The sequence below is a fragment of the Camelus ferus genome, chromosome 6, assembly GCF_009834535.1.
Source record: "Camelus ferus isolate YT-003-E chromosome 6, BCGSAC_Cfer_1.0, whole genome shotgun sequence".
In the NCBI taxonomy this organism is placed as follows: Eukaryota; Metazoa; Chordata; class Mammalia; order Artiodactyla; family Camelidae; genus Camelus; species Camelus ferus.
Genome location: NC_045701.1, coordinates 34,095,299 through 34,167,387, shown reverse-complemented (window position 1 = coordinate 34,167,387; position 72,089 = coordinate 34,095,299). Strand labels below are relative to the sequence as shown.

At 38.4% G+C, this 72,089-nt stretch overlaps 1 long non-coding RNA gene across 1 annotated transcript; it reads left to right on the top strand.

The window, feature by feature from the left end:
* The first annotated feature begins 12,920 nt into the window (after nucleotides 1-12,920).
* On the top strand, nucleotides 12,921-68,994 carry LOC116664202. Its single transcript, XR_004320595.1, has 3 exons — nucleotides 12,921-13,194; nucleotides 13,425-13,510; nucleotides 67,855-68,994. It is a non-coding gene; the product is annotated as an uncharacterized LOC116664202 (long non-coding RNA).
* The last annotated feature ends 3,095 nt before the right edge of the window (nucleotides 68,995-72,089 follow it).

Here is a 72,089-nt window from a genome sequence, read left to right as displayed (position 1 = left end):
TATATCCTATATATTATCTAACATCACAAGTTCCTGCTTTAACTAATGGTACCACAGTGGCATTTTGGATTCCTAGAGTTTTTCTAGATATATAGATTCATTAATGAATCCATTTATTTCATTCATAAGGACACTATAGTTCTTCACTGTAAAATGTCGCTATCGGAACAGGGACCCGTCTGATTGCCATTCTTTCCCTCTGCCAGTTACATTAAGTATATTTTTCTTTTCTCAGGAATTTGGCCTCTGCCACTTTAGATCATGTGTTTCTCATTGAAATTAGGGAACTCAGGTCAATGAGATATCTCTCGCCATTATCATCCCTGGCCTTCAGAGGACAGACACCACAGAGATTTTCAATCATGTTGGTTTTCAATGCTTAAGAAAATGAATGCCTGATGGGATCTCTTGAGAAATGATAGGAAATGGGATAGATCATATAGTATAGTAAATCCACTCTAACATTTCTATCTGCCTATGTTTTGGGATTTCTTTCTCTACATTATGCTTGCAAAGTTCTGCCATCTAAATATTGAATGTAGGTCATTGAATATAGGTCACCATTGACCTATATTAGTCAACTCACAAAGCCAACTAGCAGAGTCATCTCTAACTGCTCAAGCTAACACATTAATTTCCAGTGTCACATTAAATTCAGTGCATAAGTGTACCCAGAGTAAAGAATTTGACCCAATGCAATATTATATTCCATTCTCCTTGACCTAATACCAGTAGAATCAATTCCAATTCATATTCTTTTTTTTTAAACTTTCATTATTCTCCAGGTGTGTGCCAATATAAATTTGAGAAATCTTGCATGTTCTTTGGTGTTTAATATCTATTTTTCTGGGCCAGATTTTGTACTTTCTGTCATTGGGAACTATGTAAACAAATTCTAGTTATGGTTATGGAAGCAGCGATGGGTGGAGAGGCTATCTTAAGGAGAATAGTCATTCTTTTGCAAGGCAGCTGCCTTGGGTAAAATTAGTACAGATCTTCAAGCAAGAGAAGATGAATGTCTTTAGTCAAGAAGGGAGGCATTTCTTCCACTTGGCCAATGATGCTCATATATCTCAGATTTTTTCTCATCCACCCAAAGGTTTCCATTTTAAGTTTCAGGGTTCCTACTCTTTCCTCATCAATGCCTTTACTTTCAAATAACACACTTCACAAGGGTCTGAGTTCAACTTATGTTGTAATATAGCATCCTGTATAACAATTTTTAATCTGATTTTCAGATACATCTGCCCTGCACTAAAATGAATAAATAAATAAGTAAGTAAGTAAATAAATAAATAATTCTTTTAGTGATGCTATGAACAATTTAGTGATACTATGAACATGTCTTATGCTGGGAATTTCAAGCCCTGAATTTGTGATTTTACTTCTGCAAACGCTCCAGAAGCAGACGTCTCACCCCATAGTACTTAAAAATCACCATTACTACCATAATAATTCAATGCAGAGTTCAGTTGTTCTCCCAAATTATTGCCCTCTGTAGGCACTTCAGCCCAGGAAGTCAAAGCTGTTAATTTGAGAAATCATGATTCCACACATGCTATCCATTACCAGTGTCCCATTTTCCTGTGGGTATATGGCATCTCTGCATTTAAGCTCACACAACTCAGAAACTCAGTCTAAGAATCCAATCTTGGTGAACTGTTTCGTTGGCTTACTTAATTGCTAACAAGTACTTGGTAACTCAGGGTACAGTCAGTAAAAGAGAAATGATGCTCTATCTTTCAAACAGAGGTGTTTCAAGATGGCTGACTAGTTGCAAATATGTTGAAGAATTGAGAGAACAAAAAGGGAAAGCGACTTAATCCAAGAACTAATGCAAGACACAGCCAATACCCTTAAGTCTAGGGTAACAAAGGAGAAGAGTTGGCATTATAAGAAGTCAGGAACACCCCTCTGCTGTGTGACCTGGACTACAGCAAGGATTTGGCATCCAGGGAGGGACTCCCTAGGCAGTGATGGAGGAAGTGCTGAGAAGCCAGTCCTGGAGCCAGAAGGAAGAATACACTGGAACCAGGGCTAAGGAGAAGGCTGCCCTGTGGGTGCTGGATGTGCTGAAGGGTGCTGTTGAAAGGAAGACATGAAAGAGAAAAAGAGTCATTCCCCGCCCCTTCTCATTTTCCAATATCCACCAGGACCTCAGAGTAGCAGTCTAACTAGAAGCCAGCCAACAAGACACATTGTCATGTGTCAAGACAGCAGAACACAGAGGGTGGCAAAGGCATCAAAGAACATTCATATAGATGACTTTGTCTCACTTTGCTTAGCTTTCCCAACGGCAGGCTAAATTCTATTCTCCCCAAATTTGGAGGATAAGGCATCTACTTCTCTTTATAGTAACTGTGATTCTTATTTCAAAGTGCCACTCTGATTTGTCTTTTTCTACATTTTCACTGCTGTTGTTGTCTTACTACCTTCCATCTAATATTTGCCTTGTTTTAACCCTCCAAACAGACATATACCACAAAGTTCCATGATCTTTTATCTTCAAATTCTTACTATTTTTTAATGTACACTGGACTCTATGCTAAAGAATTATTGATGCATTAATCAGGATGTGTAGCTATGAGTTTCCTCTTAATGGTTTGTTTCATTGTGAAATGGAAATAAAACATGTAGGAGTTCAGGAAAGCAAATAAGAAGTCTGAACAAATCAAAGAGCTGTGTCATTGTCAATTCTAAAACCACAAAGTTCAGAAGACAGATTTATGACATCAGGGAAACCTATCAGGTCAAGGAGTATTTAGCTGCTTTATGCTAGGATTGCAATCATTTAAATTAACCCCCCACGTCCCACCCCATGTTATATAGCCCTAGACATCGCTCACAGTGGGCTATCTCTCTTCAGACGTGACTCCCGCATTTCCACAGATCATGCTTTTTCAAACTTCCCTTTCCTCCCTTTCTTCTAAACTGAGTGAGATGCTCTTCATTGAGCCAAGCCCTACTCGGCTGTTACCACCTTTGCGAAGCCTTCCCACGTCATTTAGAACATATCCAGAGTACTTGGTTCACACTATTTGAATATCACTTATCACATTCATGTTTTTAACATTTTAGTACAAAAGTGGCATATTAAGTAAAGTGGATTTTCCATAGTAGGGTTTACCAGGTGAACCCAATCAAACAGGAACTTCAACATTGTACTCAATCTTTGATGCCTTTGATCTCCTCCATAAAAAATTTGAACCCTACTTTGAAGGCAAGAAAGAAATGTCATTTGTATTTCTATTTCTAGCATCTAGTTCAATGCTGGGTACATAGTGGGCTTCAAGAAATGCCTAATGTGACTTAATTATATATCAATGGAAGAATGCCAAAGTCACATATTACAATGCTTTTGGACGGTGTGCATATTTCTGATTTTTCTACCTGTTCTGGTCTGACAAGTACCAATTTTCTAACCTTTAAATACATTACTTTTAAAAGTTAATATTCCTCCCTGAAATTATTTAACCATTTCTTGAAGACATTTGAAAACCTGAAGAAGCATATATTATTCCAATTCTTACGAACATGTGCTAGGCTTATCTAATTTGTGTCTATTAGACTCGACCCAATTTTAATCTTATACTCATCATATGGATAATTCATGCAGAAAATATTGCAAAGCCTTAGAAAACTGACCTTTCAAGAAGAGGAACTTACATAGCCTCTTTTTTTCTTTTTTTAAATCATATTCTTGGTTGGATTACAGTACCATTCTGAATGGCAATAATTATATCTTACACTTAATTTTTTGAGGAGAGGTTTTGAGATGACTCTAAGCCTGGGAAGCACAGAGGACGGCACTAAGGTTTTCAAACAGCAGCTACAACCATGAGAAAAATCAATCGTGAAGCAGGGCATTTTTCTCTAAGTTGTGCATATACACAGTTACAGATCTCAGTTGTCATCTGTGGTCTCATCTTGGGGTATGGACAGCTATTTAAGCTCCCTTTGGTTAAGATATTTCATTGTCTTTGATTTCTGAGTATTTCTGTTCCTAAGATCAAAGGCTCAATAGAGGAAGAAAATGCTAGTAAAAGAGAAATGCGCTCTACACTTAAACATAGATGAGGTTTAGAGTGTTAGGATATTTCATCTAGAGAAGCTTGTACATTATCATAGTGAACAAATGGACTTTCTGTCTGGGCAAAGGCCTGTTTGCCCTTCCCGCTGATTCCACCCTGCACACTAATGGATACGATGCTAATAGCGTCCAGTTGTCTCTTTCTTAAACACATTTCTTTTCTCTGCATCTTGACACCATATCAGTTGAGGCAAGCTGTGGCAGGCACATTGCTTAAAAGGATGCCCACGATGGGAAGCAGCAGCTGAAGGCGCGGTGCCAGGATTAGCCATCAGCAGTAGGGGGAAAACATTCTTGTTGTAGTCTTGTATGCTGGGAGGCTACCCACTGGCATTTGAAATAGTTCTCCTGTCAATCAAACAAATTGTTTTGCAGATCTACTAGGTGTTTAGAAGATACAGAAATAGAATTTTCAGATCTTTAGAAGCTTTTTCGAGAAGCAATATGCATTCTGTAGCAAAATCTGAAATTTAAAAAAAAAGGATGGTTTTCCTTTCAATAGTGATGCTAATGTAGCCATTGTGCCTAGAGATTACCAGAAATACTAATTTTCAGAGGTCTTTTCAAAATTGCCATGCTTTTGGAGGGTATTAATGAAAATTTGGATATAAGAATATATTTACTTTGGCCTCCGAGGATCTCAAGGTAGCCTAAGTTATCAAAACAATGGATAACGTTATTGTTAGGAAAAGCTGTGACAAGTTTCTTCTTTAATCCTCAAATCACCTTTGCCCCTGAATCCATACTTCATATTCATCTCACCTGTTTTCTCTTGCCTGCCCTCATCGGCAAGAGAGATGTCAGTCTACAGCATAGGCTGGGAGTAGTGTTATGAAGACCTATAGATGTACCTTAATGTATTAAAATTAAATTATGTAAAAAAGAAAAATGGTGAGGCTTGCAGTGAATAGTCACCTTTGTAATGCTAACACTCCTCTCTACTACTGTTTCAATTGGAGGTGTTCAACTTTTATCCCTTTTATTTCTTTACACTTTCACATAGAAACTCTTCTCTATGCTTTATTTATTTCTACTTCTGATTAAGATTTCATCAGAAGAAAGGATTGTGCTACTGAGAAATTATTTTTTAAAAACACAGAACCATACACATGATATGAGACAGAATGAGGTAAAATACCATTCTCTGAAAAATCTTTGAATGAAGGATACCTGTTTGAATTGTTTATCTCAGTGGGAATTACCCTGCAAAAATCATACAGTCCTTTGAAGAGTTCATCACCCGTGTGACATTCTTTATGAAACTTCCTAAACTCTGCCAGGCACATATCCTCTCCTTAATATTTATCAAACCCTCTGGGCCATAAAGATCCAAGTAGTTACTATCTATATACTACCGGGATATTTTTACAGTGTTTCTAAGGTTTTTTGTATTTTCTTTTTTGTTTTTAACAGAAGCAAGGCATGATAACTGCAGAAAATTTGAGAAAATGATTTTGTGATTTTATATTGTGTCAACATACCTAATATGGAACCTGTATTTCCCAGAATTTCCTTCTTTGTATGGTTCAAGTTTAGGCTTGTCCACGAGATGAATTTGTGCAGGATTGAGGACATGGATGTGAAATAGTAGTCATTATACACTAAGGTATGGTTGACACACCATGGCCCAGGCCCCAGATCCAGCACACTGCCTGTTTTTATAAAGAAGTTGTATTGGAACACAGCACACTTGTTTATATACTGTCTTCTGCTATTTTCATGCTCCAATGATAATGCCGGGTGACCACAATAGAAACCAGATGACTTGCAAAGCCTAAAATATTTTGCTTTATGGCTTGTAGATTCTGTACCTGTTAATACATGTTTTGTAAAGAAAACATTTGCTGGCCCCTGCTCTCCATGTGCTGTTGCAGCTCACACTGGCTTGTTTCCCTCCTCAGTGTGGAGCAGTTGAATCTTCCCCTTCAGTCTCTCTGAGCCAGGCCTGTGCACAGCTCTGCAGCTCTCTAAAAATCTGCACCCGCTCTGTATGGAGGCCGTCTGCATCACTGGAGTTACATATGGTGAGCGATAGATATAGTCTTTGTGGGTTCCGGTTGTCTTCAGATGTTCTATCCTGGTCTAGATTGTCCATGCTCTGTGTCTAGTTTTCTTCCTGACTGTCTCCCCAGTTGACCTACAGTGGCTCCAGGCCCACCCCCTTAGATGCCAAGGCAGCAGAATTTCTCAGATTTTTTTCAGCTTCCTTTTGTGGTCACTGGTTAGTGATTTTTCTATGATCACTCAAACATCCCCTTTCTGATCATTCTCAGAAGCCCCCACAATTATGTAAGGTCTAATCCTTATAGTAAATTCCAAGTCCATATTACTCAAATTTGCTACATTTTTCTTGGTCAAATTCTAAATGTTACAGTCATTGGTGCTGGGAGTGGGGCTCTGCTATTACCAAAATCTAAGCCCATGTCTGGATTTGGGATTAAACAGTAGGCTTTCTCACTTTTTAAAAAATTTGACTTTGATTTTATCCTCTCTTTTTCGCCTTCCATCCCTCTCTTTCTGTTGAATCGATCTCATATACTCCATTTCTCTCCTCCCTAAAATAGTCAAACTTCTCCAAAAACTTTCCCCACAAACTGCATTTTCTTGAACATCTCTTATCACTCATTCCCTGTATCATACGATTTCCATACCAACAGTCCACCCAAACTACCCTTGAAAATGCCGCCAATAACCTGCATGTGTCCTAATCCAATGGCACCTTTTCTATTTGTTGTTGTCTGTGTTGTTTCCTGTTGAGTTGTCTAACCACATATCTGCTTTTGTCACATTGACCACACCTTCCCTTTGAAAATCTCCTCTTTAATTTCCTTATTCTCCTGTCTTCTAGTTCTCTTCCTATTTTGTCACTCCTCATTCTTCTTCCTTAGCTCCTTCTCCTCTATCTAATATCTTTCTGATGGGATTCCATCCCCTGTTTTCATTTGACATTGTATCTCTAGGTAGCATAAATTCTCATAGATTGAAATGTCATCTTTTGATGATTACTTGACTTTTTAATGTATGCAGATTACTCTTCTGTTTATTTAACATTTATTTAACATTTCCACTTGGATATCCCATAGACGTATCAAAGTTAAGATGTTCCCTTTGGTTGGATTCCCTAGAAGCAAGCCTCAAGATGGAGATTTGGAGCAAGTGACTTATTAAGGGAGTGTTCGCAGAAGAAACCTACAAGGGAGTGAGGGAAGCAAGTTAGGGAGGGTGAAAAAGTTAAGCAATGGTATAGTTTCAGATGAAGTCTAATCTCCTCCTGATCCCCCAGGAACTTTCGAATGTAACTTGAACCACAGGATCTATCCTGGTTTGAGTCTTTTGTAAACCACACCACACTATCTACTACCCCCGAAGAGTGGGCAGACCTATCAGACTTCCTTGGATGTAGCAGATCCAATAGGCCAAATGCAGTCATCTTCAGGAAAGGGTGCAAGTGTGAGCCTTACCAGGTGCTTTCCAAGTAAGTAGAAAATAGGAAAACTGGAATGATAGAAATGATCCAGAGTGGGACAAAGCTAAAAGGTTTGAAAAATATTGTTATTTTCATGAGAAATATGTTATTGGTTAACATACAATGGGTATATTATGGTTAAGTGAACTCATAAATATATTTTAAAAGAAAATTAAATAAAATGAAAAATTCAGTTACTTCATCACACTAGTCACATTTCAAGCTCTCCATAGCCACAAGTGTCCAACGGCTACCATACTGTACACTGAAGGCATAGCACATAGTAGGCACTCAAAATTTGCTTGCATTTATGCTAATTAGGATAACACCATCTATGCTATTGATTATATTTCTTATGACACCGTCTCAGAACCACATGCACCAGCTTAAACTCTTCCTCTGTCTAAAAGTAATCTCCTTCCTCTCAGCACCCCCATCCCCAATCTGAAAAATTATTGCTTATTTTTCAAGCATCATCTATCAATGAAATGCTTTGACTTTCCCTTCCTTGGAAGAATCAATTATTTCATCCTTTCAGTTCCACTGGACGTCTGTTAATTTCCATCCTAGGGCTATTTTTCATACTTCATTGCTTTTCTTTAGCTAGACTGAAGGCTCCTGGATGGCAGGGCCTGCTCTTACTTGACTTTGCATTTTCCATATCTGGCACAATGCTAGCATATAGAAGTCTCTCAGCAAATGCTGTTTAAGGGGGAAAAAAAATGGAAGGGTCTCCTTCCTCTTTTCATTTTTTATGTTCTGTGACATCTATTACTTTTATCTCTCATATCTTCGACTCTTAGCTAACTTCTCTTCTTTTGTATACAAATATGCTAAAGTCTGTTCTATTAAAAAACCACCTTTGTGAAGCTTTCTTGATGTCATAATTAAAGATTACATGATTGGATACACCAAGTTTTAGACATGTAGGTATTTTACTAATGACATTAGTTAATAATATAGAAGTCTACAGTGCTTTTATTCATAATTCCCAAAATTTACATGTTCTAACATCAAAAGGTTTTCTTGGAACTCTGGTATATCTGGTAATAAATGATAATAATTCCTGATTTGGTATGCATGGGCATGGGACTTTATAGCCTAGTGATCTCAGTTAATGTGAACATGAAAACAGTATTTAATTATATGTGCCTCACTACTTTTCTAAAACCAGAAAACTTCTGAATTATGAAACATGTCTGGCCTCAAAGGTTTGAGATTGTGTGGACTTACGTATCTTGTGGCTGTTTATACATAGCAAATATGTAATACATAGATTGTTTTAGTATAATATAAAAATTTATCAAAGACAGTTTAATTGGTTTATTTATAAAAATCATTCTATGGTTAGTTATTGAAGTTTCAAAACTTCAACAGAAATTCTGGCACATCATAAAGCAAACTGTTCTCAAGATTTTGAGGGTATAAAAATCAGGATATGTCTTATTTTTTATTCAAATAAGGACCAGATGACAATAGGCTTTAGTTTCATTATTTTTAAGAAAGAGAACATACTTTTACAGAGCCAAAAGGCAGGTACATAGCCAGAAATTACAGAACAGTTCTGGAATTTTCTATACTTACACTGTTTACATCCAAAGTTGCAGGATACTCTGTCTTCTTGATAGATATAGCTCTACCAGGCAGAATAAAATCATCTTGAAATGATATGGCAGATACTTGACGATTCAGTCACGCAGAGAGGTTCATACTCCAAAAGCAATCATGAAAACTTAAAGTATGAGTCATGCTCAGAGACTGTGAATCTTCCCCAAATTCGTGACCACATTTTCTGTAAATAACTCTGCAGTCCTTCAGTAACCATGGTTCCATTGACTACAGGGAAGTTTAACAGTGGAAGTGAATGGAGTCTCCAGTGGGCATTGGTGCTATCCATACAAACTTGAGTGTGAAAGCACTCACTTCCTGGAACAAATCAGTGGTCTTCTTGTATTTCTCCCTGCAGTTTCAAATTCATTGTGTTGAATTACTCTATCATATCAGTAAAAAATACAACCTTGTGAACCACTAGCGAGCCAGTAAGTTGGCGATCTCAGGGACAACGCTTTCCAAGAAGTGCCGGATCTGCAGAAGCAGTTCAGTGAATCTCCGTCAAGTTTCAGAGACTGTGTCAGTTATTAAACTATTGTCTCACAGCGTCACAGCCACACAGCCATATGATGCTCTGGGAGGCTGGGGTTGGGACTCTGTAAACTTCATTTCTGTTCTGACTCCCAGCTGCACTTGGCTTATAGGAGGCATTAGAGAGAGACCAGGAGGCTGGCGGACAAGGAAGGAACAGGCTCCTTCCTGTTTACTTTCTATGCCTGATTTCTTTTTCTTGCTCCCATCATTGTTGCCCTAGCAAAGCCTCCTCACTCTGGCAGCAAATGGTTTTCTACTAGCAGCAGCTATTTCAGTTTGCTGTTTGTCCGATAGTCAGTCCCCCAAACCAGCCTCACTGAATCCCTTCAGAGATACCAGCAACAGGGCATCAACCCCTCCCCCTCCCCCAAACTCTGGGTTCCAGCTGCATAAGGTCTCTCCTCCGAGTACTGGAGACACCAGCACCAGCTGGCCAGAGGCTCCTCCCTTGCCCCCCAGAGATGCTGAGTCCCCATTCTTCAGTACCCTTTCTCCTCGAAGCTTCTAACTTTTAAAGATTCTAACTTCATTCTCTTTTCCCCCCAGCCTAGGGGCTATAGCAGCTTCTTACTGTTACTATCTCCTCGATGCCCTTTTTGATTCTAGAGTTTTCCAATGCTGGGGCTAAAAATTCTTTATATTAAAGCTCACGATTAAAATAACAGATATGACTTCTAACTTCTCACTGGACTCTGATACAGTGACACAGCCATAAGGTTTCACTGAAGTAAACTCAAACGTAAGACTTTAATTCAGCTTCTCTGAATACTCCTAACTAGCTAACGAATAGATCCAAATGCACCACCTCAATTAATTCCACCATCACAGCAAGCAGTGAGCCTCATTTGCAGGTTCAGGGTTGTAATTCTTATGGTAAGGTTCTTCTGGCAAACTTTATCTATTAAGTCCTCTTACCCTTTTTATCAATTGTAGATGCTTGGTGTAGCAAGGAAACTCATTTTCTCATATTTAGACTAAACTCAAATTTATTGCTGAACAAACATTGCTCCTTATTAGCTGATACATGCTAAATATAACTAAGGAAACTTTTTTCCCCCTACAATCCCAAGTGATCTCCATTTGACCTTGAGGTCACATGCTGGATACTCCCTATACAGAAAAATGTCCAAAACAAAAGTTTGTATGGTGAAGTTTTTGTTTGTTTGTTGTTTTGTTTTATTCTTTCAAAATCATGTCGCAGCTTTAAAACAGATCACTGGGAGCTTGCTTTAGCATTTCCAGTTTTCCTGAGGCATAAGCTCAAATTAATAACAGTATCTGTTTCTATACTTCACTATTACATTTTATTCCATTTTAAAATCTTTTCTTAGAATTCCTTAGTGAAGACTTAGGTACGTGGAGGATGGCGCAAAAAACAACAACAACAACAACAAAACATAGAAAACAACTCCAAAGTGTTTCATTTTGTGGAAATCAGTTTTTGTAGGCTTTATAGTTCAGCTTTTTTTTTTTTTTAGAAGCTATTCCCAAATGTCCTGAAATGAAAAGTAAATCAGGACAAATCTCCTGGATTATTCTTCCTGGATCGCATTGTATATGTAAACACTGCTTTCCAGTTGGTAAGCATAAGGAAGACAGATCCTGCCTGGAGAGTTTACCAGCTTACAGGGATGCTACATAGGGGGAAAACAAGAAGAGGCTGTTTTGCTTTTGTTTGAGATTCACAACAGCTGTTGTATTCTTCTTGACTGGTTCCAAATTTAATAAGGCCCAATAAATCTCTAAGAAAATAGCCCTGAGACACTGCTATTGTTTTTATTTTGGTGTTGAGCTCATAGTACAAAGTCTCTCTCTTTTCAGCACTCTTTCAGAGTAGATCATGCCAAATATAAATCCCAAAACACTAGCCCAGAAAATCACAGAGACAATCACACCCCTGGCAATGGATATTGACTAACAGAAAGCTTCCCTTGAAACCTAATTCAGACTACTAGCATTTGCAAATCAGGTGTCTGTGAGATTGCTGGCCTGGCTACCCTGAGTCTTAAATGCCCTTTTCAAACCCTTGCTTCAGACTCCTAGCTATTGTTCCCTTATAAATAATTTGCAGGAAAATATCATGAAAAGCTTATGTAATTTCCCTGGTCTGCAAAATGCACCTCAGCCCGCTTCATTGGGATCGCTGTCATAGAGATTACACACCCAGTGTAAGCAGCCGAAAGGAACATACTACTGATGCGAGTAATATATTTTCAATTTTTAATGAAGTGTTACTTGTCCACAACATTATCTCTTTTAGGTTCCAGGCTGTGTGCCAGTGATAAACTGCATAGCTCAACATCTTATCTATTTTTAAGTGACCAGTCTTTAGAGGTAAATTCCCTGTTCTCCTCAGTGAATTGATCCAGTGTTTGGCTACCATCAAATACTTTACAAGTGTACAAGATGTAATTCTTTTTTTAAGCGGGGATGGAGACTGAAATATATTTCTATTTCTTCTTTTGTGCAAAAGTTTAATATACACAGCTGGGTATGCACAACTGAGGCAAATCTTCCAATGAGCTAGAGGCTCTTAGGATTTCTGCCTGAGGTGGGGAACAATTAAACATGTTAACAATGTGAGCAAATCTGCCTGTGAGGTAAGCAGGTAAAAGGGAAAAGGACCCATCCTCTGTGCTTCAATTACATGTGCATAGGTGCAAGTAACACTATTTCCAGATAGGGTGGGATAAACAATCCAAAAAGCTAGGCTGAACGTAAACAACACCCTCTAGAAAAGACTCAGGACCAGTTTGTTGCGGAAAAATGTGTTACAGCTTGGTGTTACAGCTCCGGTGATTCTCACTCGGAGACTTGGAGAACTCAGGTTTATTAAGCCAGCGGGCCCAGACGAGTTAACACTTCACGCTCTGGACCCCGTCTGTAGGTTTACACAGGCCTTTATAAGCTGCCAGTTTTACACTTTGCAACATCATATGCAAATAAAGTATAACAGAAGTTGACCAACCAGGAACAAGCTTTGTAGAAATAGACCAATCAAGAGTGAGCTCCATGCAAAAAAGTACTACAAATGGACCAATCAGAAGTTAGGGAAGTGGACCAATCAGAAGTGAGAGTAATAACCAATCAGGAGTGAGACTAATAACCAATCAGGAGTGAAGGAAATAACCAATCAGAAGTGAGCTCAGGGAACCAATAGAATTCTAGGTTAGCCACCTTAGCGGCAAAAAGTGAGATAGAGCCTCTGGGCTGGGGAACCGGACGGTGCTGGGAGGAGAGCAGCGGCCCTGCCTAGGGGTCCTGCCGGTCTTTTTACGGGGCTTCCCGCCTCTGTTAGGGGGCTGTTGGATGGAAGAAGGGAGGAGAAGGAGGGGAAACACTAAGCCACTGGGTCTATTCTTTAGAATCAGAGACCGATAAGGAAGTCTCACAGGGACCTGCACTTGTAAAGAGCAGGTACTGACATCAGCGGATGTTTTTCCTGCAGAGGCACACAAAGATCACTGCCTCCAGCTTTGAAATGACTTAGAAGGTGAGTGGATATTCCTTGAGCATATAGCTGAGATTTGCTGGAGAGGCTGGTGAAATTTACAAAACTCATAGCCTACAAAGCTCACGGCCTACCGGCCAGTTTGGCTGCTTTACATGATACAGTGGGAACTTTTCTCATTTATTCATCTGGCAAATCTGAAATCCCATTAGAAACCTAAAGGTTAAAAGGAGGCAGGCTGCACTTTAATTTCTCTCTCTCTTTTTTATAAGTTTCAGGCTGTGACTTTGGAAAATAAGCAAGAATATTTGGAAGAGCACAAGGCTTCAGAATTTGATATGCTGGACCATCAGTTAAGGTACCCAAACAATGGAATTGGAAATTTTTTTTTGTTCTGTTCAAAATAACTTCATACTAGAATTTGAGAGGAAGGCATTAATGGAGAAATATGAGTAGGTAACGCTGTAAAAATTACTGTGTGGCTGGCAATGGTTACATCATGAGATGTGTTTCACAGTAGAATAAAAAAAAAAAAAAAAGGAATTCAAGAGCCGAACTAATAACTTCAGGCAAGTATAAGGTCAATATGCAATGTAGTTTACAAAGTGTGCCTAAAATGTAATATGCTAAATATTCTCATAAGGTAGGCATTACTGGATCTTGATGTTGGAACAGATGACCCATGACTATTTAAATAAAGTAGTTTGCTTAAAAGGTAGATTTCATAAACAGGAAAGATAATATATAAACAAGAAAAGAAAAGATACAAAATTTCTTAGAACAAATCAAAAGAGAGAGGCCTAATAGAGATATTTGAATAAAAATAAAAGTAGAGAAAATCATGAGGTTGAAAAAAAATTTATGAATTTGGGGAGTGGGTACCATATGATTCTGTTCTAATGTAAAATCTCAACCTTATTATTAGTCGTGGAAAGACATCAACACTCAGATGTTAGTTGAAGCCTCATTCTGCGACAAAAAAATATTTGATACATTATTGCCTTGCTTAGGTGATACTTTGTTCTTTCTTCAGAGGGTTGAGAAAACAACCAGTAGAACTAAATCCACTGGGCGTGGCAGTGGAGGGAGAAGAGCTGTCATTGCAAAATCCCCCCAGGTGATTCAGATAATCTTTCTCCTTCTCATTTTACTGCGGCTGCTTTAGATTTCCCTCTAACCAAAACAAGCAATAGATTGTTAGAGGATATGGGGTTATCATATCAGATATTTAACATAACAGATGTTTAACCTAGTCCTATGTTAAATAAACCTAAATATTAGGAAAATAGATTTAGAAAAATTCAGCAGAAGGGAGGATACTCAAAATTGTTGAGTCTTGGCACTGAGCTAGACACTTACATAACTGAACAAAAATTATTTAATATTTTCTTAAAAGTCATGAGTATTACATCATAACATATTATTACTATCAGATTACAAAGGGGGGAATGAAAATTCAGAGATTAAATCCCTTGCTTCAGCTTCTACAGACAGCAAGAGCAGAGCTACGATCTGAACTCAGTCTAAGTCCAAAGCCCAGGCTTTCTGAGTGTGACCTGTGACCTGAAAACTAGCAAGTCCAACTGTCTCTGAAATGCCCCTCCAGTAGGGGCACCTACATAAGTCCTTGTAATGGCACAGGGAATCTCTGATGTGTTCAGATTTAAAAGGCACACATGCAAAAGATGCAAAGTGGGCATTCCAGAGGCTGCCATAATCCCAAGAGAGCAAATGTTAAGGAGACTAAACCCAAAGTTTCCAGAAGTAAAGAGGACTGTATCGACCAATTTCTAAGCATGAGAGAGAGAAGGGGAGAGGACACAATCCACAACTGCTTAGGCTGAAGATAGCATAATGTTATCAAATTACAGGAGGCCAAAAACTCCTCATTTAACTTCTGTATTCTTCAGCATAGTTCCAAGTACAGTATAATAGTAGTAAATCTAGTATGAAAAAAATCTAAGAACTATAAAAAGTTTGCATTCCATTACCCACTCCTGCTGCTAAATTTTTAATAGCATTTGTAATCTCTTCTGTCATCTGAGGTTTTCCCAATCTTAATTTACCTTTCCGGGTCTCCATTGTGCTCAGTTACACACAGTCTCTAATTAACTACCTGAGGAAAGTCACTGTGCACCCACAAAGAGATCCACAAATGACTTAATTAGAACCAAAAAAAGCACTATTAAAATTAAAGTTTCATCCTGTGCCTCTGTGCACTATAAGCCTTTTATATATGGAAAATGCTTCCATTTAGTCATTTTACTCACCCTGGATGTAAATTACAAGTTTTATCATTCTTAGTATGTGGTCAGTGGAAATGCTCAGTGTATTATTTGTACTAATTACCTTGGCAGTTCCTCAGTTCTGTCCAAGTCTCCTTCACATCCAGCAACCCTAGAGGTTGTTGATGAGTGAAAACTAAAGTCCTAATTAGTAGAATTAGGATAGTAGCTGAGATCAGTATTGCTATTTTCCTTTCTTTTAATGTGAGTTTTTTGAAGTATAGTTGCTGTACAATGTTATGTAAGTTACAGGTATACAGTTATAGTCAGTATTGCTATTTTCGACAATACTGGAAATATTTTGAACATCTGTTCTTGGTATATCTTCTACTTTTTTAAAAAAAATTTTTTTCTATTTCAAATGTGTGGAATTAGAAAATGATAGAGAGCCGTAAGAGTGCCCTCCAGCTGGAGCCTAGTCCCGTTCTGCCAGAAGTGTGCCAGAACTCAACCCATCTCCCCAGCAAAGCAGGAGAGGTGTGTGTTTCCCTGGTCACTCTGTGGGCTCCCAAGAGTCTTGTTTCACCTGGTCTGTGGCATTGCTGAGACCCTCAGGTGGTGATCTGTGCTCTTTCCAATGGAGCTTTTAGCTCCCTGGCATCTGTCTTTATTGGCAGTAGTGGACCCAGCCTGTACTGTCTCATGAGAGCTGATTGTTTAATTTTCAGGAATTTTGTGAGTTGGTTGGTGTCATGTAGGAGCTTGAAATGGGCCATGGTTGGAGTATTCATACCACAGGAATCGGCAAATGCTACCAATCAGGGCTCCTCCTACGCTAAGAACCATTTGTTAAATATGTACCAGCACAGCACTGGTGGTAGGCAATAATTCCTTACTATTGCACTCAGGGCTAATTGGAAGGATCATTTGACAAACCACAGAACAAATTTTCTTGTTCCTCATTTCTGAAAACAGCAAGTAGCTGCACTAATCCAGCTGTAAATCTCCTAGGAAAAAAATTCTTTCCCCACCCCTGCCTCTCCACCTCCCTTAATTCCCAGCTCTCATTTTCCAGTCGCTTCCCTTTCAAGTTTGTGCCAAGTCAGAAATGCTCCAGGGTTGTTTCTTTTCGTGGTATTTTTACTAAATAGTCATTGTGCTCTTCATTTGGTTTCTACCATGTGCCAAATGTGGAGTTTTATAATACAGCCTTTATGTTAGAGCTGCAAAGGTTTTAAAGACTAATCAGTTCTAGAGACCTAAATTCAGGTTAGGTCGACTCTCTTTATATTCCCGGTTCTGATGAATCATTATATAGAGACAAACACAGTAAGGGAAATCCTGGTGTCGGAGGACTTGAGTCTGAGTGGCGGACACACCGGGCTGGTTGGGAAGGAGGGGCTTTCCTAGCATTTCCTTCCTGGCAGAGGGTGCTCCGTTAGACCCACTTTCCTGATTTTTATTTATCGTCCTGCATACTACTCTCTAGGGGAGGTGCAGTGGCTTATTTTATTCATGATTGTCAAAATGCCACTTCCTGCTTCTTCCCTTCTATGGGATTCAGTTGCCAAGGGACGGATCATTCTGTTTTTCCCTCCATGCTGTGTATTTTACATGGTGAGAACTCCAGTCAATTCAGTTGTCTGAAACTAACAGGAAAGACTCTTGACTTTTAGAGTTCTGTATTAGGAAGCCCTTGGTTCTTATACATCGTGTTCTCCAACTTAGTCTTAATAATAAAGGTGGTATTCTGATCTCTATTTTCAGACTCCTTTGTCTTCAGTAATGGCTCAGAACTCAGAAAAGAGGAGTGTGATTTTTGGGGCGGGGAGCCCTTCAAACACCAAAATTAATGTAACCTTGGGATTACTTAAGTTCTGTTTCTCTGTCAGTAAAAAAGAGGAAAGTTACCAATGTTGTAGGGTCGCTTGATTCACCAAATATTTATTGAGAACCTATTCTATTTACTAAGTGCTCATTTTGTATCAAGCATTGCCCAAGGCACTAGGAACATTATGTCCCAGGCACAATGAGGGCAGTAATAGACCTGCAAAGATAAAAAAAAAAAGAATTCTGCATAAAGTTTATAATCTAGAAAAGCTCTATAACATTATACTCTAAGTGTCATAACAGGAGCATGGAGAAGAGAGGAGTACTTCACTCTGCCTGGGTGGAGTTCAAAGAGAGAAAAGACATATTTTTTTCTTAAATCCTCTCCCTCCAACAAATCTTGCCAAACTTATTTTTCTTTTAATTCCTATACACAATTTGTGAGAAGTATGTTCATGAAATAGAAATGAAACAAATAAAAAAGGCTGGATAACCTATGTCCTATCATTGATCCTTAAAAAAAATCAAGAATTACCACACACTAACATTTGCCAAACGGTATGAGTTTGCTGGGCTGCCAAAACCAAGTACTGCAAACTGAGTGGCTGAAACAAAAGAAATTTATTTCTCACTATTTTGGAGGCTGGAAGCTCAAGATCAAGGCATCGGGCTCTTCTGAAGCCTCTCTCCTTGGCTTGCAGGTGGCTGTCTTCTGCCGGTGTCTTCACGTGGTCTTCCCTCTGTGCACGTTTATGTCCTAATCGCGTCTTAATCTTTTTGTAAGGACAGCAGTCATATTGGGCTAGGGCTTTCCTTAATGACCTCATTTACTTGGTTATTTCTTCAGAGCCCCTATTTCCAATGCAGTTACATTCTGAGTTACTGGGGGTAAGGAATTCAACATAGGAATTTCAGGGGGACACAATTCAGTCCATAAAGGCCACTTCGTATAAAACTTCTCTAGCAGTAGTGCAGAACTTAGCCATGATCCTGAGAATCAAGCACTCCTTCCCAGACGTCAGTAATTTGCCACATTGTCCTTAACAAGTACATCCTTTTCCTCACCTATACAATTTATTCTCTCTCTATGACCTGTTGATAATACTGGCTCATTTTGGATGGTTTTTATGCATGGAACTATGCAATTATGAAGCATTTAAAAAACTGGTGACGTTAAAATTCTCCTCTATTCATTTTATCAGAAGGAAGAATTTCGCTAAGAGACCCGCAGTTTTCTTAATCTCTCTCTTGTTTACTTTCTCTCTCTTTCTTATTCCTTGTAATATTAAGAATTGCCTTGGGGGCAAAATGAAGGAGTAGATCAATCAAGAAGCACTGAATTCATGCAGTTGTTCTCATCCTGCTGAATTCTCTATTTATCTATTTTTCAGGAAATTGTAGAAACTGTTAGAAGACGGTGTTGCGAAAATGGAAAGCTCTTAGCAAATGATTTGGGAAAGAGACCTTGTTGGAAACATATCTTACTTCTGAAATTATCTAAACTGGAGCATAGAGCTTAATGCACGTTAGAATTCCATTGATTAGAATCTGCCACATCCTTTGCTGTGTCTGCCTACGGATAGGGTTGGAATTTTACTATCAGCTTGTGCAATATGTATTGAAACTGGAACAAATATCTTTTTATCCTTAGGCCTTGCACTTCCTTGTCATCCCCACTCTGCTTTACACATCCAACTTTTCTGCCTTTATTCTCAAATATATTTTATCTTTGTCATCCTCTCTCTCTGCATTTTACTTTCCTATTTCATATCTCAGTAGATTTCCTTTTGAAGTTCTGGAGAGTTTTAAGGAAAATAGTTCAGGCAGCAACCCTAAGGAAAAAGAAGTGTCCAAATTAACACACTCAATTTCATGGGCAAATGTGACCGAAGCAGGAATTCATTTGGAGACCAACTTAGTAGTTCAGACTCTACCAGGTGAAAAATCTCCATTAGAGAATATCTTAAAGTTAATAAAAATGTAATGAGGATTTTGTTTTTCCTTTAATCTTGACATTGATAAGGTGTTGAGTCCTTTAAATCTGGGGAGCAATCAATCATTGTATGTCTGTCAGTCTTGTGAGATATTTTTTCAAAGAACTCAAATGTTAGCGCCACATTAATTGATTTGGGGGAAAAAAATTGCCTTACTGACTTTCAACCACTTTATCTTACCTGTACAACATGACTAAATTTGGGATTACTGAATCAGTAAGGGCAGTTGATTTTTCTCATTCCCATTTCAAGGTATTTTCCTTCTCATCATGGTCTCTGGAGTGGAGAGTCAGTAGAAGAATATAAGGAATCAAAATGAGCTATCTACTTATCACCTCTTTTCTCTAGAAAAACATCTTATTAATCATATCAATAATACTAACAATAAAAAAATAATAATATTTACATTAACATCTAGCATTTGTTGTGAATTTATTGCCTGCTAGGTACCATGCATCATTATGTCATTTAAACTTGAAATTGAGAATGTACTATTATTAGTCAAATTTTACGAAAAAAATCAAACTGAAACATTAGAAGGACCTGGGTCATACAGCTACTGAACGACAAAAACAAATATCCTTTCTTTCGTCAAGCACTTCTCATCAGTTTTAACCATTTTGATATAACAGCCAATAGATACGTCTAACTTAGATTATCTGCTCATTTGAAAATGAAATTTTTGATTGATTATAAAAACAGCTTACTGTCTCAAAAAACTCCACTTCTCTGAAACTTTTTTCCAATAAATATTTAAGGAAAGCTATTTTATATCATTTTATAAAAATGTAAATTGACTTAGAAAAAATTAATGTATTTCTCAAATGCAGGTAATAAGGGAAATGGGAATTAGATATTCTGGAAGAAGGGAGAAATTGTGTTAGAATATTAAAATTTTAATAATGTTCTGCTCCTTGCCACAGATGTAATACTTATGTTAGAATCGTAGAATAAGCCTGGGGAGTTTTATTTCGAATTGGCAAAGAGATTTTTTTTCTCTATTTGGGCTTTCTTCTTTTCTAGACTTCAACTGTTTTGTTTATCTGCTTCTGTTTTTATTCTTTTATTCTCTTATGCCTTTTCTTGCTTTCTGATTCCTGCTTTCTCTTTTATTTTCTTAGCTCTCTTCCCAGAAGATTTCCTTTCAGAATATAGGCGTATTTCTAAGAAAACGGCATAGGGAGTGGGCTCCCCAGAGCTCGGGCCTCAAGAAATAAAATGGCTCAATATAAATAAAACAAAGAGTCAGTTCCAGACCTGGTTGAAAATCCTGGCAGAGATACTGCATCCTTGGCCTACTATTTCCTGACTTCCTCATCCCAATGGACATTTCATTTGTGTGAAAGTATCGGAGGTCTTTTGGAATGTGAGGTTAATAAAGATTTTAAGACAATTGAGTGTTAATGTTTGCTGTCTGGTTTGGATGGCCCAACTCCAAGAAGTTTTCCTTAAAACACTTTAGGTCCTTAAATATAGCAGTTTCCCACATTATCAAAGATGTATCATGGAAGAAACCTGAGCCAGCACATTGGTCCTATGCAGAAGTGAGTCTAGATGCCAAAATTGATTACTGGAGATCTCCCAAAGGGGAAGAAGTTCAAATAAGGACTTTAGCACATTCAGATAATGAATATGTATTTACTGATGGAGCATATATAGTATATTTCAGATTTGCAAAAAATTTGAAACATAAACCTATCGGCCTATGTATACTGACAGACCTGCGACCACAAACAGATGCTTGTAATTGTAAAGAGATTTTAGAGTTTCAGGATTAAAGGGTGTGGCAAGTTAACAAAGTTAAAGCCTCTGACTTTGGACCCCTGAACTTCATGGTTTGTTATAAATCCTTGAGTTACCACGGCTACTGCTGCCACCTGGGGAGTGGTCCCTAATGGGGAGGTCTCTTTCTCTGGATTCCTCACCAAATCCCTCTCTGGATTTTCCCTCACCAAGTCCCAGATGGCCTCTTATATTCAGGCAAGCGTTTACTTTGGCGCCCCTAACTTTGTTACAAGTGTAAGAAAAGTTCCAGAATTTGGCGATGTAAAAGCAAGAACTGATATAAAATGCCTTCAGATTTCGAGGTGATTGCAGTTGTCGATTACTAAGGACAGTTTTTGTGGGGGAGGGGGTGCAAATTATGCTCAGAGACTGAGACTGTCTTTGCCAATAGTTTATTTAACACGGGTTCACTACAGGGATTTCACAAGCCAATGGCATACGGGATAATGTCTCTTAATAATCCAAGAAAGATATAACATACTACAAACAAATGAGTGATGAATTATACTGTTGTTCCAGGCAAGGAGAGATGAAAGGAATGAAGTCTGGCTATAGTTGAGGTGTACCTTTTCTACAAGTTTTTATTTCTCAGGATAGAGGGGCTTTGCCAACCCAGAGCTGATGTCCAGCTACCAGCACAGAATGAAAGTCCCTGTTGCTAGCGCACCTGGCTAGGGGACCGTGGTGCCACTGGCTGTTGACGGGCCAGTGCACAGCAGAAGCTGTGCCCCAAGGTCTTTGGGAGCTAGATCAGCAAAGGGTAGCTTTGTCCAGTCCCCAGCTCTCGTCCTTACAAACTCGTGAGTGTTTATAGCCTAAATACTCCTTCACCATATTTGCATCTTCACCTGTTTTTATTGATAGGCCCCTAGCCGGGCCCCTCAGTAGCTGAGTTCTGTGTGCTCATCAGAGATAACAGAGCGATGATGACGTCCTGACACAGCTTACTTCATTCTAATATTAAAACAGCTCAACTTCTAGAAATAACTTCTTTGTGTTTGTCTTTGTCATAAATAAGTGGGTTAAAACAACGTTGCTTAAGTATAATTACAAATTATATCCACCAGTTCACAACAGACACTTACCCCAAAGGTCTTCTGACTTTGTGATCTAGGTTCAAATTTGTTTCTCTCTGCCATGGTTTATGTTCCACTTTTAAAACAGAGATGTGTCTCTGTGTCTGAGCTAATTCCTTGGGTAACTGATGTATTTCTGCTTAAAGCAAAATTAGTCTTGGCCAGGCAGCAGGCTCCTACTACCTGCAGATGGGTTTCTGCTGCTTTGCTGGCTTCTTCCCTCGTCTCCTCTGCTGGTTTCTCCAGACCTAACACATCACAGACCCACAAGGCTCTGTTTTCTTTAACCATGTTGTAACTTGAGATTTCTGCTTTCTTGCCGTCTGGATTCAGAATCCTGCAGTATTTGTGACATCTTATGACATGGAAGGATGAGGTGTTCCACTGCATCATACTCTTCTTCTTCATGGACTGTTGTAATGTCTCAGCTCTGCCGACCCCTGCTAGATTTAAATATTTAGTGAAAAATTTCTTGCTTTGCTAAAAATCTCTCAGTCACCACGACCAAATTTAAGGAGTAGATGTTATCTTACAAAAGGTAAAAGACACTCGTATTTGCATCTGTGCAGATACACACACATATAAATAAGAATAAGCATGTGTGACAAATCTATGCTTATTTCTTTTAAAGGCTGAACAAATTCAAAGGTAAGGACTTAAGTCTTTTGGGAGTCAGTGTTTACTGGTTGATTTCTTAGCCTAATTTCTATGAATTTTCAGGACCCATACTTAGCTGGATGCCTGCACCTAGCCTGTTTCTTTACAATAGTGAATACTCTAAAATGTTAATCCAAATGGTTACAGTTGCTTATCTGTGGGAAATATTTATTCATTTATTTATGATTCTAAATCTTTACCTGTTTCAAGAGTGTCACGATCACTACCTGCCTCCCTCTGCCCCATCGCTGCCCAGAATCTTTCTTTAGCTCTGTAACTATCCACTTATCTCTGTCATTGAATTATGCCACGGCACAAAGAAAATTGTGCAGTTTTGAGCTTGCTACATATTTTTTTCAATGTAAATAAGTGATCTGGAATTTTGAATAAAGTCCAAAAATCTTAGAAATTTTCAGACTTATTTTTCTCTCACAGCAAAGATGGATTATGAGATTAACAAGTCATCTTAGTTTGGGGGAATTCTCATTACTGGATTATCAGAGTATCGAATACAAGTCTTCAAGCACTGACTCATGACTAAGTGTTTTCAGAAAAATCTTGTGTGGTTTTGAAAAGATTTGATAGAGCATGTTGAAATGTAACATGTTGGCACATCAGAGAATGGGTTGGAATTTTTTAAATTGTTATTTGGGATCTTTTTGGAGTGTTATCTCTTGTGTCTTGTGATTCAAAATATAATGACAACGATAGAATGAGATATGTTCATCACTGACAGTCAATGCCTCTTGCGAAATGTTGGGTAGGAACAGGAATGTTACATGGGATTGGAAAGAGTTATACTGTGAGAAGGAAACTAGATATAGACAAACTAAGAAGTACCGTAACTGAAAAGAATTGGAATGGGCATCACATAAAATAGTCCTATAGATTCATTCATTAATGAGGTGCAGAACGACTGAATTCACCGTCTCATTTTACACATTTTGAGTTACCCAAACAAAACGGAGACTCCAGTGGTTGTTGATATCATAGCATCTTTACCTTAAATGGGGGGATTATCTATTAATTAAGGGAACCATTTTTGAATACTGTATTGAGCATCTATTATGTTAATGGATGCTCTCCAAGTGCTGTGAGTTTTACGAAGCAGACATCCAGACAGAGTGGGAGAGCTTGACAGAATCTTGGCGACTGCACTTCAGTATAACCTTTATAACAAATGAGGAAACAAAACGAATGCAATGTCCAGTCATTGTTCTGAGAGAGCTTATAATCTACCTGAGTGAAAAAAAAAGACTTGTTCTTATGAGAAATTACATTAAAATGTTAAGCTAGTATACCACAGTGGTAAACTTAGGGGCTTTTGAATTTAACTTTGCTACTTAGTAGCTATGTGTCTTTTGACAATCTACTTAGCCCCCTGAAGACTTTAGTTTTCCTCACCTATAAAAACCATATCTTGTAGGGTTGTTTTGAGAGTTAGACATGATCATGTTTTTGGAATGTTTAGACGCATCCCGAATGTGACAAGTGCTCAGCAAATGGTAACTGTTACCAACACTGCTGAACTAGTGTTCTCTTGGAAGTGCCAACCTAGTATCATAGGTGCTAAGCGCAGTGGAAAATTGGAGTCTAGGAAGGCAGTGACAAAGAGCATTTTTACCCTTGTTCTCTCTTCTTATTTCCTTTTTTTCCCCTTCCCCCTCTTTGCCAAATAAAATGGCACCATAACAGAATTAAAACCCACACTTTTCTTTTGTCTTCTATCCCACCGGTGTCCTCTGCACTGCTGCCGCACACGCATATGAGCCAGATGTTTATTACCTTAGAGGCACATGCTCTCAGGGTACGGTGACAACTTCTTTGTCAATTCTGTTGGGTTAGTTAGCCACTGTGGCAGAGTCTGTCAGAACGATAGCACGACAATTCCAATCTTCAGTAATACGCAGCCAGCCAATAGTAACCGTCACTTCCCTTTTAGAAAAGCTGCAGCTTCTTCAACTTTAGTGCTTTTGCAAAACATGTTTTTGAAATAAGTAGTTATAAAATAATTTCCCAACGAGCTTCATTTCCTGAGGACAAGTAAGGGCTCCTGTCCCTGAAGAGATGGAAACAAGATCACTGCTCAGAAACTCTACCCCAGTGCTGATATCACAAGGTACATCATGCTCCTTTCTCATTTCTAAGTGGAAATTTTTTAATACCATTCTTTCTCATTTCGTTTCACTTTTCTTTCTGCAAAACCTGTCCCTTGCTGCCTTTTTTGCTTGAATTTTTGATTGCCTTGCTGTATTATTTTTCATCCTTTTTATATATTTACTATTCCATAAACCTAGATGTTGATTTTCTTTCATACTTGATTTAATTTATTCTGTGAGTTTGTGTTCGATTTATGGATTTTGAGATAAATCTCTCTCATTGGTTCCTTGCAATACAGACTGCATAAAATCTGATTTATAAAAGTTCACTTTGTTTTTGATGTAAAAGCAAATATCACATTTGATTTGGCCTCCGTCACATGGGGTTATTAAGGAGGGGAAGTGTTTTTGATACTAGTAAAATTAGCCCTTTTGATTTTCAGTTGATGCAAAGAAGAGGGAAATTGACATCTGCCTGAGTCTGATGTTTGAGCTGACTCTGATCTCTGATTATTTTTAAGTGTTTATGTAAATCTGGGGCCTGTCTAAGCAATTTACTATTAGCAGAATTTTCGCAAGTCAGCAACCATAGCAGAGCTAGATGCTTTTAAAACTAAAGCCACTTCCATGTTTTTTAAGAAAAAATAATTTTTTTCACAGCAGAACATAAGAATAGTGATGATCAAACTATTTTATTTTGGATTCTATGAGATTTTCATGAATGGGATTAATAATTAACTTCTTTGTGGTAATAATTTTATAATTTATACATATATCAAATCATCCAGTTGTACACTTTAAACATACATAATTTTACTTGTCAAAAATAAAAATTAAAAAAGAAAAACCTTTAAAAAAAGAAATACTGTAGAACTGGTGGAGGGATAGACACACAGATCAAAGGAACAGAATAGAGAACCCAGAAATAAACTCACAAAAGTTTGGCCAACTGACTTTTTACAAAGGTGCAAAAACAATTCAGTAGAGGAGAAATTATCTTTTCAACAAATGGTATTGAAGCAATTAGACGTCAATTGAAGGAAAAAAAATAATAGCAGCAACAAAAAAAACCTGACCTAAACTTTGCAACTTACTTCAAAATTAAACTAAAAACTAAACATAGATTTAAATATAAAATATACAACTATAAAACTTTTGGAAGATAGCAGAAGAAAGTCTGCAGAACCTAAGACTAGGTGGAAAGATCTTAGGACACTATAAATTAGAAAGTCAATAAATTGCACTCCATCAAATTAAAATTTTTTGCTCTATAAAAGACTGTTAAGAAGATAAAAAGACAAAGTACAAACTTGGAGGAAATATTTGACAAAGAACTGGTCTCTATAATATGTAAAGAATCATGAAGCTCAACAGTAAAAATAAACAATCTGATTAGAAAATGGGAAACACCACAAACATACATATTGTCAAAGAAGATAACAAATAAGCACATAAAATAAATTTGGTATCGTTAGCCTTTAGGGAAATGCAAATGAAAACCATAATGAGATATCACTACATACCTATTAGAACAGTTAAAATTATGTCAGTGCCATACAAATGCTGGCAAGATGTGCAGAGAAGCTGGATCGCTCATACATTTGCCAGTGGGGATGTGAAATGATACAGCCACTCTGGAAAATAGCTTGGCAGATTCTTTAAAAAACTCTTCCCATATAACCCAGCAATCACACCCTTGAATATTTATCCCAAAGAAATGAAAAATTATGTCCATACAAAAATCTGTAATTGAATGTTTATAATAACTTGTTTGTAATGGCCCCAAACTTTGAACAACCTAAATGTCCTTTAGTGAGTGAAGAGTTAAACAACTATGGTACATCCATACCATGGAATACTACTCAGCACTAAAAAGGACAAAATATTGATACATGCAGCAAACTGGATGGATATCAAGGGCATCATGCCTTGAGGAAAAAGCCAGTATCAAAAGGTTACACACTACAAGGTAATGGACGTCAAACTGTAGAGGAATGGGGGAAGTATGGCATATTAAGAAGATTTTCTTAGAGGTGAACAATAAAAGGAAGAATCCCAATTTGAAGAGTTTCTTGAATTTGTCATCTTTCATTCATTTGTATTCACACCATTGTTATGACTAATAAGATAATCAGTATATTGTGTGTTTAGGTATAATTGTTTTTAAAATCAGTCATTTTTCTCTTTTAAGTAAACCTAGAGTTTATGACCAAGCTAATGTTCTTCTATGTTTATGTTAGATGTTTCTGTGATTCACAAACTCTATGCTGTAGCAAACAAACTAGTCTGAAAATTTTTGGAAAATATTCTTTTTATTTAGAAGATTCAGGAAAAGAGGAGAAATGCCATTTAATATCCCAGGCTCAAAAAGAAAGAAGACGGGGGGAGGGGAGGAAGGGGAGGTTTGCTAAAAGCTTAGGAGTAGTTTCTCCCATTATTCTCTATCAAAGTACCCATTTATTTTCTTAAAATGCTAATCACACTCTACAATTTTAATTTTATGTCTGTTTGCTTACTTATTCACTGTCCGCTGGCTTACCAGAATGGAAATCCCATGAACACTGGATTAACTTTACCAGTGCCTGTACCCTCACATTATGACTGTGTAGGGGAGAAAAAACATAACTTTTCCTTTATCCTTCTAGGCTCTTGGCTGAGACCCCCTGTAATAAAAAGACAGATTGATAGGAGAAAAACAAACAGAAGTTTAATAACATGTGTACTTCCTGTATACGTGGGAGGGGCCCAGGAAAACTGAGTAACTCCCTGAAATGGCTCAAGACACCACCTTAAATACCATCACCAGCTGAAAACAAAAGAAAGATATTGGGAGAGGGAGGCCCAGTTATTGGAGGGTGTCACGTAGAGCACAGTAAACAAGGGTATGGTATTATGCAGAATTAGGTGTCTGCCTTCTCCATCGATAAGAGTTTCTGGAGATTTGGCCATTCCTCTCTTCCTCTTACAGAGGGAGATTCCTTTACAAATGGAGATTTCCCTTATAAATGTTCCATTACAAAAGGGTAACTTCTACTTGATCTTTAGAACTTCTCCTGTATCTGCTGTTTCTCAAAAACTAACTGGCTTAAAATAATTGTTATGCCAAAAAGGCATATTTTAGGGTGGCAAACTCTGCTCCCCTTCGCGGGACACACATCAGACTCTCAGTAAATATTTATGTATGAAGGGATGAATGAATAAAGGATTTGGCACTGAAGTTTTATAAACCTGCTAGCTTAAGTGAAGAAAATTCGCTAACAATTATGAAGGGAAAAATCATTTATTTAACTAATACTTCCTGAATACCGATATGTGCTGGACATTGCTCTAATTGCTTATGGGGAAAAAAGAGACTGTGTAGGGGCACAGAATTTACCACCCCAAAATATAGCTCTTTGGCATAATAATTATTTTAAGCTGGTTGTTTTCTAAGAAACAGCAGACATGTGAAAAACTCTGAAAGGCCAAGTAGGAGTTTCTTTCGTAAGAAACATTTACATTTGTAAAGGATATCTTCATTTGTAAGTGTGTTTTCCTCACTGTTCCAGGAAGAGGAGAATGACCAAATCTCTAGAAACTCAGTAGGGAAGGCAAGGACTGAAGTCTGCATCACAACCTTACCCTTGTTCACTCTGCTTTTCCTGGTGACTTCCCTCGCCCCACTCTCAACACCCTCTTTTGTCTTTAGCTGAGGATGGTGTTAAAGAGAGGGATTCTGCCATTTCAGAGAGTTACTCAGTTTTCCTGGCTCTCTCTGATGTGTATGTATTATTAAACAACCATCTGATTTTCTCCTGTTAATCTGTTTCATGTCAATTTAATTCTTAGACCAGCCAGAAGAACCTAGAAGGGTAAAGGAAAATTTGTTCCTTCCTGACGATTGACATGAACATGTCTTCCCTCAGGGAGCTTACATTCCAGTGAGAGAAAATAGAAAGATTGAAGGAATGAGGGAAGCAAAGGGTTTTGAAATGCACCGTCACCCATAAAACTTTGCCTGGGTTGGAGGATGAGTACAACCAATAGCTTGTTCTCTGAGGAAAAAAGCTCTAACACTGTCATTTGTTTTTTTGTTTTTTGTTTTTCCTTATCTATAACAGGAGAAACTAGAAGGATAGCTAATTAAGAGAAACCTATAGCCCAAACCTCTCCCAAGTTCTTGTTCTGAACTATAAGCTGGTGGAAATTCAGCACACTTGAAACTCTTTGGGGCTGTGGAAAGGAAGTTTAGGAGCTAAAGTAACAGAACTACTTGATATTCATCCAAAGTGATATTGGATATAAAGAGCTGAACTAAAAAGTGACATTGTACAGAACATGAGGAAAAGGAAAAAATCCAGCCAGGTACTCTTTAGAAGCCACTGATTTTTGAAAAGAACCATCTATTTCTAAGCACCACATACATTAAATACAATATCTTATTTAAGATGGTATGTAAACTACTTATAATTTCATTTTAATAAATAACATTCATTTGGGCAAAAAATTTTCTGTCCTAAGATTTGATATCTGAAGTAACAATGGTCATAATAGCACCACCACCATAGAAGCTGTAAGAGCGATTATCCAAGTTGCAGACAATTCGGGAGACGGCCTATCGCAAAGGCGTACTTCACAAGTAGTACCACTTATTGAGCATTTATCAGAGATTAATCGAGAACATTTGAAACCACTCTGATCTCAGTGATAATACCAAAAATCTTTCAAAAAACTTTCCTCCTGACACTGTTCAGAAAGGGGAACTGAGTCACATGAATGCTTAAGAAGTGCATTTCCAGAGGTGCTTTGGAAAACAGTAGCATAGCTTGGGGAAATCAGATTCAAATCTCTAAACAGAAATGCTCTGCCAATTTTAAGAACTCCTGTAACTGTATTTCTACAATAAACCTGCCGATTATCAAAAAAATGTAGGGAGTCCTTTCCGTAACCAAAGTCATAAAGGGATATCTGAGCAAGGCGTTCTTGAGGGCGACATCAGGGAAATGACATTATACCGAACACCATTTGTCAGGGAAATGCATTAGGGTCGTTTTTAAAATGTAGGTGTGGAGAAGGAGTAGAGTCACTGATGGTTACCCAGACATTCCCTGCTCTAGGATCTGTGGCAAATTGCTAAATTAATCCCAGCAGGTATCCTTTGGAGTAATAGCTTTATTTAGGCATATGTGTGTTTGTGTGTGTGTGTGCATGTGCGTGTGTGTGAACCCGTGTACCTTACCCAAAGCTGATCAAAATCTTTGTGTTATATTGACTCTCTTCCAGAAAAAAATAAAAAAAGCTCTTCACCTAACCCACTTCTTGATAGATCAGACTCTTAATGCTTAATGTCTAAATTGTCACTTCCAAAAGAGGCCTTATAAATCCAAACTCTGTTGTTTATATTTTCAAACCCAGATTTCTCAATTGACACTCCATTGTATTTATGGTGTCTAACTTGCTCCATCGGATGGAAATTTATTCAGGGGTCATTGATGTGGGCTTCGTAAGGTCACTTTCAGAAGTTTATTTCCCAGATCCTTTTGCAAGGAGGGGTCTTCTAGGAAATGGTGGATGCACGTTGGTGCATGGCTCTCTGGCTGTGCAGAACACAGTGCTGTTTGCCTCCCAGCTTGCGGTTCTGAGGTCAACATTGTTTGTTAGAGAGAAAAGATAGGATGCTGCTTCAACCTTGAAGGGGAAGGGAAGGAAGAAATAGCATTTTCTCAATATAAGCCTCTGTGATAACACCAAAATGTGAAACTTTATGAATGCTGTTTGAGAGATTCTATTTTTTGATAACTCAGAAATTGCATTTTTGGCAGGGAGGTTTCAAAAAGGGAATACTAGGGCTTTGATTTGGTCCTCTGTTTTTATCTGCAATTTTAATCTATAGATGGGGAAGGTTTTCTTTGACATTTGTAGCAGCATTTCTGAGATTGATGCCGCTGCCTATTATTATACAGGAGAACATTTGATACTAAAGGTTCCCGCAGCTCCCATCAGCTTTCTATAGCGGGTCTGCTCTCCTGACATTTAATGTCCCTTAAGCCTGATATGGTCTGATAACTTCAACATGCAGCTGCTTTGGGGAGAAATAAAGAACTGCGGTATCTTTGATTCTCGGTAGGGACTGTCACTACCTACATCACCAGTTGCCCATCACCCTTTCCCCTTAATGTGTGAATTAAAGTCTCAGAAAAGTACATGCATTGTGCCCATGCGTATGTGTACCAAACACACCAAGATTCAACCAGATTAGAGAAAATGTAGTCTTCTTATGAACACAGCCCAAGGGCCCAGCGTCTGTCACCTTGTTGAGATGTCTAGATTATCTTCCTTAGGCTGACCTTTGAGTGAGACCAGTTAGAAGGAGAAGTTTCCTGTGCCTCAAACATCAATTCTCACAATCATTCTTTTAGTTTGTCTGCCTACAAAGAAGTGTCTTTGCTGTAAATGCCTTAGCTAACAAGAGTTAGGATTACTTTTTTAACCCCAATTCAGAACTGGATTGGAGTCTGGTGAAATTCACCAGTGCATCCACACAGCAGGTGAACAGCCAATGGAATAATTGTTAGCTATAAGAATGAAAAATTTCCCTATATCCTGATTTGAAAGATCTCCAGGATATGTTATCAGTGGAAAAAGCAAAGTGCAAAAAATTGTCCAGAGTCAGCTATATTTTTGTGTGCACTTAAAATATTCATACTTGCTTGCATTTGCATTAGAAAACACTGGAAAGATATTTGAGAAACTATCTAAAGCACTGAAGCAGAGGGAGAGGAATGGAGAGGGACACAGGTGGGAATAGAGCTCTTATTTATAGCTTGTCGTATGATTTTAATTTTTAGCCTTATGAATTACTTATCAAAAAACTTGTAATTTAATGTTTAAAAATTTTAAGGCTTTCATTTTCATTTGAATTTTGCTTTAATATCTAACAGTATTAACTGGACTCTAGGAGACCTGGAGTTTGCCTTTGGTTAAGTCACTGATCTCCAAATGATGTCACTGAGTTCACAGAATCATTCTAACTCAGTTTTGGAATTTGCCTTTCATCGTTTGGGGCCCCCGTTTTTTTAGCCCATCATAAGCTCACAGAGGGCAGGCACCGTATCTCTGGTGACAGTGCTAAGGAGAGACAGAACTTCCAGGGCAATGTGGGATACGTTTGAAATAAGAAAAAGAACAATGACCCGCTTTCTCAGCAGTAAAGACTGATTATTTTTCAAACTCATGGTAGTCTGTATCCAAGATAATAGTTTATAAGAATGCTGTTTTTCAGTCTACTGCTCATGAAGAAAATTAACCTTTCTCATTTTAGTCATCTTGAAAGCTACTCAATTTCAATACAAATGAAAGAACAGAATAAGAATGGAATATGAACTTTCCAAAGTTATCTTCTTAACATCATCTAGAAAAAAGGTATTGTCATATTGTAATCAACCTGCAATGAATGCAAAACGTGGGCAATTTGAAAATCTAAGCTTGGTTGAAGTCTGTCCTGATAACTTTGTTAAACTGGGAATGGAAAACAAAGTTAACTCTTTGATGCCTCCCCAAACAAACTACTGTACCTAAGCAACACTCTACTGTGATATAATTTAAATAACAAAATATCCTGGAACACATCTCAAAAATGAACAAGGTCTCAGCTATTACCCAGGAGCAACACTTGTTCAGAGAGAACGTGCCATAGGGATATGGCAAGTGCAGAGAGACGAGGGAGTCAGGAGTGAGTCCAGAAAGATAACCGCATTCGCCAGGAGAAACAATTCAGATGCTTTCTCACAAAATCTAGGTAAGCCATGCTATAACTGGTCAACCTAACCCAAAATGGTGAATCACTAGACATTTTGAAAACCTGTCTGGATCGATGAGTCCATTTGTAGAAGAAGGAACGAGCATCTACAGATCAGCCGTCCATTGTGAAGTGAACAATCGATTTATATCTGAAATATCTAAGCATAAGTGTTGATTTTTTCTATGTGAACTTTTCGAAATTTTAGGAAAAGGGTAGAGCTTGGTCACACTTTGCTTTTTATCCTGAACGTTAGTGGTGACATGTTGACAGGTTGTTAACATACCAGCCTTAACATCGAGATAGCAGGAAAAAAATAGGAGAATAATAATAAACAATCTTGAGAGGAGAGTCTGGTGAAGGAAGAGAGGAACGGGCAATTCCTTCCTGCTGTCATCCTTCCTGCTCTGACCCTGAGGTCAGATGACTTCAATCCTAACAAATATGTTTCTGTGAGAGAGTGATCTCACGGCCCCTGTTCTGCAGGGAAGAGCACTGCCTGGAGAGGTTTCCTGTTCTTTCTTCCCTGTTCTCAAGGCAGAGGCTTGCTCCCTCCAGCTCAGTCCTGCAGGGCCTGCCTCCTGACTGCGATCTGGACGACGGAACGTTTCGAAGGGAAGGCACAGAAGATGGAGAATGAGGATTATAATCCTTCTGATTCCTTGGATCTCCACATCAGGACGTGTCTGTTCTACTTTGTCAATTTATGGATGGACAACTGCTAGTCAGTTACTGGACAGAAGCTCTGACCTCATTCTCTTCACTTGTTACCCCTCTGATTTTCAGGGAATCCTAATGAAGGAATGCTTTTGGGAGGATAAGGAAGGTTACAAGTTCCACAACCAAGTAAATAATTTAACAGTCTCTAAAGAGAATTTTCATTAATATAGTCAGGGTCCCAGTGTGTCTACGACAGACTTTGTTTTCTACTGGCTCTAAATCTCCCCATTCATCACTGCATAGGGATTGTCTTCTAAACTTAGCAGAAACCACAGTTTAACAAAACCAAAAAACTCTGCTTGAGTCTACCAAAAACTGCTTTCGTTTTCCAATCTATGTATTTCTTCAGCTGGATTAAAAAGGTAGAATTTTCTGCAAGGTGCGTGGCTTTGTTGTTCTAATTGGCCCTGGGGGATGGCCCAGGAGAGCACGAATGCCTGCCGGGGGTTGATGCTGCGACCTGAGCTTTCTGAGTGCTTTTCAAGATACTCAGTAGATGCGATAATTGTTAGACCCGAAAGCTCTGCGTAGTGGCCTGGCATCCCAGGAATTTGCCCACGTTGCTTTGTGATGGTTGCCTGACTCTGCCCCTCACAGTGGGGTTTCACAGGTATAATAGGATTTTACTTTTAAGGTAGTAGGCAGGCTGCCTGGCAAAGAATCTACTTACAGAAAGGATGTGCTCCCCATCCCCTCCCCTCGTGGGGGCTGGGAGCCTTTGATTTGGAGCGCTGCAGTTGCTGCAGTTCATTATGGTATGTCTCAGAGCCCAGCTCGACTGTGTCAGTGGATTACCCCCTAAAGTGCTGTGCTCACTGTGATAATAGCTAAGGACGTTACAGACAGGGGAGTGCGCACTACCTCCAGAGCACCGCTATTCCCAGCCTTCAGTGAGCTTCCAAAGGAGAGGCAGAGCTCCACCTTACAGGCCAGCTGGCCCCCCTCATAGTGACCCTGTGTATTACGGCGGCCCCACCCAGATCAGGCCTCCAGGAGTCCAGGTGAGGGGCAAGTAGCCTGGAACCACGGCTACTTCATCCAAAAGTCCCTACGGGGCTCCAAGAGCCGGAGTGGTGGAGGGGGTGGGGGTGGGGGGAGCCAGGGCTGAAGAATCTGTGGGGCTTGACACATCGGTCATCTCTCTGGGGTGCTATTTGTCTCCCAAGTCATCTTCCAGCCACCCTTTCCCTCAACTCACAACACGGTGGGTTTTACAAAAAAGAACGACACGATACGCAGTGTTAACTAGGCCTCCGACCTTCTTCCTGTTTTTTGAACAAGATCACCCTTACGTCAGTGTCTTTACCCTTTTTGGTCCATCTACTTAGAATTCTTTTCTCCTGCTCATTGTGTGAGTTTTAATTTAAATGCTACCTGAACATTCTATATAAAATAGGCTACTCTTCCAGGCTTGCAAAATATATCACTGGGTGATGCCACCGATACTCAGAACGGGAATCACTTCTTGGCATATGTGTGTGACATATAAAAGCAAGGTGTGCTGAATGATTTTCTTGTCTGTTTACACAAGAGAATATATTTTTATTTTGCTAAAGATTATTTTATGGCCTGTGATATAGAAAAGGTACACCAGCAGGAAGGGAGGGTTTTGTTGTATGAACAAAAGTGCTTTATTGCTTTAGTCACAGAAAACAGCTGCTGGTTAACATATGCTTCCTGATCTTGATTAATTGAGGGATGAAATAGTGAAAATTGTGACTGTGATCATTTCGGAGTACTGTGTGAAGAAATGGGTGTCAAATAAAAGATCCTGTTCCACCACACTGAGGACTTCTGGCTCTTGGAGTAAAGGGTAGGCCTTCAAGATTTTAGCATGATTGAGATGAAGGCGATCTTGATAGTATCAGTGCTACGTGACTCTGTTAGACGTCCCGTGGGATCGCATCTCAACAGCATCATCAGTGTCTTGAATGGTCTGATTCTATCGCTTTAGAGCACACTTCTTAATGTTGAAAATAAAGGTCTCACCTGAAGTAGAGCAGCATGAATAACAAATAGAAAGAGATAGAAAACAATCATTTAGGGCTAGAATTCATGGAATTCGTTGGTTGATTAGAAGGGAGGATTTGCGAGACAGAGAGAAAACTAAAATAAATCCAGAGTTCCCAGTTTATGAATGCTGTGAGATTATCCTAGAGATGTCAATAAGAAGGTCCAATTTGGACCAAGGTAATACATTTATTTTAGAGAGATTGAGTGAGTTATTTGCATGAAATCCACATGAAAGTGTCTAGTAGCAGGAAATACGGATCCAGCACTCAAGAAAGAATGGATAATAATGTGGTCACCATTGAAGCTGGGGAAATGTAGGTGCTCTCCTTAGGAAATCAAGTAAAGTGAAAAGAAGGGGAATGATAAGAAAGAATGGAATCTGGTAACATTGACATATAAAGAGTTAACAGAGGAAAAGGACTGTCTTGAAAGATTCTGAGCTACAGAACCAGAAAAACAAGATGATGAATAGCAGTATTCAAAGAGGGAGCGGAGGAGAGCGTCTAAGCCTCAAAGATGTCAACTTGGATAAGGAGTGGAAAGACGTTAATGGTTTTGTCAGTTAGATTTTGGTGACCATAACGCAAATAGCTTAGTGTGAATGAGAGCTGTGTTTTTTTGAAGAATGAGGAAAACATCACTGGAAGCTTCCTAACAGATTACTATTAATATCTTTGGCCAGAAGTGTGACACTTGTTATTACTGAACCTACCGTTGGTGAGAAGAATTTGAATGGCCACAGTATATATTAAGTATGATTTACTTACTGAGGCTACAGAAGGGGCACCCCTCCCCAAACACAAGGCTGCCTGACACCTGAAAATGTGAGTTCTATAAGCATGGGAGAGGTGGAGGCTGGTGACTGGCTAAGTAACCAGTAGAGTCTACCATGAGAAAGAAGCTAAGAGAGTGTGTGTGTGAGAGCGAGAGAGACAGAGACAGAGAGACAGAGGAGACAGCTTTTATTTTCTCTGAAATAGATGCAAGGTCAACTGTTGAGAATAATAGGATAACAGAGAAGAAAGTGCTTGAAGCTTCTGAAAGGGTGATAAAAACTGAAACAGCATTTATGGGGATTGGGAAAAGGGGTATATAAGTGGAAGTTAGGAGAACACTGTCCATTCTGGGAGATGTGAAAATCGCTGTCACCAAGGCAAGTGCCATTTTGATGTTTGATTTAACTTAATGTGGAGTCAGATACATTAGAGGTGAAGGTGATCCATTTGACCATCCTGTCCTTTTCATGCAGATGCAAACTGCTCTCACAGCAGGTGTTTTATTGCTTCATTCAAACTCACCTTAAATGTCCTGACTGATAAAATTTCCACAGCTTCCCTTGGGAGCCTGCTCCATCATCCGAGAACTCTGTGCGTCAGGCAACATTCCCTGTCTTCCCGCGTCATCCTCCTTTATTTCTTCCTATCAGCGTCTTCTTCCGACAAAATGATTCCCCTCATTGTGTGGAGTTTCACATTTAAGTTCTTGCCACATCTCGCTCAGTCACCATTTATGCATGGATCTCAGTGTTCTACTCCTTCCCCATCCATCCATCACCCTCTACTGATGAGTGCTGCTTTCCCTCATAATACTGATGAATACTTGGGGCCTTTAAAATCTAATGCTTCTTGTATGAACTAGTTCATAATAGGCGAAATAGTCTCATGAAATCGTCTCCTAGTTATATAATTCTTCTGCTGTCTACCCAGCTTGAATTTTTCCCCTCGCCCTCTCATCCCTGCTTGAAGAAGCCTACAGGACAATTTCCATTATTTTAGGAAAACATATCAGCTACGAACTGAAAGCTTGTGTCTCCTCCAAAATTCATATGCTGAAATCTAATCCCTAGTGTGATGGTATTTGGAAGTAGGGCCTTTGGGAGGTGATTAGGTCATGAGGGCTCCACCTTATAAGAGAGACCTCAGAGAATTCCCTTGCCCCTTTTGCCATGCGAGGTCACATTATAGCAAAAAGACAACCATCTATGAACCACGAAGCAGGTTCTCACTAGACGCTGAATCTTCTAACACCTCAGTCTGGGACTTCCCAGCTTCCAGAGCTATGAGAAATAATTTCTGCTATTTATATGTCACCCAGCCTATGGTGTTTCGTCATAGCAGTCCTAACGGACTAAGACAGAAATTGGCATTGAGAGTGGGGTGCTGTTCTAACAAATACCTAAAATGTGGATGCAGCTTTGGAACTGAGCAATTGGGAGAGGCTGGAGGAGTTCTGACATGCACGCTAGCAAGAGCCGACATTGTTGAGAATAGATTTGGTTAAGGGTGATTCTGGTGAGAGTTCAGAAAGAAAAGAGGAGAGATGTAGAGAAAGCCTCCATCTTTTTAGGCTACCAAGTAATCCTCAAGAGAATAATAGTAGAAATCTACTATTTGGCCAAGGCCATTTTGCAAAGTCTTAGATGGGAATGAGGAATGTATTTTGGAAACTGGAGGGTAAGTGGTCCTTGTTATAAAGTGGCAAAGAACTTGGCTGAACTGTGTTTGTGTCTTAGTGTTTTGTGGAAGGTAGACATTGTGAGTGATGAAATTGGATATTTGGCTAAAGAAATTGCTAAGCAACATGTTGAAGAAGTAGCCTGGTTTCTCCTGGACGCTTGTAGTAAAATGTGAGATGAGAGAAATAATTTAAAGATGGGATCGTTAATCAAAAGGGAAGCAGAATGTAATGATTTTGAAAATTCTCAGCCTATCCCTGTAAAAAAGAATAGGAAAGCCTGTTTGAGAGAGAAACAGGTGTGTGGCCATATGACCATTTGATAAGGAGATTAATCAGCCATCTTGACAGAAGCCAGGAGCTATTGCCCAAGAGATGGAAGAATGATTCCGAAGGCAATTCAGAGATCGTCAGAGCTGCCTCTAATCACAGGTCCAGAGTGCACAGGGCCACTGGTGCCCCATGGGGACCTTGGTGTACCCTGCTGTGTGCCACTTCACAATGCAGGCTCCTGCTCCCTTCACTCCATTGCCATCCTCCTTAGCCACCCCAGTTGTGGGCTCAGGTGCATCTAGGCTGTGCTGAGCAGAGCTGTGGGGGCATGTTGGTCTCCGCCAAGATTTCAAAGGACAAAGCCTCTTAGCAGAGGCTTAGGACTCCAACCCCAGAGAGCTATATGCAAAGAACTGCTACAGGGCCACCCAAAGCCATGGGTGTAGGACTGCCAGGCAAAACTGAGGGGGCAGGGCTGCCCCCTTAGTGAGTCTGGAAGGCAGAGCATGGAGCCAAAGAGAATTATAGTTGACCTTTGAACAACGCCAGGGGTAAAGGTGCCAACTCCCTCCCACCTCCAATTCCCTGCTCCTTACAGCATTGAAAATCCAGGCAGAACTTTACAGTCAGCCCTCTGTATCCGTGAGTCCACGTTCGCAGATTCAACCAGTCTCAGATCATGTAGTACAGTAGTACATATTTATTGAAAAAAAAATCTGTGTTTAAGTGGACCTGCACATTTCAAATCCATGTTATTCAAAGGTTGACTGTGTTCTTGAGCCTTAAGGTCTAATGGAAATTGCCCTGTTGGGTTTTGGGCTTTCTTGGTGGGATCTGTTACTCCTCTCCGATTTCTTCCTTTTGGAATGGGGGTGTCTATTCTATGTCTGTCTCACCATTGTGCTTTGGAAACATATAATATGTTTGATTTATATAACTGAGGAAGAATTTGCCTCAAGATGAATTATACCTTGAATTCACTCATATCTGGTTTAGATCTTTAGGCAAGACTTTAGACTTCGACTTCTGAGTTGATGGCATGTGAGATGAACGTGAATTTTGGAGGCCAGGGGCAGAGTGCTATAGACTGAAGATCTGTGTCCCCTCCAGATTCGTATGTTTAAACCTAATCCCAAATGGGATAGTATTTGGAAGTGGTTTTTGTGGGGAGGAGAGGTGAGGATGGAGTCCTCATGAAGGGGATTAGTGCCCTTATAAAAGAGACTCCAGAAAACTCCCCACCCCTTCCATCATGTGAGGTTAGAGCGAAAGGGTGTCCATCCACAAATCAAGTAGTGGGCTTTTCACCAGACACCGAATCTGCCGGTGCTTGACCTTGGGCTTCCCAGCGTCCACAAATGCAAGGAGTAAATACCACCACGTCACCCACCTATGGCTGGGTCTAAGCTTGAATAGACTAAGACTGTATCCTCTCTTTTCTTACGATGCCTCTGCTTGAAATCTCTTTCTTTTTTACAAACAGATTGCAGACTATTGCCAAAGTAACCTTCCTCCAACTGTATTTTCACGTCCATTCCCTATTTAATACTTTTAATACCTACCCATCATCTAGATGTTGGGTAGGTATTAAAATCTAGAAGCATAAACTCCATAACCCATTATCCCTTTTGCAGTCTACTCCCAAATTACTTTTGCAGATCCGCCTCCAACATTATAAATTCTGAACCAGTCAGAACATGCATAGTATTTCCCTTCACCAAAATGTTCCCTGCCACTTATCTGTCCAATTACCAGTCATTCCTGTTGTCCTAAAGTCCCAGTTTTTCCATAAAATATTTCTTGATCTTTCCTGCCTCTGAAATCTTACGCTGTTAACGTCATGCCAATCATTCACAGAGGCACACTTCCTGGTGGCATAGTTTTACTAGTTGCATTGTTAGTTAATTCTTTGTGAGGTTCCTTGAAGTCAGGCTGCATTTCTTGGCAACTAGTTGAGCAAGCTTATTCAAGTCACTGAATTTCTCTGAGCTGAAAATTTCTCACTTATGAAAAATAATAGTCATTTCACTGGGTTTTCATGTTAATTAATGGAAAATGGTTAACTGTTAAGTAGCATATAGGTAGTTAGAACAACTTATACTTTTGTTTGCTTCCTTCAAATGCTTCATATGCTTAAAGACAATGCTGGGTTTTAATAGATGCTCAATAAACATCTGGTAAAGTGAACAGTTAATTCATTTACTTCTGGTAAATGACCTTTTTCTAAAGTTTTTCCTTTTCTTTCTTTCTCTAAATATTTCTAGATTCTGAATGAAGTTGATTTGGTCCCATATCCCTTAGCAGATAATGAATGCAAATGAATCAATACTCATAGTTGTTTGACTTTGCTGTTTTACGGGAGCTGATTCAGTTTTAATCTGGCCTTCAGGAGAAGAATATGGGATAGTTTAGTTCATATTTCTTCATGGGTACTATTTCCACTGGCAATTGTCCAGAAAGGATTATGTCAAAGTTACCCATTCCTTTGTCCTAAGAATCTTGTGGGCATGGAGATTTTTTGGTGGTGGTAATATAACTCAAGGTGAGAGAAATGATGACATAAAATTGAGCATGAGAAGAGAGAGTAAGAGCGAGTATTAGGGGTAACCATCTACATATTTGCAAGAGGACAGTCTAACCAATCTTGACTTAGATCTGTGTTTTAGGCTGAGTGAACCATTCTTGAAAATAAACTAAGACATACAGCCCTTCAACTTACTACCTGTGCTGAGCTGTTAGTTTTATTAACCCCCAACACCTTCTCCCTTTAACTTTGTTGAGATTTATCCAGCACTGTCTGCTCATTCTTGCTTCTCCTTTTATAAAGGAGATAATTTCTTAAAGAGAAAAAAATTATATATGTCCCTGAAAAACTTACCAGGTTAATTTTTCAGGGATAAAATTAGACCATAGCACCAACACTGTTGTTTAGTCTCCTGGTAACTGCTGACATTAATAAAACTTGTGCTGTGACCCTGGAGGACTTGTAGCACTCAGACCTGAGGCACCATTGTGGACTGACAAATTCATCTCTACACTTCCTGGCCGGTTTGCCAGATGAAAGAATAGCTGACTCTCAAATGCAAGTTTGTCTTACTTCCTTTTTAGCAGAAAAATAAAGCTATTATAATTATAATTTTTATTATGAAGATCTTTGTTTCACCATTTTAAGGTGGCTGAATATATGGCATCTGAGAACTCATTAGCCAGTCAGCCCAAGCTATGCAACTTTAACTGTCCAAAGTATCCAAAGAGCTCCAATTAACAGACTTTGGGGGGACTTCAAACAGTCAGAGCCTTTGAATGTAAGCCATTCCCCAAGGCAGCATCTACTCGGCATAAAGTAAAGGGGAGATCTGGCAGTTATCCTCTTGATTTGATCAGTGCAGCTAGTCAGGGTTCTATTTCCCTGCAGAATTAGCTGGTTTGGCTGCCTACCCTGATCAAATCCGATGGATAATTGTCCAATCTTCCTTGCATTTTGTATCCTATAAACAGAGCTTAGCCAAAAACAGGACTAACAACAGCCAATAACTGATCTTCCTGCTTTTGAAAGATTATTATTGTGCTATTACTAGGCCAATTGTCCAAGGTCAGAATGTTCTCTTGGTTTGTGTCAAGGTGTTTTTGTTTGGTTTGGTTTCATTTCCACTTACTGTAAACCGAATTAGCTTGTTTCAGAGATGTTTAGCCTTGGTTGAAATCAGCATAATGCTCAACCCCAACTGTGAATACCAAGAAACGTTTGAAATGGGAAATGTGACATACAAACAAGGTACTACCTGGGCTTCTGTTACCTAAAAACATAGCCGCTCTTCTCTCCAGTCCATTGAACAGCTCTGTTCAAGAGCCGGAACAAAGTCACACTAAAGCAACATTAATAATTTAGTTTTGGTTTTGCATCATTAGATACTGAGGCCGTTGATGTTTTACCACTTGTCTCTCAACCCAGGGGCATTTGCTAAGACCAGTTTCCTATTTTTAAATGATGGCACTAAGCCATAGCAAAGACTATCAAATTTTTATTTTTCGTTTATGAATGGTGACTCAAAGACCATTCAGAAGTTTTATTGCATTGCTCTTATGCTGCCCCTTTAGAAGTGGCTTTAATAAAAGCCATTTTGCACTCACTTTGGGGGGGGCTCAGTCTGAATCAGGGGGAGCCTATTAAGTGATTTTTCCAATATAAACCACTGACAATTGTGTCTCCTCTTCCCTAAAAAGCAAGAATCAAAAAAGAGAAACAAATGGCTTGCCTTGGAGAAGCTGATGTATTCAAGTAATAATGAGAGAAAACTGCCCTTGGCTTCCTCCAGCAGTGGCTCCCTCACTGGCGTGTGTCGGGGGTCCCCACTGGACTTTGAGCACAGATTATGTATGTGTATACAGTCAGACACAGGGTAGTCCTCAGTTAAAACAGTGCTGGTCACTAAGTCTCTCCCAGCATGTCTCCTTTTCCCAGGTCCTCTTGGATTTTCTCCTATGGACGTCCTTCTCTGAGTATTCTTTCCCACACTTTCAATAGTTCTTCCAATCTTCCTTTCTCCAAAATGGATTCAGTACCTTCCTACCTTTTCCCCTACTCTTTCCTTCTTCCTATCCCCCAGCTCCCCAGTCATCCATCCATCAAACTCGACATTACTTGATGCCATTCATGCACAAACTAGCACAATTTTTGTGTAAGCTCCTACAGGTATTATTCATCCCCAAAGGTCTTTGAAATAAACATGTTGATCGTAAGCTCTTAATACCAGGAAAATGTATTTTCTATTTTCTTGGTTCAATATCAGTATCATTCTTTGTAGACAGATACAGGTAGCTGTTAAACATTAGCTGACCCACATTAGAAATCAAGCAAAACACAGAAGTTTGAGTCTGAAGGCCAGCCCAGGATTTCATTTGAAGGATATCCTAGGGGTGGTAAGTACTGAGTGTGTGTGTGTGTGCGTCTGTGAAGAGGCTGGTTGGTCACAGAGGGGCAGAAGTAGGTAAGAAAGGAACTGACTCTACAGGGATGGCTAAGACATGACATCTGTGCTACCGTTCCCAAATTCCGCATGTCAGACATCGGTCACTGAGTGAGCACTGCATTCTTTCCCAGTGAGCCAAAGAGAGCCCAAGCTTGCCGTCCAACACAGCCTTTTATTCAGCCTCTAACAACTGGAATTTATGAAAAAAGCTGTTTATACTTACAGCCTAGACAATTTCTGTTCATTCCCCAAAGTCTGTAGATGAATCTCTTGGTGTTTTCTTCTGAGATTAAAGACTCTCCTTGTAGGGTTTCCATTCATATTAGACCGGTCTTTATTCAGGGCCTCTTGGGAATTTTGCACATCTCGTGAAGTTGGGCAGGCAGTTGTGCTTTTGCTTCTCTCTAAAACATCTGTTCCCACTACTAGGAATTTGGGTCACTGCTCTATTCTTTATATTTAACCATCTAGGGAATTTTCAAGTTTCATATGCAGACAGGCATATGATACATTCCTTAAACTTACTAAAATGTGGCATTTTCTAGAGAATGAAAAGGAAATGTTGTTGGCTTCTGACAGATTGTGTCATAGCATGGCACAATATAAGGGCAAGTTTTTATTTTTGACCTCATCCTAATCCTCACTCTAACTTTAACCCACCTAAAGTGTGATTATTCAATATGTATAACATGCAGGTATGTGTCTAATGTGTACTGGGAAAAATATATGGAGAGGCAGTAGGGAATAGTGGTTATGAGACTGGTGGCAGCTTGCTAATTGGGAATCCCAGCTCACTAGTTGTATGATTTAGGGAAAGTTACATCATCTTTTAGTGCCTCAATTTCCTCAAATGTGAAAGGAAGATAGTAACAATAATTACCTCCTGGGATTATTTTGAGACTTGCTTGATTTAATTCATATCAAGTGTTTAGAAGACTAAGTACGCAATAACATTAGCAACTATAGCCATGCTGAAATTAACCACAGAGTACACTCAGCTGTGTGTTACCCAATCAGCAATGTGTGTCTTTGTCTTTAACACCCTGGTTTCTTTTTTACCCACTTAACTCCTAGAATATTTATGATTTTAAGATGGTACTGCATGTATCTTAATAAGACATTTAATATAGTAAACTGATTTCAAGCCAAGAACACTGTACACACCGACTTTCAGTGCATGACCTGAGCCAAATGCAGTAGTTAACTATCCAGCCTATGTTATGTATTACCTACACTACAAATAAGAAAAGAGGCCCAGAGGAAGAAGCTATCATCCCAGGTGCCCCAGCTAATAAGAGCCAGAGCCAGAGCCAGGATTTAAATCCAAGTCTGTTTACTCTGTCCTCTTTCTGTCGTATTAAAGCTCTGGGAATACGTGGAGTGAGAGTTTAGTAAATACACACAAGGTACCACCATCTTCTATGAATAAATATTTCTATGCTTGAATTGAGAGAATAAGCCTGACTCAATATTTTTTTTTAACACAATGCCATAATTTTCTGAGACAAGATTGCATGGAAAAAAATAAGAAAATATTCAGAGGGGTCCTTCCATTACCATTGTTCTGTTTTGTTTTTTACTGTTTTCACCTGGTTAGAAAAGCAATTTGTCAGTTATGTTAAAAATAACTGGTCAAATGATAATGCAGTGCTGTAGCCTAAATTTTCAGATGCAAATTATTTAAGATTCTGTGAATACTAGTTCAAAAGGAATAGAGAAAAACCTGCGATAACCGCCAGGTTTTCTCAGGTTCAACGTTTTGTACAACGATTACTGGAACTTCCGCCCAATGTAGGAATCCAAACTCAAATTTAAGCAGCGATGGTGGTTGATTTGTAATCTGGGGTCCCACAGCCATTCTGGGCTTTCTCCAGGCAAAGTACTGAGGGATATTCTTCTGACAGAACATTCAGCACAGCACAGGGCGGCCAAAACAAGATCTACTCTCAGCTGCATCCCTCGAGGCAACACCCCCAGGCCCTCTGTTCATTCCCCTTGCAGTGTCCGACAGTCCTTTCTTGAACACCACTGTCTAATTGCACCGCGCCCAAACTACCTGATGACCTCTGGAATATTAAACTTTCAAGACGTTAAAAAAAAAATAAAGCCTTTGCGGTTGTGATTCTGTTCTGAGTGCTTTCAGTATAATTCATCAACAGATAGTTTTCTTCTCCAGGTTGAATGAAAAAAAAAATCAAATCAAATCGCTATAGGTTTCTTCTAGTCCTACGCCAAAATATCCCAGAGGGCAGACTCAAGATTGCTTCACAAACCCTACACAATTTTTATGGATGATGAACAACCCTGTGGGAAATAAATTATGACAGTCAGCTAGGAAATGGAAAATGTCTAAAAATTTCTAAAAATAATGATTACATTTCTCCACTGTTTGACACACCGACATTTTTACAGAAGCACATAGAGCCAGTGTTAGGAAGGGCTGCTGGTGCCTGTTGGGAAGCTGTTCTTTCAAGTGTTCCTTCACCCGAGACGTCGGGAGGAAGTAGCCTTCAATTTCACATCCTGCAATAGTTCATCTTGCCTCCTTTCTCCCAAATCAATCTTCTCTCATGCCTTCTCTGTCTGGGCAATAAAAATACCATTACCATCCATTCTTCTTTCTTCCTGTAAGAATTAGAGCATGTCTCTGAATATTTAAATATTTGAGTTTTAGGATGTCCCTTTCCTCAAAAACAGAGTGTCTGTCATGATGCTTTGTCAAAAATACATCTAAGAGCAATCTTCTGGTTTTTTTCTCTCCACACAGGTAAGACAAAGTGCATTAAAGCACACTAAAAAAAAAACTGAAAGTACTGAAAATGGAGACAATTTTCTTCATGATGTTTTGGAAACAGAACTTGAATTTTTCTTGCTTAACTCTTGGTTTTATTGATTCTGTTTTTCTATTGTGTTTTCTGTTTGTTTTATGCATCTTCTGAGATATCTTGTTCCTTAAGTATAGCCTTTCCTGAAAGTTAATTTTGTGCACTGCAGTAAAAAAGGGACGTCTTTTTCAAAATTTTCTTTCTCCAGTCTGTTCTCTACTACCCTCTCAGTGTCTGTGCAAAGTAAGAGATCCCCCGTTAGTTACGTAACATTGCCTCTGTTTCTTTCACATAGCAAAGAACCTTGCACACAGAAGGCACTGCAATTCTTAATTGAAGTGGATCTGGCGAGGGGGCAGCTCTTTCACCCAGAGGCTCAGTCTTTCAAGAGCTGAGGAAGAGGCTCAGATAAAACACTACTGTCTACAAAATAAAGAAAAGAAGCCGTACAGAGGCAGAATTAAAATAAAGGGAGCTGGCTTCAGCGTTTGGTACAGGAGAACAAATTTAGTCTAGGGTGTTTCCCACAACAAAGCAATTAGGATTGGCTTACCCAAGCCGGAAGAGGCACTGTAAACGTAGACGCAGCATTACAAAATGCAAGCCCATTTTAAATTGAGTGGCACCTCATTTTATTTGCATTTGTGTTTTTTGTTGTTGCGGTTCTTGTTCTGGTGCAGGATGACTGCAGTACTACTGACCTGTTCTTCTGAGGTCAGTCTTGGTACCTGAGAGACTGTGAATCTCTGCTGCAGCATGATGAACTTTGATTTTTTTGTTATTTATGGACAACTCACTTAGTTATTTCACTGGCCATTTTTCTTTCAAAGTAATGTTTGTATTTTTCCAAAATTTTATGGAATTTTTATCTTATAGCGTGTTTTTTTTCCAGATACCAGCAACTAGTAGTAATAGAAATATTTTACTCAATATTCCCACATTTACTAAAAGGAAAAGGGTTTTTTAAAAAAAATAATTGCAAAATTACTTGTTAGCTGTGATTTCCTGTATTATTTCATTTTTCTATACAATATATATATTCAGTGGTCTTACCTAAGGTATTTTATAACTCATAAGGTAAAAATTTTGTACAAAAAACATGTGCTCTTTAGAATATTTTTAAATTAGTAGTTTATTTGTAATTCCTATAAAAAAGTCTAAATAAAAAATATATCAAATTTTTATCTTACTACACAGTATGTAAATATATATGTACCATAGTGATATGGGTTTCTCAAAACTTGAAGTTTGGTGTCTTTTAGGAAATGTTCTTCAACTCTGGGTATTCTTTATATTTTCCAATTCTTTGCTAAAAACTTCATTCTGTGCATCTATACTTTGCTTGAGTTCTCTGAATATCTTCATCATAATTACTCTAAACTCTTTTTTGGATAGATTGCCTATCTCATCACTTATTTCTTCTTCTGGGACTTTATCTTGTTCCTTGGCCTGGAAGATATTCCTCTGCTGCCTCATATTTTCTATCTTTCTATTTGTACTTTTAGGTAGGTTGTATTTCTCGACCTGGGGAAGTGGTACTCTGTGGGAGACGTCCTATGTGTCCCAGCAATACACACCTCTCTTGTCACCCCAGGGCTGGGGTCCAGCTGGTCCCAGTGTAGAGTCTGGCTTGTGTTTGTGGATTCTTTCCACAGGCTTTGGATTCTTATTTCTGGTATCTGCCCCCTGGTGGATGAGGCTGGACTAGAGGCTTATGCGGGTTTCCTGGCAGGAGGGGTTGGTGCCTGCCCACTATTGGGTTGAAGCTTGGTCCGGGTCCTCTGGTGGGTAGGGCCATGTCTAGGGGTGTGTCTAGAGGCGTCTGAGGCTCAGGAAGTCTGCTGATGGGTGGGGCTGTGTTCCCACCCAGTATGTTGTTTGGGGCTTCATGACACTTGAGTCTGCAGGCTGTTGGGTGGTGCTAGGTCTTGGTGCTAATGATCCAATCAAGATGTCAGCCTCCAGGAAAGCTTCTGTAGTAAACACTCCCAGAATGTCTGGTAGTTTATGGAGGCTCACACTGCTCCATAGTCTTACCAACACTTGGTATTATCAGGTTTATTCTATTTTGTCTATTTAGTGGGTATAATATTATCTGTTTTCCATCTTAATTTACATTTCTCTGATTACTAATAAGATTTAACATCTTTGTTGTTTAAATATTTGCTGTTTTTATATGTATGACAAATGTGTCAGTATGACAGCCAGAGATAAAACATGTTTGAAAACAACAGTTGTTTGCAGAAAACAATATGACTTTATGTCAACAAATGACTATTTTAAATATAATTATAATCAATCTTATGTAAATAACTGTAACAAGTTTCTTCTTTCCATGCATACATATATTTGATGCCTTACCTACAGTCATAATGTCCTAAAAGTTTAATTATAATAGAAGTAACCACTAAGAAGGGTTTCATTTGTCCTTGTGCACATGCTGTCTCCAAACAGGAACTGAACAGTAATCAACCATTTTGAAAATTTCAGTGCCAGTGTGTTTTTGTGTTCACATGACCCATTACTGCTTGAGATAATGCTGTATTGTATGAGTAGATTAAAAGTTCATTTGTTTTAAGAAGAAATGTAGATATTTAACACAAAATAATTAAGAATTAGAATATGTGATGGGTGACTTTTAGAGCTTACTTGAAAGATGGTAGTTTTTAGCTGTTGCCGCTGTGCTGTGCTTCCCAGAGCCAAACAGGCAGATGGCCTTTCATTATTTTCTTGACTTTTTATATTTGTTGATGATTGTTGTAATTAATTTTTAATCTGAAGACTTGTAAAGCAATACTTGGGAATTTAACAAACCAAACTTGTATTAATGAAGCACAAACTGTCCAAATAGTTTTCCTCTATCAAACTTTACTGAGCAGTAATAACGCTTTCCTCATCGAGGGCTGAACCCAAAGCATCTGGGAAGCAAGTTCCTTTGGAAGGACCACCAGCAATCTGCACACACTGTGAGTAAGGATGACAGAGTTCCAAGTATGAGATCAAAACAAAATTTTAAAACTCTCTTTGTTGAAACAAAAGTACTATTATTGGGGGGGTACTTATTAAATACTGAGTGTCCTAATTCCACATTTATAAAGATAAAATTATTGAGGAACCTTTTGGAAATGTAAACATTTCACAACAGTAGATGATGTCCATACCTATTTCTACACATGCAGACTGTGTATCCTGGCCTTCTCCCTTCTCCAGTAAGAAACAGAAATTTTAGTAGTTTTCCCAAAGTCAGGGATAATTGGTGTTCAAAATATGAACCTACCGTTGTATTTCCTGCATTCATAATTCGTGACCAAGTTCCTTTTGAGAGGAGACTTGCCATGTTAACTAGAAAAATAACAATAATAAAAGATACGACGTACTGAGAGCGCTGTGCCAAACGCTGTGCAGAAAGATGCTCAGACACGAGCCCGTTTAATCCTCACAACACTTGGAGTAACCTTAATTACCTTTATTTCACAAAGTAGAAAATGGAGAAATAGTGGCAACAAGAAGCTTGCCAAAACATGCATCTTCAGAAATCCAGAAATCATCGGAAATGGAAGTAAAACTTCAGCGTGTTGTGTACAAGTCCTGCCTTTCCTGGAGCCTATGTGTGAACAGCTTGACATGCACCTTGGCATCTGTGATACACGGTCCCACGAAGTATGATGTGTGCATGCTCTCCAACCAGTCAGCTCAGGATTTGAATTAAATTTTGCATAACCTGCAAGACACATCCTGGGGAAAAAAGGACGCTCATTCTGTGACCGGACACAATAATGTGAGTGGATTTGAGTTGTTTTCTTAAGCCTTGAGGAGAGCTTTGGAAAATGGGGTAGATATGATTTGTCAGATGGACAGTGAGAGATTCAAAGGGTAAAGAGAAACCATTCACCCTTGCCACTGTTTTATTTATTTTCTCACTCCTGTCAAGGAGCAGCTCTACGTTTTGCTCAGAATAGCCTTCTAATCCTCGTCTACAAAGCTACATGTATTCTTTTATCAAAAACTTGACTCCACGCCAGCCTCCCTGAGGAGCCCTACCCTGACGATAGGTCGGATAAATGCATCCTCTGCTGCTTCTCTGACAACGGCATTCCCCAAACACCTTTAGTTTAGAAATGTAAACGCTTTTTTTTTCAAAAACAAAATAAAGAACATTATATCTGATTTGTCATCTCATTTTGTGTATTATAAATTCAGACATTCTTCTAAGCTGTTTTGTACTACATGAAGGTCAAGAATTATTTAGTGCATGAAATGGTCGATTTGTCTGGTGGAACAAGGGCTGCAATATTTAGAAATGGCTTGTAAAAGGGATAGTGTACAGTTCTGTAAAAACAGGTAATCCCTTGGTCAGTAATTATAATGTGATCTCTTAGCCATGGTGTGTCGTTCATGGTGGGCCATCATGAAATGGGGTTCATACTGTCATTGGGACAGCCTCCAAGGGAGGGATGGAGTAAATTGCTACCCATGAAAAAGGCATGCAGGAGGACAAGAGGCTTCCCTGGTGGGGAGGATGACAATAATTCAAAAAGGGGGTGAGGGAGGTCACCATTCCTTTTTTGCAAAATATTGCAGGTATCCACACTTTTCTCTGTGCATTCATAAGAAATTAGAAGAGAATAAAACATATGAAGGCTCCACAGAAAACCTCATATTGAAGTTCAGAATGGTGCAAACTGGAACTCTTCCACTAGGGGATGCGGGTAGGGGTTCTGAGGGGAGGGCTAAGTGACATGAGCGTTAGTACTAGGGGACAGGCTGAAAAGTTGACCATCCAGGGTAAAATATTCAAAGACAGAATTTGGCACTACGTCACTTGCCAGACAATGTATTCATTTGACATTATAGAATATAATATCTATAATATAGAATATTATATCTATAATGATACTGTATAGAATATCATTCTTACACAGTATTATCTGACAGTGAAACTTCTTAACGTAACCTTATGCCATAAAAATAAGTAGCTGTGCGACATACACAGCTGGAAGTGAAAAAGACTATCACTGCTTTTTGATTCAGAGAATTCTCAAGAATACAGAAAAATGAAGGAGAGATTCATAAGAAAAACATTCTAGTCCCTTTATTGCGGTGAGAGCTAGAAAGTTACAGACCTTGCCTAAATAAATTAGCTTTTTCAGAAACTGCTAGAAATTTTGCTTCTAACAGTTGCTTCTGACATACCGGCATTGATCTCAGCTGCTTTGGAATATACCCTGTTGGTCAGAAAGAGGCAGACACCATCCATCACTATTACAGGGGGGAAGGTAGTCTCTGTGGAATCCTTTAAAGGCGACAAGTTCACTTCCTCCTGTTGGTGGCAGAGTGGGTTGCATTTGTCTGGCAATTGAATGTGACTCCCCACCAAGTCTGAAGGTGCATGTAGCACACCCAACGGTCTGCACACAAAGAAAGATCAAGTTGGCCTGCCCCTCTCTTTGGAGCTTGGAGCTCACTGATCTCAGTGGAGTGTCACTGTCCCCTTTATGACAGCCACTCATTTCCCAGGCCTGCTGGGTTTCCAGACTGCCTTCCTATTGTATGTGTACACAGACTGATTATAAGTTCACCATTTCCTTCCACCTCTTTGTACAGGGTATTATCTATGACAGATGAGTGCAATAAAGTGAATCCATTTTTTTTTTTTTCTCCCCTCTTGCAGGCAGCACAGTGAGTTCTAACCAACAAAGGCACATTGAGGTAAATCTTTAACAGTGTCACCACATTGACTTTCATCATTTTCACCTTTCCTTTCACTGATTTTTATCCCTGGAGTTGTAAAACATAGTTTCACATTGTGACCGTCCTCTAGTCCTCAGTAGAATTCGTTACACTGACAAGAACATACTCTTTTTCATAGACACTCCATCACAGCTCAGCCTTCGTTGCTTCTCTCTCTCCACAAATTCTATTTTATAGATAAAAGCTCAGAGTTTCAAAGGATGAAAAATTTTCAAAAAAAGTGAAGCTTTCACTTTAAAAAGATAATGCAGTACTAGGAAACTACTGGAAAAAAATGTGATGGGATATTTTATAAGAAGAGAAACGTCTGTATATTAAGAAAAATTCCAAAACAGTATATATATGATTTTATAAAAAATTTATTTTATAAACAGCATGCTATTTATGGACAGAAAAAAAAGTATGGTTGTTTGCTTTTTATTTTCTCCTCTTTGTTACCCTTTATTTATTCATGAGTGTTTTTGATTTCATAGTAAGATTTAAAAATTTGTAAAGACAAAAAGGAAAACAGAAAATAGGAAATAACAAATACCATAAGGTTTTTATTTCAGACTATTTAGCCTATGTAAACAAAAACCAATTTGAAAATAAAGATTGATACAAATTTGTCATTTTATTTAATTGTTCATTGCAAAAAGGAAAGCTATTTCAAAGAGGAGGAGGCATGTAAGAACCCACCACTCTAATACCATAGTGATTTCTATTTTTCTTAAGTCACAGGCAATTTCAAAACAAATGAGGGTGCTTTAAACACATTTCAAGGCATCTCTACAGGAACACTGTGAAACAATCCACTGGAAAAGGGAGATACTGAGCCCAAAAGCTAACTTTTGCCTATTTAACCATTTAAATAATTGCTATCATTTCTTTGCAAATTGTTAACACTTTAAAGGACCATTGTTATGTCTGATTTTGGCGTTATTCTTTCCTTCTTTCATTTAACCAACTGGTAATGAACACATACTATGCTGCTTTATTCAAAGCTCTCTGTGACATTCCTTTTCCACTATGCTCAGGGGCTGAGAAACTCTGTAAGAGAACTGGTTAAGGAAAGAAATGGGGTAGGAAGGTAAAAGCTAAGAGGCATATCTGAAAGATCACGTTCTGGAAAGTCACCTACAGAAACAAAAGGGAATTAGGGTGCGTTATAGAGACAATTTAGGAGGTGATTTTTTTTTTTTTTAAGAGAGAGAAACAAAACAAGACAAATCTGTCACATGAGCAAAAATTATTCTTTTAGAGGCAATTTGAAGCCCAGACAGAACCAAATAGTGAATTCATTTGCAAAGACCAAAAAGTAAAATTTGGAGGGATTGTAGAGTGCTTCAAACAGTCAGGCCTCAAACTAGCTCGTGCCCCTGAGAATCTTGTATATAAGATCCAATTAATTTGCACCTGAACTATTCATGATTACATCTTAGATACTAGAACTAGTACAAGGATATTAACGTCCCTGATAGATAAATAGATAGTATCTATCCTTGACAGATTGCCTTGTTCATCTGATGAGAAGGCTATTAGACCTATTCTGTCTGCACATTTAAGAATTAAAAAGAATATTTGTGAGATAGGTAACTATGTAAATAAACTTCAGTTATGGTAAATTGAAGTAAATAGGGTTGCCAGATTCAGCAAATAAACAATATAGGGCTGCCAGTTAATTTGAATTTCAGATAAAAGACAAATAACTTTTTAGTATAAATATGTCCTATGGAAAAATACTATTCATTATTTATCTGAAATTCAAATTTAACTGAGCTTCCTGTATTTTCTTTGACAATTCTAGGACTTAGGAAAATAATTAAGGAATGATTAAGAGCTGAGATGACTGTAATTGTTTGTAAAAGCAAGGAAGAAAGAAGAAAAGAAGGAGGAGAGGGAAGGAGGAAAGAAGGAAAAAGGAAATCTTTTGATGTTCCAAAGAAAGGTGGCAAGCTATCTTCCTACTTTTCTGAGGAAATATAAGAAAAAGGACGAAATCTAGGAAGATGAATACTAGACTATTTTATAATGTGGGATATCTTTTTCACAATTGCATCAGGAATAGGACTTAAAAAATCAATTCACATGGTTATGTTGAAAACAAGATTTAGAATTTGATTATATTTTGAGTACCATTTCTCTTTCATTTTCTATTATGAAATACTTCATACATATAAAAAAGGACAGAGAGGAATGTAACAGATACACAGACATCTCATCCCAGATTTAAGTAATTGCTACCATTTCCCATATTACTTCAGATCATTTTTTGTAAAATAAAAATTAAAACTGGGATTGAAAATCCCTTGTACCTTTTCCAGTCTTGTTCCTCTCATTTCTTCCTTAGGTATGTTACTATTCTGAAATGTCTTCCTGACATATTTTACACAGTATTAACATATTATATATGCATATTTATATAATATGTACATATGTATGTGTGTATATCCTTATGTCCATAAACAAGATATTACAACATTTGGTTTGTTACTTAAATTTTTAAAGTTCCCTTAAAAGGTGCCCTTTTTCAATTTGCATATTCACTAAAAATTGTTTTGGACATTCATCCATGTTCTCACATCTAAATTTGGTTATCATTTATTTTAAATGATACATTATGAATACACTACAATTTATCCATTCTTCTCTGGTTTTAAATTTAAAAAAGTTTTTTTATTCTCCCTGCCCCCTTAAAGGAGACATGGGTGATTGAACCCAGGACCTCGTGCATACCAAGCATGCACTTTACCACTGAGCTATACTCCCAACCTGCAACCATTCTTTTCTTGATAAATGTTTACGCTGTTTCCAGTTTTGCACTATTGTAAACAATGCTGTAGTAAATATCCTCACACACATCTCTCTATGCATGTGTCTAAGTATTCCCCTGAGTATATACCTGACAATGGAATTGTTAGGTTATACCTTCTGAGCATCTCAATTTTGTTAGGTATTAATAAACTGTTCTTTCAAATGGGTTAACAAATGTCCTTTCCCACCAACAATGTATAAGGGTTCTCATTTGCTCACATCTTAATCAGCATTTAGGATTTTCAGACATTCAGAATTTGCCAATCTGGTGAGTACTGTTTAATTTGCATTTGCATTCTCTGATTACTAGGTGAGAATGAGTATGTTACCACATATTTATTGGTTCTGCTGATCTCCTCCTCAATGTAGTATTTTGCTTTATTGATTGAGTTGTCTATAGTGTGTCAATCAACACTTTCTTAATTCTCATGCAAGGAATTTACTAAGGGTAGACACACAGGAAAACCTGTAGAGAGGTGAGGAAACCAGATAGAAAAGAAGCCCAGTAAAAATGTGCTTTCAGGTGAGACCAAGCCTCAGCCTGATCCCTCGAGGAACTCTGGGACAGCAGCTGCATGGCAGTCCCTCTGTCCTGAGGTCAGGGAGTAGGGCTTTTATGCCTCAGGACAGAAGATCACTGCTCCAGGCCATGCTGGGTGGGGGTGGTGACTCCCAGGCGCTCCCCTTGGAGGCAGCTTCATTGCCCAAGGGCAATCCTACCTAGAACTTGTGCAGAAACCAGCAGTGAGCTGCAGCAACCACAGCAGCCAGTGAAAAGGATCCCTGAGGACCTGAGATGGGCACCAACCAAGTTTTCCACAATTACTATAGTTAGTTATTGAAAATACATAATGTTCTCTGACAGGGCCTTTGCATTCTTTTTCTTCTTCGGAATGACCTCGGTTATTCTCGAACCTTTACTCTTCACCGTGAATTTTAGGTAGGGTCAACTTTTTAGTTTCCGTAAAAACGTGGTATCTATTTTTTTATGATCTTCAATAAAATGTACAAATTTTTGCTTATATGTTTTATATTTATTTTGTTAGATTTATTCCCAGGTTCCTCGAAGTTTACTGTTGTTATGAATGAGATTTATATTTACACACCATTTCTAATTGGTTGTTGCTATTATATATAAAATAAAGTATCTTTCTTTTTCAAAAAATTTTTGTTATAGTTGATTTACAGTATTATATTAGTTTCATGTGTACAACATAGTGATTCAGTATTTTTATGGATTATACTCCATTTAAAGTTATTAAAAAATAATGGCTATGTTTCCCTGTACAATACAATATATCCTTGTTTCTTATTTATTTTATACATAGTAGTTTGTGTCTCTTAATCCCATGCCCCATCTCACCCTTCCCTCCTTCCCTCTCCCTCGTGGTAACCACTAGTCTGTTCTCTATATCTGTGAGTATGATTCTGTTTTGTTATATACTTTCATGTAATTTTTTAGATTCCACAAATAAGTGATAAATAGAGTATCTGTCTTTCTCCGTTTAACTGACTTCATTAAGCATAATACTCTCTAGGTCCATCCACAATTATTGCAAATGATATAATTTCATTCTTTTCTATAGCTGAGTAATACTTCATTATATGTCTAAATTATAAATACTTATCATTGCCGAGTCCAAACTCGTTCTGCTCGCCGCACGACAGGCCAGTAAATCGGGAGACCAGGTGTTGGGGCAAGGAATACCAACTTTATGTGGAAAGCCGGCGGACGGAGAGGATGGCAGACTAATGTCTTGGAGAACCATCCTGCTCTAGTAAGAATACTGGCTCCTTTTATACAAAAAATAAGGAAGGGTAAAGGGAAATAAGGGAGGGGGTGTGGTTGACTGTTTAATCTTCTTGCTGCAGGCATTCTTTGTTCTTGCAGCCATCCCCGTGGGCTAGGTCATGGTGTGCCTGTAAACCTCCAACAAAACAAAGGTTATTCTCTACTACATTATTATATTATATAAATAACTTACATATATTCTTGGATATAGGAGAGTCATGATAATTTCTCAAATCATGGTTGTTAATTTAAAAAGTAAGTTTCAAAATTCTGGCAATTAATGCTTTGTATATTATGTAGTTACAATGTAAATTGCATACATTCAGAATCAATATATGCTCCTTGTGAATTGTTCCTTTTATTATTAAGCAACTACACCTTCATACTCCAGAATAATTTTTTTATGTTAAAGCCTATTTTTCTCCAATTGTAAGTGCTACATTATCTTTCTTCTGAGCACTGTTCCCTTGTTATGTCTTTTTCCTTGCTCTTTACTCTCAGTCTCTTTTGTCATTTATTTTATGTGTCTACTATAAAATTAATACAGCTTAATATTAATACTATTTTATTCAAATTGAGAATCTGTTAATAGACAAGCTTAATCTGTATTTATTATGCTTACTGATGTATTTGAAATGTTTCTACCATTTTATCTTATTTTATGATTCTATATTGTCATGCTTGTAATTTTTTTGTTGTTGTTCTGTTATTCTTTTCTCATGGTTTCTGTTGGGTTTGATTTCTTTATGTGTACTTTTTCATTTTAGAAACTAGATCTGATGCTTCTATTTTTTGGTTACCCTTAAATTTGTACATAATCATAGTGGGCTTTAAACATTCTAAAATTCTCATCTCTAGACTACTTTCAAGCAATTGAAAAAACTTAACCTCATCTCTGATTTCCCATCCCCACCTTCCATATAATTTTACCAAATGAATCATTATTATTAGTAGTATTTATATCTAATGACTGTTTAGATCCCAACACACTCATCAATTTCTTGCTTATCTTGCTTCTTGAACCCATTCATCTTTCTAGTTTCTATTCTGTTCTTACTAAATTTCATATTTCATCAAAGGTTTGTAAGTAGTAAAATCTCTCAGCCTCTATTTGGATATTTAACATTTTTGTTCTTCTTGAACAGTTGTTTAACTAATGAATTCTATACTGTCAGTTAGTTTCCTCAGTACTTTGAAGCTATTATTCCAAGGTGTTCTGATTATTTATTTAGGCAGTCCACACTTTTTGCTGTTTGCTTTTAAGATTTTTATCTTTATTTTTGAAGTTCTGCTTTTTCACAACACTATAGCTAGGTATTTGTTTTACTTTTTCTGCTCTGTACTCATGTGACTTCTTTTCAGGATTTAGATCTTACTTTAATTCCAGACAATTTTGACAATTATTTCTTCAAATGTTGCCTCTCCACAAGTCTCTAATTTTTTTTCTGTATATTCAATTAATATATGTTGGACTTTCTTATTTTACCCTCCATTTCTCTTGACAGTTCTGTCACATTTCCCAAATGCTTTTCTAGATGTCGCTTTAGCTTTGACTAATTTGTTGTTTAACCTATTGTGTGTGTAGGGGGGGTGTGCATGCGTGCATGTGTATGTATTTCAGTGGCTAGACTTTTTATTTTAAGGTTCTCTGGGTTAAATCCTCCAGTGTTAAATAATATAGTTCTTATCTTCCATTATGTCTTCTAATCTGTCTTTAACCTCTATAGTGATTACTTTTAAAAAACTTTATGGATTCTTTTCCTTGTTGTATAGTTTCACATCTTGGGGTGTTACATCTCCTGTTTTGCCTCTGCTTTCTCCTAGAGGACAGTTCTTTTTTCCCCTGTGATGCATGTGTGTGTGTGTGTGTGTGGGGGTGGGTATTTATTTTTCTGAGATCAGCTGGGGTATATGTGTGTGTGCAAACACGCACAAATTCTTGTGTTCAGAATAGTGACTGCTTCATAAAGCAGTTTCATTTAGCTTTTGACAAAAGTCTGAGAACAATTTTTATGTAAACTTTCCAGTTTGGTAATCCAATATAAAATAGCTGGGAGTTCATTTTGCTGCTATTCATAGGGACCCTCGATATAAAGATTAATTTTCTTGGATAAAACTAGTGTGCAGGTAGCCTGTCCATGGCTGCCATATATCTTGACCAAGTCCTCAAGGACTCAGGTTCATTTTCTCCCTCTTCACCACCCTTAATACACAGCTTACATACCTCAGCTGTTAGAGCTCAAACTATTGCTTCCTTCCACAAGAGAGAAAGTAGGGGAAAGTGGGGGGAGGGGAACGTACTTGCCTGCCATCTAAGGAGACTTCCAAGACATCAGGCCTTAGACAATTAGCCAGAACTTTTCAAGTAACCACATCTCACTGTAAGGTAAACCTTCCCGCCGCCCCAGTATACTATGTTAATGGGGGACACTCTCAACCTCAATAACATAGACAACCTCTTAGTAAGAAAGAAGGGGAGAATGGATACGTGATGGATACCTAAGTGCCTATAAAACCTGATCAAACAGATATAATCAATCTGGACTTTATACTCATGTGTACCTACTAGTCTGCAGTTTTCATTTCTTAAAAATGGTATTTTCTCCACCTATGGTTCCAGGTAATTTGCAAGCTTAGCTGGAGCATCTCAGGCTAGTAGGTGGGAATTTTCTAATTCTCTTTTCCACAGAAACAGTAATTCTTCAGTGTTTTATTCTATATACAGGAAATTTGATTATAGCCCTGGCTTTCTTTGAGTTGTACCTGTTTATTTGTTTCCTTTTGGTTATAGAGAAAAAGTAACTTTTTTTTTTATATTGTGCTTTAACCAGTTTTTCTATTTATTTGTAGTGAGAGGTGGGAATATCCATACTAGCAAAAATGTAGTCAAATTATAAAAGTGGACTTTACCTCAGGACACTTATTTTCACTCATTCATTCCATATATATATCTGATTCTAAATAGATCATCTAATGATGGTGACACCTCTGCCTCAGCAGAAAATATAGTTGGTTGAAAATAATCTGCTTTTCACAGATAAATTCATGTATGTTGAAAGGTATCTCTCTTGTCAAGTAGCAATACGTAGGAGTGTGGAGGTAGGAGGGGATGGGCAAATTAGCAAAAATAAATAAAAATTAGAGACTCAAAATGCATTTGTAATTCCCCTAATCCTGATAAAGGAATTGAATAATAATAACTATAGGACTCATCTGCAATTCTCTATGACTATTCAGTGAGTTAGGGAAAAAAACTGCTTTGTGTAACAGAAGAATATATTCCTCAGAATCCTCTCAGCAGACAGCCCCTTACATCTTCTTGGGCAGAACTGGATCACACGCCCAAATCAGCAAAGCACACTGTGATTGATTTAATCTAATCAAGACTCACTACCTTGGGCACGTTGTTCTGTAGCAAGGGAATGAAAGAAATGGCCATTGAGAGCACAGCCTACCATGTCTACCACAGTGGCACGTACTCAGAGCTCTATGAAGGGTTTTAGCTTCTGACCCACATCCTGACGACCAAACCATGTACAGACACAGGGCCTGAAGTAATCCATCTATAGATTGTCCATCTTTCTAGAGGAAAAAACACAAAATGAAAATAAAAACAACAGAAATAGGTACCATATACCTGCATAAAGAACGTGGGACATTGAGAACTGATGATCAGTTCTATAGGAACAATGGTATTCCCTACCATATTTGAGTATGGGAAGATAATAATCCATGATATGCGGAGGCAAAGCTGCTCATGAGACAAATTATGGAGGGAATGGGTGGGCAGGAGGGGGCAGGGGTTGGCGAGTGATTACACCTTAGTCTTAGAATGCCTGGCACTTTACATGCATTCGGAAACAGTTTTTGTGTAACCTTGAGGCAGGAAGACTTGTTTGTGCAGCCAACATGCTGAAGATGCTTAAAGACAAGGTCAGAGAATAATCTTAGAAGATGTCAAATTACAACACTAATCTATTTCCTAGCAGTGCCAGGTTTCCATGACAAAGGTATAAACACAAATTAACAGAGGTTTTGACAATTAAAATAGGACTATTTGAGAGAAATCAGATATGCCAGAGGAGTGGACAACATTGCTGTTCTTGCCATGCAGCATTCAGTCTCCTGTGTTTGATTAACAGCATCTTGATTTCTATTTGGGTGGGACAGTCAGGTAAGGTGCCTTGTATTACCTTAGGCAAGCGTGGCATTTGACCCAAGCTAAGCTGACCAGACTCTCCATGTTGGCTTTACATCTTGAATAGAGTGACAAGTGGTTAGAAAAATGGATTAAAATAATTGATCCAAGACCACTGATTTTCCACTAATGCCAGCTGCCTAGATCTCCAGATTCTTGTCAACCATTTCTGAGCTAATATCTGAAGCTTTGCTTTTGAATTTGGGAGGTGGCCACATACTCCAATGAATTATCTACTTGCTTCAGTTGGTTTAGAGTAGCTCAAATAAACTTATCTGCAACAGGGTACTGTACCCAGTGTGGAGAGCAGTAGATGGATTCTTGATATTTTTATGTATAATCTACAGTATTTTGTGATTGGCTATATATGGAGGTGGAGGGAGAGAGAGAGAAGTTCAAAACCCATTTCTAGGCTTGAGCAAATGTGAGGGTGGTTATGACATGTATTGAGATAGGCCATAAGGAATGAGAAATAAGTTACTGAAAAAATTATGAATTTAGTGGCAGACATACTGGGTTGAGATGTCTTTGCCCCAGTCAGGAGGTAGTAGGACAGTTTAGGGTGGATTTTAGAATGGGAATTGTTGGCAACTGTCAGAATCTCTTCACCATCTCATGACTCCTTGACCTTTAAGATAAGGCTAGTATGGTAGGTGGCAAGATTCAAATGAAGGATCTGAAATCTCCATTCCTAACAAGTATAATACTGCACTAAAAAACAAAAAACAAAACAAAACAAAATCCCATAGGGCATTGTAGAAATTATTGCTAACATAAAAGACCTGAGAAATGAATGCAGGGGTATCAGTTAAACTTTTATAAAATAAATAACCACAAAAACCTCAGTGTCAAGTAACGATAATAATTTATATAGGTCATAAATATGAGATTTAGATGATCACCTAGGTCAGCTGATGTTTGCTGATATTATTTAAGAAGACATATGGATGAGCTAGGTGCCTCTGATAATTTAGGTTATGGTCACTCATATGTCTGTGTGGCACATGCCTACAGATCGAGGATAGTCTTGCCTGAAATGACTGGGGAAACTCAACTCTGTTCTATGTATCTCATCCTCCAGCTGGCTAGCACAGGCATGTTTTCATGGAGAGAACCAAGAGAGAAAGAAAGAAGAAACACACAAGGTCTTTTGAGTCCTATGTTCAAAGGGACACCCTCATTTCCACTGCATTCTACTGGTCAAAATAATTCACAAGAACATCCCAGACCCAAGGAGTAGGGAAAAAAAAAAGACTATGTGTCTTTAGTTAGAATTATAAAGTCATATGGGGAAGAGTGTGGGTACAGGGCGGGATGGAGTATCAGGGCCATTAAAACAATCAATCTCTTGCACATGGTGTTTCTATCACCTTCTCATTTAATTCATGTCAACTAGTACAGAAAGGTTGGTGATATTTTAATGGTATCTAGGTATAGCCATAAGCTGCAGTGCAGTTATCAAGGTGTTGACCTTAATTCTATTTCTTTCTGGAAGTAATTTCCTTCTTTTCCAAATTAATAAAAATTATGACACTTGGGACATAGTTATTGATTTTGCTAACACACTTTTGTTTGTGTCTATCAATCCTAAAAGTTTGCCTTCAGTTGGCAGGGTAGATGAACACTATTACTGTGCTCTAGGGAGAAGTTAACTTTATAATGAGGTCTGTGACACAATTTAATTAATGAAGACCTTGGCCACGCTACCACATACTACTAGTGTACAAGATACAGGTTTACTGTAATAATGATGCTAATGCTGATAATCTCTGAAGGACAAAAAACTGAAATCATTAGTCTTGGTAAATTATGTATGTCTAAAATGATGAAAATATGAAAGATAAGTCTGACAAAACACAGGATGCTGATACAATACCTTGCTAGTTGATTGTGGCTCCTTGATTTTAATAATTTGAAATATATGAGAATATCCAAAACTTAGGGATAAGTTCCATCAGTTGGATATCATTTGACATATTGACCAAGTTAATCAGGCCTAGCAGCATGTTATTTTCAAGTGGGAGTGGTATTTTGTAACTTAAAATGTCTAAGACGATAAATAACAGAGTGTCTTAACTCAACCTGATCTGAGCAATAATAAAGTTCATCATCTCACATGGGAAGCTTCCATGGGTAGAGGTTCCAAGCTCTGCTTCTCTGTGATTCTCTTCACTCTGATTCCTTCATGTGTCCTCGTCCTGAGACTACAACTTGATAGATGTAGTAGTGTTTGATGTCAGAAACAGACATTATCCTGAGCTATAAAAAGGAGATAATTTTTACTGGGATCTCCTAAAGGGAAAGGAAATATTTTCCAAGAGGCCTCACATTCCTTTCTGAAATGGATGACAAGTCCCAGCTTTCTTATGCAGAAACACCATAGGTTTATCATCTTTTCAGGCAGTAATCAGTGAGTGCCTTTTGGGTGCCACGGCCAAGGCAGACACGGTCCTGTTCTCGTGGAGCTTATCATCTGCTTATTCCACACAAGGAGCAAAGTGCATCCCCTGAGAGTGCAGGTTTCTTGCATTAACATACATTAAGTGCAAGTAATTCTTAGCTTGTTGAGCACTGTTGGGCTGGACCCAAACAGATCATAAAAACCTGTATCAGGTTGCTCATAGGTCTATACCTGCCCAATTACAATTTCACCTGAAACTTCATCAGAGGTTTCTTTTTTCAGCCTAGAGGATTTTATGATTGCTCTGTTCAATAGCTGGCACTAGTTCTAAGCAGACAGCTAAAATATTGCAACCCCAGCTGGGTGTCTTAGTTCAGGCTGCTGTAACGAAGTACCATAGACTGGTTGGCTTATAAACAATTTTAAAAAATATTTCGCATGGTTCTGGAGGTTGGAAGTCCTTGATCAGAGTGCCTGTGTGGTCAGGTTCTGGTAAAAGCTCTCTTCTGGGCTGTAGGCTGCCTTTACCTTCTTGAATCCTCTTGTGGTGGAGATAGGGCAAGAGAGCTCTCTGGAGTCTCTTTTACAAGTGCACTAATTCCATTATGAATTTTGGGGGGTTCATAAACATTCAGTTTGTAACATTGGAGTTTACCTGAATTATGGTGCAAAAGGGAAGTGGTCTCCTTAAGCAGAATCATAAGCAGTATTTCTACAGTTCTATATCTAAAACACATTATATAAATAGCCCTTACCCACCCTCTAAGTTCTAGATTTGTATGGCCTGCTGCATACATTAGTTCAGAGAGTTCTTAAACCTTCCTCACGCTTGTCAGTCTAAAACTAAGCTCATAATTTCCACTTCATCTCCATATTCGCTGTCTTAATGCCAAGAATCACTTAGCATCCCAAATTAGGATCATCACACTCCTCTCTGCATGTACACCCCATTGTGCAATCCTTCATCTCCTCCGTATTGCCACTCCATTACCACCATTACATAGCATCTTGTTCCTGGACCTTCCCAGGATCCACATCCCTTCTTATTCTACTTTCAGAGGGAACTTTTAGAGACACAAACACAGTCATGTCCACACCCTTGATTAAAACACTTTCGTGGTTCCTCTTGCTTATAATAACCAGATTAAATATTATTTACATGCATATAAAGCTCTGAGGGGTCTTGTCTCCACTTTGTCCCACCACTCCTTCCTTCCTTCCAGTCCAGCCCACCCTTATTTCTGACCAGGAGGCCCTTCCATTGTGGAAGAGGCAATCATTTGTCTTCAGCAGAACAATGGTGCCTTCTCTGCCTACCTTCCTTTTTCAGGTCTTCATCTATGATTTAATGACTGCTTTCCATACACAATAGTATTGTATCCAAACCACCTCCATAATGATTTCGAAAGAAGTGAGGAAATGCATTGGCATTCATGTATTTACGGACCTAATCTGGTGCCCCATCATCCTCTAACATCTGAATACTCTTTTTTTGTTTTCTTTCATACCCATTTACTATTTCATCCATTTAAGCATCAGCAGTATATTATAGTAGTTTTTTTGATAAAAAAATTTAAAAGTTTTTGTCTCATTGATAATACTAAATATTTTCTTCAACCTTCAATTTTGTCAAAATGTGCTAAAAATATTATGCTTAATTATAACTTAGCAAGGCCAGCAGACACTAGTATGGCTCAGGGTTATTTTCCTCCACTCCAAATGATGCCACAGCAGTTTTATTCCTTTTTCCCCTATAGTCTCTTCTTTCAACAGCCATTTCTCATTACTATCAATGTGTGTGTTTTCTGCTTCTAATTGGCCGCCATGTGTTTCAAGCTATTCTAAGTGAATGCAATGTTTTGGCTTCAAAACTTTCAAGTATGTAAAATCTTGCATTGTTTGACTCTTTTACTTGAGCTGAAATGTTTAAGTCATAATTTTCTGGCTTAAATCTCCTTTCTGGATAATTAAATTTGTAGTAGGCTGATCTTCAAATAAATCAAACATAAAGTAATACTTTTATTTTCTTACCCAACAGACATCTCTTTAAGGCTGGCACAACTTATATGATATATATTTTATATTATGGAAACCATCATAACATGTGGTTGTCTCTGAATAATTTGAATGCTTCTTTCATTTGTGTGTATATTTTAGAATAAAAAAATCAAATTCCAGCCAAATCAAATGCTCCTAGTGTCCTATTTATGTCATCATGCTGCCTTTCTCTTTGTAGAATGCCATTTTGCATAGTAAGATATTTATATCGAATAACTTTCTGATGATCTGAAAGAATTAAGATAGTTTTAAAGATGATCACATGATGCCTAGAGAAGTCTTGTGACATTACATCTCTCTGGCTCACTGACTTGGTTTTAGAATCCTAAGCATTGGCATTGTTAAGTGAGAGAAACATCGGATTATTGGTGGAGGGGTTATGAAAATGAAGCACAGATGTTTGCATAGCACGTTACTGGCATCGATAGTAGCCCTAAAATTTAAGGAGTGGGTACATGTGCAAAAGTGGCGAGAGAGGAGCTGGGAGATTTGTGTATTTGTTTTAAGGGTAAGTTCAGCTTGTTTTAACTTTGTCTTGCATCCTGTCCTTTACATAGTCTCTCAATCTCCCATCTTTTGTCCTCTTCTCCCCTCAAACTCTCCATCATCACTTTCCTCTCCTTTTTCTATTCCTTAACAACTGTTGGCCCACTCCAAAATGTAAATTAATTTGTGGACAAATTATAGTGCCGCTTGGAGAAAGCAGGAGAAAAATGTTTGGCCCTTTCTCCCTGTTTTAAGTCCTGGTTATCCCTACTGTGGTTTAATTTCATTTCTAGGATTTGGATCAATAAATTTGTAGGAAACACAAAGCCAGTTTTCTCAGTTTATTGACCTTCTGTTGAAAGCAGACACAATTTAGCCAACATCTGGACAGTATTTGTCAAGGCCAAGTGTAACTCAAATCCAGGCCAGAGAACGAGTTGGTGCATTTGTTAGTTAAGCCATTTAATGGGCTTATAAATAAGATAAAAAAAAAAAAAGTAAAAAAGCCAGCTGCTTTTAGTCCCATACTAGGTTTATTTTCAGCAAGGCGTCGGTATTCAGGGTGAACTGACATGCATATACCACTTTTTCTTTCTTTTTGCGTCTAGAGTATGCTCTTGAATCCAGGTTTCTCCTACTGACCAAACTACTTACTGTCTTGGATGTTGGCCAACTTTGGCAGCTTCCTTATCTCTTTCAAATGTTAGCTTTCTATTTATTTACAAGGACCATTATAGATCATCACACTGTCAGATTGACCTGGTGGATGTAATAAATGGAGGGCCTTCTGGCTGCATCCAATAACTTGGATTTGCTATGGAGGGCAAATGCTGGAGAGATGAAAACATGGATTATGGAAGGCCAGTCAAGGGGAGATTGGGATTATTTGGGTACAAGGCAAAAAGTGCCTGGCTCTATCAAGGTGGTGCCAAGTATACACGCCTAAGAGGCAGAAAGAGAGGAACTGATCTTTGGATTTGAAACTCTTTGAAGGTAATACTATATTCAAATTCCTCATTTGTACGATTGAACTTAAAAGGCTTCTTCATGTTATGGGCAGAGGCTGAATGGCACCTGACCTAGGCTGGCGGGGGGACTTGTCAGCACAGTGTTCAATGAATATATTTTGCCTATTGCCTTATTTGTGACATTTACACCAAAATCAATATGTGAGGAAATAGACCCCAACTTCTTGTGGCTATAAGGTTAATATTAGCCATAAAGTAAATAACATGATACTTAAAATCCCTTTTGTATTTTTATTTTAAATTTTTTTTATTGAGTTATAGTCAGTTTACAATGTTCTGTCAACTTCCAGTGTATCAGCACAATTTTTCAGTCATACATGAACCTTTTGTACCTTTTCGTAGTCCCTGATTTAATTTTTTCCAGAACATTATTTAATTTCTGTCTCTCTCCTACAGTATATGTACGTGTAAGTGTAAGTCACACAAACTTACCTGGACTTTGTAGAAAAAGTTCCCGAAAATGCTTTCCACATTCCACTGCGGCAGCACACCTTGAGAAGGGGCCAGGGCACTCATCTTCAGAGCTGAAAGGAGGACAAAGGGTCTTTGTGAAGGGGAATTGCCGATTCCCCTTTCAGCTTGGCCAGGGCAACCCCTTCACAGATTGCTGAAAGAGGTGGAATTTTTAAAAACTCATTTGCAGTTCACTTTCAGGTGTGGTAGATCAAATTTTTAGACTAAGGTTTGCAAAGTTAACTGGCTATTACTCCTTTGATCAGAATCTAACCAAGTGGCTGTAAAGCAGAAAACCAGTAACGTTCCCAAAGGAAGGATTTGATTGTTGGGAAACACCCGGTGGATGACCTTTAGCTTACCTTTTCTGTTGGACCATCTTAAAGAGATACACGTTATTGTTTCCAAGACTCCACAGTGACTGATTCGATTTTTATCTATTCTAAAAATATTTTCTCCCTCAGCAGAGGCCAAATTCTCATGTTAAAGACGACTGGAGACTAAAATGGCATTAATCTATTTCCCTGGGTAAGCAATTTTCTAACAGTGTATGAGCCCCTTATAACATTTCAGGAATATGAGTAGCTTTACATTTACTTCTTAAAAAGCAAATGAAAATCTATTAATGAAAGAATTTGGTTAACAAATCAGTGAAACTTTAAGAAAACCCACATCCCTTTCTCATAATCTAAAGCTGGAAAAGTGTACCATAGGACATTACTTGGGTTTCTGAAATATTATTTACCAGTCATTAAAATTCAGACTGGTGGCTTTTAAATGCCTAATTCCATGTTTCTTCTAGCCGCATTTATTGCTTGTCTAAACTTCTTTTCAAATTGGTAATCTCGATTACACTTCTTTAAATTTAACTGAAGACAAAATAGCTTGCTTTTGGATGTCTCCATGTAATTACAATTTAATTTTGTCTGGTTGATATGCTAAAGATAATGGCTTCTATTTTGCAAAATGCGACCTAGCTACATGCAACACCACTGCCAGAGCCTATTTCAGATGCAGGAGCCAACTGTTCTCTCATTTCTGCAGAGTTCGGGCGTTTGGATTTTGGCGACATTTCCATGCTTGAATGGAATGAAAGTTTCTGTTGATCTCTGTAAAACTCCAGCCTCCCGACCCAGCGATGTGCGTTGAGGAACAAGAGCCGGCTGCCGAGACTCTTTCGCCTGGAAAACTGGAACTGAGGCTGGAGAACACTTGACTTTTCTCCCCTTTCAGTCTACTGAAAGTTCGTTATGAATATTGCCTCTGCTCATGTCTAATCACATGGTAGGAAACAAGGGTTTTGGAAGATGGTCACTTGATCGCCTCTAGTAAATGCCAATCATTACTAATAAACCCTCTCAGAGCACAGGGTAATGTTCCAGTCTGAAAAGCTCAATCTTTTTCTAGCCTGAGATATTCATGGTCTTTCCTTGTAGTTGTCATTGTTGATCTTACATGGCTTTGTGGTTTCTACCATCAGGATTATCCTCTCTGGCGGAGCACCTAGGCATGGTGCATAGATCTAGAAAGCGATGGTTCCATTTGGAAGGCAGAGCAGCAGTTTCTATCCAGCAGTGCGCTGTTCTGTAGTGTAGTGGAAAAGGCATTACTTCCCCTGCGAGAGTCAGAAGATGGGAGTTCTAATCTGGGATCTGTCAGTTGACTCTGAGGCTTTAGGCAACTGTCTTCACCTCTCTGGATATCATGCTCTTTCTCAACTAAATTAACTCCAAAAATCACTTCCATAAATTTGCCTGATTGATTCTGGAGGGATTTAAAAATAATCATATGCTGACTCATTTGGAAACTTTCTTATTGATTTGTTTTGCCTCTCCTTTTTCCTCCTCCTCATACTATCTTCTTGAGGTCATTGCAAAAGAGGGAGTAACTTGGCAAAGGGAAGTTGATGAAATCAGTTAATAAGAAAACCAACAAACATACTGAAATGTGCAAGTGGACCCATTTGAAAATGTCCACTATCTTTTGGAGAAAGTCCACTGACTCATTGAAATTCCTGTGCATAGATAATGAAGAAACAGGATGGTCAAAAGGTAGAATGCTTCTCTCAAGATCTTAAATGTCCAGAGAGCGAACTAGATCGATAGCCTAGGAGTCCAAGGAGTGGGGAACAAATGAAAAGTCCCTTGAAATACTGTTAGAAAATAAAAACAAAGCCAAAAAGTGTCTAACATGGTTTTAATACCTTAAAATTATCCCGTCCACTAGGAATGGCTTTACATTTTATGATTAGTTTAAAGAAATAAATTAACTGGATAATCAGCTGGGGACAGCTACTTTTCTACTAACGGCCTAGTTTTAAACCCCTCCCCCGCAAATTTATCTTCAGTCATGTATGTGATACAGTGAAAACAAAAAAACCTAGTTTCTTTCCATGTAAACTATTTGTAACTTAATACTTAATTTTTCTATAACTATTTAATGATTCTACTGCTTTTTCATCATTAAACTAGACAGGTGCCAAATTGACCAAAGGGCTGAAAATATGACCCCTGTGATAATTGTTTTGGTCACACTAGCTTGACAAACAATGTAATAAAAATCATGATTCAAAATTCAGCATGGAACTTGTGAAACATGTTATCAAGTCCTGTATCAAATGCTTGAACATGTTTTTAATTGGCAAAACTTTAATGCCATTAAGAGTTTTGCATATGCTTCAGCTAGCTTTTGTGCAGTTGAGAAAAAAATATCAATACCCATCTGTCACTCTGAGTGGATCACATATGGCAACAGAAGACCTCAGAATACATCAGCTGTGGTTTCTATTATCCAAGTCACTTCAGCTCCAAAAGGAGTTCAGCCACCTTGATATAGCTTTGGCTATTAGAAGTTTAATTTTGCCAATTAAAGTTGTTATTTTGCACGTAACTATGACAATTTTGCCTGTATCCCTTTGCTATCCTCTTAACAGTCATAAGTAAGAACTCTGAGTGCACAAAAATCCTTCCGTTCTGATTTGGATTTCTGTAATAGTGAAGGCAACAGCGCTGCTTTCGAGTAGACACTCTCTGGATTGGTTAAGTGATCAGTGTTGGCGGGGTCCTTTGTAGATGCCTTCTGTCCTTTCTGAACTGCCCTTTTGACTTCCCAAGGCAAGGTGAAAAGTGAAGAGGGAGAGTTGAGTCAATATTCCAGATATTTAAAGCCCAAAATACTAATGTGCAAAAACTGAGATTTTTCTTTTTTTGACATGGGGAAGGAGTTGAATAATCATGTCTCATTCATTTATTTAATGTTTACTGAGGGTCTACTCTATGACAGGCACCAGATACCAGATGAGAAAGTAACTGGCTGGATACCAGAGATAAAAAAATGGACTCATGGCACCTGCCTTCAAGAGCATGTAAAGACCTAGTGAAGAGGAGCAGGTACATACACAGTGCGGTTCTGAGTCCCATTCCAGAGGTATCTGGAGGATGCTCTGGGAACACAGTGGGAGAACGATTCATTGGGTGAAACCAGAGAAAATATTAAAAAAAATGAAGAACAGGAAATTGCCATAAGACATATTGGGAGAAATGCTGCTAAAGTCAGTAGGAAGAACACACACAAAGGCATAAACATGAGAAAGAGTGTGAGAGTTTGTGGACTGGTATGTAGTTCAGTGGGACAGGAAGTGAAGGGACTATGAGGAAAGATGGGTGGCAAAGAAGGCAGAGACTAGACCACAAGAAGTTCTCTATTTCTGGATTTGGAGCCGTATCTCAAAGATACCAGGGAACTTTAAAGCATCCTTGAAAGGCCAAAGGACATCGTCACATTTCCGCTTTGTAAACAGCACTCTGATTTACAAGGGCCCAATTGGAAGGAGCTGGGATGAGAGACAGTGAATTTATTTTCAGGGGACCAAGAGGCAATGGCAATGAGGTGACGGAGGAGAGGATAAATCAGAAAAAAATATTTAGGTTATGGACTCTATAGGACTAAGGCTTACCCTGTTTTTCTCTATTGGATCAGTTTACCATATAATGTTTGACCTTGTCTTTGCTGTGTAAACATAGACCATCCCGCCACTGCTCAGGTCTGGTTAATATAAGGAAATGGGAGGTGGAGTAGGAAAAAAAATATGTTTTTTCATACATTCAAGTTCAGCCAAATTGAAGAAGAAATGCAGCATTTATAAACAGTGTTATATTTGAATTACACGTGAGAAAGGATCTCCCCCCAAATTTATATCTTTCCAGTTATTTTGTAGCAAATTAAGGATTAAACCATCATGATCTTTTCTAAAACATTATTCATTTTGATGGTTTTGAAGGTCTGTCAAGCATTTTTCAATGTTTATTCTCAACTTACCTTAGCAAGAAGCTCTGTATTAGTGCTAAAAAGAGTCAATCCTAATGAAGTAATAAAGTAAGAAACTGAATGATCTTCAGTGTTAGTTAGAATAGGGGTTCACCTGCTGTAATCAAGACCCACAATGACAAGGATTTTCACAGTCCAGGCGTAAGCAATCTAATGCTGGTTTCGAGAGTTGACAGTATCGGGGCCGCGGCCATACTCTACTCTCTCTTTACTTTGCCAGCCATAGAGTATTCCTTGGTCAGCCTGATACAGGTTGGTCCACTATCGCATCCTCATTCCAGCCAGTGTCAAGGGTTATAGGATTACATTTTTCTTCCTTTGAAGGACACACATCATTTCCACATCCAAACAAAATATCCCATGGCCAGAACTTGATCACTGGACCACACCAAGATGTAAGAGATGATGGAAAAATGGCCATTGTTCTGGGGGCACCTGAGTCCAGCTAAAAATAATGCACTTTTAGATGTGGGAGAATGGATATTGGGGGACAACTGGCAGTTCCTGACACAGAACCCCTAGGACATTTTGAGGCACCCATTCAGGATGGTTATGCCTTATTACAAACTGGTTTTCTTTTGCAACCAGTTTTTTCTACTAAGACTTGAATATCCATGATCCCACTAATTTCACTTATTCAGCAATCATTTAATGAACACGTACCTTGTGACAAGGTATGCCACAGGAGCTAGAGATGAAAAATTAAATAAAGCTCAGTCTTTTTCCAGCATTGTTCATAGTTTAAAGATGATGACATAGATGGTAAATCAGTAACTGCCATAGACCACGGTAAGTGACACACCAGATGGCAGGTGCTCTCCTCAGAGCCTGCTACATCCCTTAGGGCCACAGAAGAACTTGCTGAGATGCTGATTTCTGTGTCCTCATTTCCACAGGAGGGTAATGTTCCTCTCCTCTTCCTTTCCTTTCAGGATTGGAAGACTGAACCACAG